This window comes from Marmota marmota, unplaced genomic scaffold (genome assembly GCF_001458135.2).
Source record: "Marmota marmota marmota unplaced genomic scaffold, marMar, whole genome shotgun sequence".
In the NCBI taxonomy this organism is placed as follows: Eukaryota; Metazoa; Chordata; class Mammalia; order Rodentia; family Sciuridae; genus Marmota; species Marmota marmota.
The window spans coordinates 2,175,687-2,247,591 of record NW_026000225.1 but is presented as its reverse complement, the minus strand read 5'-3'; the positions used below and the strand labels follow the sequence as shown (position 1 = coordinate 2,247,591).

Here is a 71,905-nt window from a genome sequence, read left to right as displayed (position 1 = left end):
GCAACTTTGTGAGACCCTGTATCAAAATAGAAAAAAAAATTTAGTTTTATTGATTTTATTTTTTTAAATACACGATAGCAGAATGCATTACAATTAAAATTTTTTTAAAAAATTAAAGGAGCTTGGAATATAGCTCAATGATAGAACACTTGCCTAAAAATGCATGAGGTCCTGAGTTTGTACGTGGGAGAGAAAAGAAGTTAACCAAAATTGTGTACTCAAAGTTTTATCAGTTTAGAATCTCATAAAAATGAACAACTCATGAACGATTAATAGGATGAAGTCATCTATGTTACAAAATAGCAAGGAGGGTTTATTTGTGGGCTAGAGATAGTTATCTAAATGGAATTTAAGTTAAACTTTAGCAATAATAACTTTAAGGTCATTTTATGATTTTTTTTTGAACTATTGATTAAACTCAGAGCCTCATGTATGGTACACATGTGCACATCCCCAGTCTCCTTTAAGCTATTTAACAGAAAATAAAAACACCCAAGAGCTGGGGATGTGGCTCAAGTGGTAGCGCGTTCGCCTGGCATGCGTGAGGCACTGGGTTCAATCTTCAGCACCACATAAAAATAAAATAAAGATGTTGTGTTCACCTAAAACTAAAAAATAAATTAAAAAAAAAAACCCACTCAAATCCCTCGTGGGCATGAGAGAAGGAAACAATTAAGTGGCTTAATTCCTATAATTAACCATCACTCTTAACAACCCATCAGACTAATCTATTAGCTAATCCATATATTTGTAAAAGAAATAATATTTACATAAGCTAGAAATAAGCAAATCAGATTTCCTACCAAACTTTCATTCAAAGAAGAAGTAGACTGGGACTGTGATTTAGAGGAGTGCTAGCCTAGCATGCAGGAGGCCTTGGGTTCCATCCTCAGCATCCCCTTCAAAAGAAGAGGAGATGGAGGAGGAAGGGGAGAGGACAAAGAAGAATGAAGGCTTATGAAAGGTGGGATTGAGAGCAAATGTGGGAGACTTTGAATTCTAAGGAATTTCACATTCTCAGCTGGGAGCTGCACGCACGCCTGTAATCCCAGCAACAAGGGAGGTTAAGGTAGGAAGATCTCAAGTTTGAGAACAGCCTCAGCAAGGCCCTAAGTAACTTAGTGAGAACCTGTCTCAAAAAAAAAAAAATTTTTTTTTTAAAGGTCTGAGGATGTAACTCAGTGGTAGAACATTCCTGGAGTGTTACTCCCACCTGATACTCCCACCGCCCCACCCCCGCCCTGCAAAAAAAAATAAAATAAAATTCACATTCTCTCCTGGAAAGCAAAGCGCAATGAATGCTTTGCAGCAAGGCAGCAATGTGAAGGCATTGTTTTGGAACCCAGGGCCCCACAGGTGCAAAGAATGTGCTCTTCCACTGACTCACTTCTCCATCCCCAAGAAAGTTGCGAGCAACTCAGAGTTCATTTTTCTCCTCCCTGCAGTGCTGGAGATAGAATCAGAGCCTTGTTCTTGCTAGGCAATCGCTGTACCACTAAACTACAACCTCCAGCTCTCTCTTAGTTTGGGTTTTTTTTGTTTGTTTGTTTGTTATTGTCAGTAGTGGTTGGTGGGTGGTTTGGGGTTTTTTGTTGTTGTTGTTGTTGTCTTCGTTGTTTTGTTTTGCTTTGCTTTGTTTTGGAAGGTGCCAGGGAATCTAACTTAGGGCCCAACACATGCCCAGCAAGTGCCGTGGCACTAAACTATACCCATAACCTGGGAACAACTCTCTGAGAAACCAGAACTAGTAACCTGTGAGTATCTACTATGTGCCAGACACTGTACAGGCCTAGTGCATACTCTCTTTCTCATCTTCAGAGTCATTCTGCAAAGTGGTTATTGCTCCTGTTTTACAAATAAGGAAGAGACCCAGAAAGCATGTCTTTCACCAAAAGCCACACTATCAGTAAATCATGGGACTAAGATCCAAAGCAGATGTGTTCAGCTCTGAAGTTGGCCATCTTTCATCTACCCATGAAGAAAGCACCTGCCTCAAGCCTGGAAGTGTAGTACCTCTTCAAAGGAGAATGGGGGTCAAGCCAGTGCTGTCTGGTATGAATAGGGATGTGGGGGACCAGGGGGTTGTACTGTCTTTCCAGGGGCAGTGGCACGATGCAGGGATCTTCTAGGTTTAGATGTTCCTCTCCCTCACCCCCACTGTATTAACTGTCCCTTCACCTTTACTCTAAATCTTGAAAGGCTTGGTAAAGGAATGAAGAAGTAGGGCATAGGGTACACATAATCTGTGTAAGATGGGGATTCCAAAGGTGAGGTACTTGGCTCTCACCCTCAATGTGTCATTAAACATTTTTCCACTCTCACTTCCTTCTAACCTATTCAACTATCATTGCACTGGAAAATCTACCTGTCTAACCATGACATTGCTGGTAAAAGCAGGAATGGGGGAGGTACACTCAAGGGAGTTGGAACAGGGAAGAGACCTGTAAGTACTAAACATGTTTTTTGGGTTCATAATATAGCTGGATTTAGAATATGTAAAGAATATCACTTTAGAAATTATCTAAGGAATGGAATTAAGATTAGTGACCATTTCTGGGTAAAATTGCCAAATCACATCTCCAGTGTTTTTCAAAATTTAATTTGTGTATGAACCACCTAAGTATCTTACTATAGTAAAGATTCATATCTATTAAGTCTGGGGATGGGCCTGAGACTCTGCATTTTTTGTTTTTGTTTTCTTTGGGTTTTGTTGGTTGGTTGGTTTGGTGATGCTGGGGATGGAACCCAGGGCCTCACAGGTGCAAAGCATGTGCTCTGCCACTGACTCACTTCTCCATCCCTAAGACTGCATTTATTTCATTGTGTTGTTTTCTTCATTTTGGGGTGGGGGATGGCACTGGGGATTGAACCCAGGGGAATTTTACCACTGAGCTACATTCCCAGCCCTCCTTTATTTTGAGACAGGATCTCACTAAGTTGCCCATACTAGGCTTGAACTTGCAATCCTCCTGCCTCAGCCTCCAGAGCAGTTAATACTGCATTTCCAGCAAGCTCCTTTTAGGAGCCAGTGCTGCTGGTCCAAGTCCTCCCTTTGCATAGTAAGGAGCCAGATTTCTGAAAAGGACAAATCTCTGTAAAATGATTTCAGAAGGTCTTGATGTAGAGCAAATGCAAAAAACTAAATAAAAGACATTCATATAGACGATGTCCTTCAACATTAGTTGTTTCATCCAACAAATATTTATTGAGAACTGGCCAAATGCATGGCATATGTGATAGGGGGAAAAGAGACCTATTCTTGCAAAATTGTGCCAATTTTCAGAAGGTGGAGTTAAAGAATCATAATGTTCTGATACTAAGCAACCAAGTAAACTTGGCATGGGGAAGAGATGAGCCAGGGCTGACTCCTCAGCAGGAATCTCTGGAATTCTTCACATTTATGACCTCAGGCATAGAGTAGCCACTGCCTCTTCTCTGGGTTCCAGGTGAGTCTCAGCTGAGGTGAACGTAACAGGACAGATACTTTGCCGTAAAGGCACTCCTTTCTTCCCCCAAGGGATCCAGGTTTCCCTGGGCCCCAGACAACACAGCAGTGCCCCTGGGGGCTGGCTCCCTCTGGCCTAGGAGGGTGACCAGCCAACATCCTTCCTTCTGGAGATACCCTTTCTGCACCACCCAGGGTTCAACTTTCGTTCTCCTAACCACAAAAGGCCATCCATTATCCAACCCTGGGAAGTCATGAGGTTCTCTAAACCCTTCTCTCTGGCAGGGGCTAACCACTGACACAGAGCAAGGGAGAAGAAGGATCTGCAGGTCTTGAGCGCAGCATGGGGCAAGCAGGGTATCTGGCCTAGAGCAGTTTGGGCTTGAGTCCTGATCTGCCATTTAGGGGAAGAAGTGAATTTTGAGCAAGTGTTGTCATTAGCAAATGGGACTGATAATACCACCCAAATGGTATCTTGTGAGAACAAAAATGAGATCATTTATGTAGACTGTCTAGAAGAGTGACTGGAACACAATGGCATCCATGTTTATTCCTCTCCCTCCCTCCACCCGACCCCTCAGAATGGCTCAAAGAACTTCCCTGAGCTGGCCACTGCCTGCTTCTCTAGCCAGATCTGGCTGATCATTTAAACCCACTACTTAGTCACACTAGCTACCCAAACACCCATGTGATGCTGTGCTGCATGGTCTTTGCTCTGACATGTGCCTCCCTGTCCAATAATACTGACCCTTCCTTCCCCCAGCCCAGCTGGCAAATTTGTACTTCTCTACTTCATCCCAGTGCCTCTTCCATAAAACATGTTCATTCCTCTTCCCAGCCTTACCATACCAGGTACTTACTCTGTCCTGCACACCTAGATTCTAGTACAGGGATTGGCAACCAATAGTTATGGACAAGTCCAACGCATCACCTGATTGTGCAAAAGCCATATCAGAATGCAGCCAAATTAATTTATTTACATGTTGGCTAAGGCTGCTTTCATGTTAATGGTATATTAGTTTTCTGTTGCTCTGACAAAACACCTGAGATTAAACAATGGAAAAGTTTATTTTAGCTCATGGTTTCAGTCATTCTCACTTGGCCACATTGCTTTGGGGCCTGTGATAACACAGTGGGAATGTGCAGCAGAGGAGGCTGTTCACTCATAGGGTCCTGGAAACAAATAAAAAGGGTGGCGAGGACCAGGGTCCCAATAACCCCTTAGGAGCATGCTCCCAATGACCTCACTTTCTTCTCCTGGGCTCCCCTGGTAAAGGTTGCACTACCTCCTAATAGTGCCACATGCTGGTTAACAAACCTGTAGAATATGGGCCTTGGGGGATATTTCAGATCCAAGCCATAACAGATGGCAGAAGTATGCAGTTATGACAAAGACTATACAACCTGTAAAACCTGAACTGTTTACCATGTGGCTCTTAACCAGAAAATTTGCCAACCACTCACTCTAGTATATACTTATTTCCCCTCAAAAGACAGTTGGGTACTTGGGGGCAAGGAGTAAGGTGACTAATCTCTGTTGCACACTGCCTGGCAAGTAGCAAGAATCCAATGAATAAGGAGTTACAAGACTACATAAGTAATTAGGAGCACAGAAATTTTTCCCCTAGCTGGAGTGAGGGCTTGTGTAACTTGAATTTAGAGACATAGGATCTGTTTGAGATAAGGCTTTCTGGATCCCAGCAAGTACGCCAGAATGAAATAGTGAAATAAAGCAGTTATCTGGGTCATGAAAAGCCCAACTGCATACAAGAGATTCACCCTTCTGCAAAATGCTCCTGAGGGTGGCACCTAGGACACCCGCCAAACTACAGGACCGTGGACAAGGGAAAAAAAGGGAACCTGGCAAAGTTGTGTGAACCTACTTCTATTTGGAGAAGAGTTATGTGGTCAGGTGTTGTAAAGAACATATTTTGACAAATGACCAAATAAGTTTGTTATGGAATGATAATGACATCAAATTGGATGAGAGTTTTTATACCTATTTTTGTGGAGGGTAATAACGTTTCTTTAGATGGTCAAGATCTCTGACCCTGTAGCTGCAATGAACTTTGTCTGGTTTGATTTCCTTAAAGCAGTAATGTTTGTTTCACATTGTTCTAAAGAGAGCCTAGAATCTAGTCCTAGTTCCAACACTGACTGGTAGTAGGGGTCTAGAGAAGTGGAAAGGTACAATAGTAAGCTGGACCAGGTGAAAGTTTAGGTATCTTCTAGTTCTACAATTCTGCAAACCTGGTTTCTTTTACTTTTGGCTTTGATAATATAATATTTCCTCCTGTTCATGGGAATGAAGTACAAGGTTCTCAGAGCAGAGAGAAACTGCTCTGTGTTTTCCTGAGGTGGCATTCTTTGTCAATTATTTGTCTTCCTGGTATCCATCTTGCTATAGTTTGAATCTTAAATATCCCCCAAAGACCCATGTGCTAAAAATTTGGTCCCTGAGGTAGAACTATTGGAAAGCGGTAGAACCTATAGTAGGTGGGACCAATTGGGAGTTCTTTTAGGTCATTTAGAGCATGCTCTCAAAGGAATTGGTGTTTCCTGGTCCCTTATGCTTTCTTCTTTGTTTCCCAGTTTGTGATATAAACAGTTTTGTACACCATGCTCTCCTGAAATGATGTACTGCTTAGCCACAGGCCTAAAGGAATGGATCCAACCAACTGGAAGCTCTAAAACTAAACCTTTTCTCTTTACAGGTTGATTCTCTCAGGTATTTTGCTATAATATTGAAAAGTTGAGTAATATACCTCTCCTGTGCCTTCTGAGAATGAACCCTGATCCTCAAATCATAATGGTAGACACATGACCCAGACTGGGATGATCCTCAGGATATTTCAGTGGTCATAGGCTATAAAATTGGAGACTGGAGCTATAATGTATATGTCTCCATGGCGGAACACCAGACTGAGCGAGCAACTGTCATGCAGAGAGAAGCAGAGAGATGAGGGAGAAAAGACTCAGGGTCTGCTACTCATTAGATCAGTTTACTGGTTTCTCATCCACTCTGCTCTAGGTAGCTCATGTGGCTTCCATCCCAGGCTTTTCCCAGCACATCAGGCAGCTGCCCACTTACAGCCTAGAGTACTGCCCTTTCAATATCCTCTCAGTTCTCTCTGGGAGAATCTTCACTGCAAGCTCAGATCTGTACCAGGTGGTGTTGCATTAAGGTGACACAGGTAGTCTCTGGGTTCAGGCTGGATTAAAGCCTGGTTCCATTTAGTAGCTGTATAACATTGGGCAAGTGACTTCCCCTCTCCGTGCCTATTTTCTCATCTGCAAAATGGGGATAGTCATAGCACCTATCTTATAGGACTGAATGTATTTGAAGTGCCTATGCATAGAAAGTTCTATGTCAGAAGTGGCTATTAATACTCTCTAAGGTAGCCCATTCCTTCTTTGAATAAAACTATAAAAAAAAACACGTTTTCACTTAGAGTCAGGTCAAGGGAGCCAGTAGTGGGAAAATGTGTGAAATTTTGGCAACAGGAGTGGCAGCATCACTCTGTTGGTTCCTGCAAGAAGCAAGACCCCAGAGGAAGCCCTCCTACTCTGGATCATCTTGTGGGGATACAGGGGAGCCACACAGGATCATAGAACTGTATGTTTGCCAGTGACAGCCACTCCCGGGAACACAGCCTCACCCATGGACCTGACACCTCTGGGAAATACAAGTGCAGTTCCTGGGTCCTCGAAATGTCCTCTCTTGTGGGGCGTGCCAGTGTGTGCTGATAGAGAGAGTCACAGTCCTTTGACGTCTCCTGTTGCAATTGAGGAAGTTTGGACCATTGATTGAAACGTTCTCCTTTCAGCATGGGAATGCAGCAACTTGAGCACATTAATAAACAGTTGTCGTTCTTTTTTGGCCAACTTCTAGCCGGATAGAACAACTTCAGATGTATTTTTGTTTATGGCTTTACCTTGAATCATTTATAGGAATTCAGTACTCAGTCCACCATTTCCTGTTTGGGGAGGCAGGAGTGCTTCAGGGAAATGGTGCAGTGTACCCTTTTAGCACTTTGTTCCCTGGACTGTCAATCCCCAGTACTGTTAAACCCCCCTAGTACAGCTGGATGACCTCAGAGTGACCCAAACAAAATCTAATTAGTCTGGGTTGCCAGTGGAGTATTCAGAGGTAGCTGAACTTTCTTCCCCAACTTTTCCGCTCCCTACCCTCATTTCTGGTCTGTTCTCTTAATAGGGAATGCTAGTTACTGTTGTTTTAATTATATCTATCTATCTATCTATCTATCTATCTATCTATCTATCTATCTATCTATCTATTTGTTTATTTTACATGGCTAGGGTTTGAACCCAGGGCATTGTGCATGCTAGGCAAAGGCCACATGCCCAACTAGGGAATAATAATTTGATGTATGCTTAAATACCCATGTTACACAAATTATCATTTGATTCCTCAAAACCCCTCTGAAAATAGATTACATTCTCATTTTACAGATGAAGCTCTGAGAAGTTAGGTGGCTTGTTCAGTGGCCCTCAGCAAATGACCTCAGGAATGGTCTGACTTCTGGATCGTGTCTCTATTAATAGAGGAAGTCAGAACCTTTGGGAAGATGTGTCCCAGAAGTGGGCCTGCTCCTCTTGCCGGCCTCCTCCTGCCTCTCTCAGCTGCAAAGCAGCTTCCTGCACCTGGCCCTGTAGCAGAAGGAAGGGCGGATCTCCCAATGGAGCACAACTTCCTCCTTCTCTGACATCCTGACAGCTATATGCCAGCCAGCAGGACAGGCCACCACCACTGCAGGGCTCCAGGTACCTGCAGGGACAATTTTAAAGATTCTGATCACGGATGGCTTTTTGGCGTCTCTGGGGATAAAAAGAGTGATCTATCCCAGGCCCAAAAGGGTAGAGCCTTCCTAAAGGCTCTAACTTCCTCTGTTAATAGAGACATGATCCAGAAGTCAGACCATGCCTGAGGTCATTTGCTGAGGGCCACTGAGGTAAAGTGCCACTGCAGCTGCAGCTTCCCGTCGTCAGTGCCCTCTCCACAACAGGAGGCTGTGGCCACTGAGGCCAATGGACCCTGTGGCTAGATGGGGGTTCCTGATTGGGGTGGGTGTGGGAGCAGAGAGATAGGGGCAGGAGGAGGACTCAAGGAAGGAGCCTTCTATTCCATCAGTGAGTGAAGTAAGCAAGAGGAAATACTATTCAAAGTCTCAGGAACATTCTGCAGAGACAAGAACCCACTTGCCTGCTCTGCCTCAAGCATGTGAACCTGTGGACAGCACAGAGGTGGCGTGAGCTCCAGGAAGCCACTTGGCCTGCAAATCTACCACAACAGAATCCCTTTAGGCCAACACACCATCAGTATTTCTAATGTGGTGTGGGCTCTGTGGGAGCAAGACAGACAAAACCATAACAAACTCAATTATTGGAGTTGTCTCCTAGGAGAGGCCGATATTGGTCTTTCTATGTGCTCACTGATGGGAGACCAGCAGAAGTGGAGCTCCTTTGCAATATGGTGTCCCAGAAGGAGCCCAGATCTGATTTAGGTTGATCTTTTGGGTTTCCTTTATATCCTGGCAAGTCTTAAGTACTTGGCCATTAACAAGTTAGCTGACCTCTCCAAGGCTCTGTTTCCTGTTCTGTAGATTGAGTATGACACTGTTAAAGCTTGGATGCTGAATGCCCCCAGAGATGCATGTGTTAAAGGTCTGATCCCCTGGATTGTGCTATTGGGATTCCTGTGGACCTATAGGAGGTGAGACCGAGTGGAAAGTTCTTAGGTCATTGAGGTCATACCCTTGGGGAAGGGGATTGTGGGACCTCAACACATCTTCTTTGCTCTTTGCTTCTTTGATCATGAGGTCAGTGGTTTGCTCTGTCACGTATTCCTGCTATAATATGCTACTTTATCAGCAGCCCAAAGCCATGGAGCCACTCAGTCTTGGACTGGAATCTCCAAAACTGAGAGCTACAATAAACCTTTTTTTTTTAATTGTTGACGGACCTTTATTTTATTTATTAATTTATTTATATGTGGTGCTGAGAATCAAACCCAGTGCCTCATACTTGTTAAGCAAGCGCTCTACCACTAAGCCACAACCCCAGTCCTAAACCTTTTTTCTTTATAAGTTAGTTACCTTAGGTGCTTTGATATAGTTACAGAAAGTTGACTGATACAGACATGTTCTCTGTACCTCTCCCAGCATATGAGATGTGAAGAACAGATGTGATAGTGTATATGAAAGAGCCTTCTGAAAAACAAAGCACTATAGAGTTTGTCATTAGCAACAACTACATGGAGTCTGTAAAGCATTCAATGTGGGAAGGTTTTTGCTTCTCCTTGTTAGAAGTCTCCTTCTTGTCTCTTTCTTCTCTCCAAATAGTAATTAAAACCAAGCCTTTATGGATGGGTCACAATCATATACTGAGCATTTAATAAAGGAAGACCTTACAATATCTTTTACAGCTCAGAAGCCTCTCTCAAGGGCCTGAGAGCTATTCTCAAGAGTGTAATCATCAAAAGAAAAGGAAACCTGTCTCCAAGACTTCCTGGGAGGGTAGAAAGCTCACTTTGATAATTACCAGCCCACAAACACAGCTGGCCCAGTCTCATTCCCACTAGCCAGTCCTTTGTACTTTTCACTTCTCTGACTTTGAGCCTTTGTGCTCCCCCTTAGTTATTTGCTTTTAGTTGACTTTAAACATCTCTAATTCTGGAAGTCACACAGCTTGAGCTATATATTATTACTCTTCCACTAGCTTTAATGTAGGTAAAACCGCTGATGTGTGGGGTTATGATGATTACTGTTGCCTTGTTACCTTTCATGGACTTGAAGGCTATTTTTGTTAAATGTACTGACTCTTCATTTGGACCTGTGCAGGTGTCTGATGGGTGGCCTTTTGACATCAGGAGACTGAAAACTCCACTCTCAGCTCAGGCTGATGCTGCCATTTTCTGAATACACATCCCAAGAAGATCCATAAACATTAATGACCCGTGTACAGATAGATCACTGATTACTTCACCTCCAATCACCTTTCCCCATTCCTTAAATTGTCCACCTTCCTTACCCCATAGGTATCCTCAAACCCTATCCTTAGGGAGGTGGATTTGAGACTAGGGTCTTCCACCTCTAGGCTTGGCCACATTGCAAATATAGTCTCTCTTTTGCAAAACTCAACATTTCAGTAATCAGCATACCATAGTCCAGCAAAATTGGCTTGATTCAGTAATATCACCATCCTCTGGGTGTCATAGGGTGGTATAGTGACTTATAGGCCCACGTTATCAAGAATTAGGAAAGATTTTCATCTTCCTTGATAAACCCAGATACCTTTCACTTCCCCTCAGTTGCATCCTTTTCCATCTTCATGGTACCCAGCAGCCTTCCAAGTTCTCCTCTTCCTGTTTCTTGAATCTCCACTGATCTTCAAAGTACCTCCCACCTAATCCCTGTCATGAAGTCCTCTGTCCTCTGCCAACATTGACCCTTTACCACAGTGGCCATAAACATGCTAGAAACCTTGCCTTCCTAGTCTAACTCTAAGGCCCTATTGACACACTCCACTCAGGGCACTCACCTGCTCCCTTAGGTTCATATACTAATTCAGAGCAATCACCTTTCAAATCTTCAGCCATAGCTTCTATGTTGTTAACTTTTCAAGGTAGTATGAATTTTGTCGGGTTTTTGTTCTTGCGACTAAAAGGCTCAGAGGTCATTCCAGGTAAACTGGGCTGCGCAAAATAACCACACAAGAGACACAAATACCTTTTTCTTTGGGGTAGCTGTTACGGCTCCTCTGACCTTAAGGGTCCGCAGAAAGAGAGAGAGCGTGCGCGCGCGCACACACATACACACACACACACATACACACACAAGTGCGCTGACCTCTTTTATTGAGGAGAAGCTATTCAAATGAGGCAAGGGGTCAGGTTTCAGGGGGCTGAGTCTATCTTCATGATGTCCACTCTCAGCAGGTTGACTGACATCTGAGTAGGCCACACCCAAGGGCACAGTAAGAGAAGGAGACACACACAAGGCACTTCCATGGAAGATTCTATCCTAAACAGGGCAAGGGGTTATATTACAAAGGAACAGGTGAGCATAGCTTCACCCATGGGGCTGTAGCAAGACACACCCATGCACGAGACACCGTCCCTCCAACCCAGGAAGGGTGGGAAAAGCTCTTCCACATTTCTGTGACTGAGCACCTCAGCACCCAGCGGAGGAGTGTGACTCAGTCACGTGCAAGGCTGGTCTCCCACACATTTTTTAAGGATTGGCATGAAAGTGTTTTATAACTGATTTATCTTTTCACATTGCAAATGAGTTTCTATATCAGCCCCTGTTGCAGTTTGGATCTGGAATGTCTCCTAAAGCCTCATGTGTTGAAGGTTTGGCCCCCAGCTAGTAGACTATGGGCAGGTGGTGGAAACTTCAGGAGGTAGGCCCTACTAGGAAGAGGTGGGTCATGGGGGACATGCCCCAGAAGGGTATGTTGTCCCTAGACACTTTCTCTCTCTTGCTGTACTTCTGGGCTGCCATGAACTCAGCAACTCTGTTCTAATATGCCCCTCTGCCCTGATGTTCTTCCTCACCTCAGGCCCAAAGCAATGAAGTCAACCAACCATGGACTGAAACCTCTGAAACTGAACCAAAATAAATCTTTCCTCCTTCATGTTACTTTTCTCAGGTATTTTGTCACAATGATGAAAAGCTGATTAATACAGTCCCGATACTTAAGTGTGAGTGGGTTTTGTGATGGTCATGCCAGGTAAATGCTGACAAAACATCTTTTCTACATTATAGTTTAGGTAAGATTATTCAGATCCACAAGAGTTCATTCAGTGCTCTGAGCTCTAGTGGCTCCTTAATAATAATAATAATAATTATTATTATTGTTGTTATTATTCTCCTCCTCCTCCTCCTTGTTCGTGCTAGGGATTAAACCCAGTGCATCACACATGTTAGGCAAGCACTCTACAACTGAGCTATATCCCCAGCCTACTTTCCCTAATTCCTAATAAAAGCTGTGAACTGGCCACTCCTACATACGTAGTGAGATAGATTAAAGAACATTTGACATGTCATCAATCCAGTCTGGACTAAGATCAGACAGGAAGTCCTGTGGCCCACAGATAAAAGAAGACTGGAAGGAAAAATGAGCTCAGGTCTTTTTGGATTAGTGCAAATCCTTCATAGGGGAAAAAGTACAATTTAGCTAGAATGAGGTAAAAAAAAAAAAAGCATCTCTACAAATCATGCATCACTTCCCTGGGGTGGAGGAGAGGGAGGCTATGGAAAGGACACAAGCTGTATTCACAGGGCAAAAATGCTTGACTCAGGAAGAAGGGCAGAGCAGGGAGTTCTGTGATGCTGCACAGGGAAGGTGGATCCAGTGTAAACAGTAATGTTCCTGTCACCCTGAACATGTGCAGTCCCCAGGCTGGTGACCAGAACTGATGCAAGAGCCACCCCTGCATAAGTCACCACGGTCACTAGGACTCTGCCTTCCTCTGGAATGAGTTGGGGATGATCTCATGGCTGAGGTGAGAAGGGCTTCGGTAGTTCTCTCCATAGTGCCTGTCCCAGACACAGCAGCCACGTGACACTTTGGGGTCACCATGGAGTCATGTGTTTGGGTTATCTGTGTCCACTTTGGTTTTGGTCGTTGCTATTGTCAATATTTAAAAGGAAGAAAGAGAAAAAAGAGAGAGGGAGGGAGGGAAAGAAAAAAGAAAAGAAGAAGCAAACCAGGAAGGAAACAAAGTACTCCACATCTCCACATTAGACTACAAGTTCTGGCGGCACTAAGCATAGGGCCTAGGTAAGCAGAGGAAACCAGCATCTGACAGTGACTCAAGGTGATCACTTCTCAGTTTCCTCAAATTTAAAATCAAGGATTAGGGCTGGGGGGGTAGCTTGGTAAAGCTCAGTGGTAGAGTGCTTGTCTACCATGCAAGAGGGCCTAGGCTACATACATACCCAGCACCAAAACAAAAACAAAAATAACTTGGTTAGAATACTTGATTTTCCTAAACTTATTGACCACAAACACCTTTAAAGTTATGAGGTAATGATAGAAAACCTATAAATATTCATTAGATACAATATGCTTGGAAATAAGTAGATGGTAGTAAATGGTCCCATTGACCAATTAATCTCAGCAAAATAATTAAATTCTACATATAATCTGTATACATAAATATGACCCTATAGGTACAAATTTATAATATCAGAAATGGTCATAGTTTGCATTTTCAAGTAAATTTTTTTAATTAATAGACATTTTTTAATAGAGCAGTTTTAGGCTTACAAAAAAAAACCTTGAGGGACTGGGGCTATAGCTCCATGGCAGCATGCTTTGTCCAGCATGTATTCAATATTTACCACCACATACAAATTAAAAAAATTAAATTAAATGCATTCTGTTCATCTACAGCTACAAAAAATTTTTTTAAAACCTGAGAAGGAAGTAGAGTTCTCATGTACCCTGCTCTTTCCCTCCACCCTCATACCTTGCATTGAGTGAGGTAATATTGCTTTTTGCATTTTTAAAAAATATTTTTTTAGTTGTTGATAGACACGATAACTTTATTTATTTATTTTTTTATGTGGCACTGAGGATGGAATCCAGTGCCTCATACATACTAGGCAAGTGCTCTAGGGATTGGGGCTGTAATATTTTTTTTTGTTTTTTTTTTTTAATATTATGAGTCCTGAATTTTTGTTCATGTGTGACACTAATAATGCTTAAAAGACAGTAGGAAGTAATTTGAGAGGCAGAAGCTCTTTAAATTCTCTTTCAGCATCTTTGAGAAATGAGTAAGGGGCTTTCCCTTGCAAAAGGCTTTCCACCTGAAGATAGATATAGGAAAGGGACAAAGGTGAAAAAAATTTCTTTCTTTCTTCCTTCCTTCCTCCCTCCCACTCTCCCACCCGCCCTCTCTCTCAGCACTGGGGATAGAACTCAGAGTCTCATGAATTCTAGGCAAACACTCACTACTGAGCTACACCTCCAGCCTCCCAAAAATGTTTATAAGACAATTTATTAAATAGGTGAAAGCATACATTTGTCTCAAAGCATTTCCTTTCCCATGGTATCCTATTGAGTCAAATAACAATCCTATGAGTGTATTGCTCTGATCTGAAACACAAGGAAGTGAAAGTTAAGCACAAGGCAAGCAGACTTTCCCATAGTCATGCAATTAATGACTGAGAAAAAAAGAGCAAACTTCCTGATATGCAGCTCCAATCTCTCTGGACCTCACAGCTTCACATGGGGGTTGTGTCCAGGTAGAAGAGTGCTTCTTTACTGAGTCTTAGAAGATAGAAACCAGCTCAAATGAGACTTAGGACTAGGGAAAGGAAGTTCTGTTCTAGAGATTCAGGAAAACAACCTAAGAAACTTAATTCCATCCACCAAGGAATTGATGGAAGAAGAGATATATTCAAGAAGAGTTTGATTAATTTTGTGGATAATTCCATAATAAGTGATTAAGGAAAATTCCTATCGTGGCAAGCTCTCATAGCCAACTGTGCCATTTTAGTGCTTTGTGGGGGAAGACCACTGGGCTGGACCCACCAGGACTTGCCTAGACCCAGAATGGAGTCCAAAAGTCTCTTTATCAATAAAGCAATGGAAAAGTATCACTGAAGGAATTGAAAAAATTCACCAATAATTACAGCAGTCCAACACTTAATTTTATCTTTAAATTTTTATCTATACATCCATATAGGTCTTCCATTGTTTATATTACAGTTTGTATACAAATTTGTTTTTTACTTCTTGTGGGCAAAATAATTTTACATTGATTTTATCTGTCTATATAATTATGTTATTAATCATCATAATGGCTACACAGTATTGCACTATACTGACGTGTCGTTTTGTACTATTCCTCTGTTTTTGGACATTGAAATTATTTTTGGTTTTCAGATCATCAAAACAATGTTTTGGACATATCATTACCTTGTATTCCCATACAAGATAATTTTAAAAATTTTTATTTAATGGAGCTAAATAGTCAAAGGAATTATAGCTCTAAAAGGATAACCCAATTTTAAATAGTTTAGAATAATTTTTTCAAATTGTTGGGATAATTTCAAACTTACCAGAGAGTTACAAGAATAGTGCAAAGACCTTCCCTACAGCCTGGTGAACAATGTTTTGGGAGTGTGCTTGGGATTGAACCCAGGGTCTCTCACTTGCTAGGCCAGCCCTCGACTACTACCGAGCCACATCCCCAGCCCCATGGTGAGCACTTCTTAACAGGAATAACAATTCCTAAGTGCTCCTCTTATGCCTTCAGCTTGTCCTATTTGAAATTTCTCAGTATGTGTGTGGAATTCACACAACCGTTCTAGCAGCGTGTGTCTGGTCTAGATGAAGGCTACAACAACACTGATTTCAAATCCACTGTCACATTTATCCCATTCCTGAAAAACTAGATCACTTCCAAAATCAAAAACTCTTAGTTTAATCAGAATTTCCATCTTTAGGTTCAGAACTACATTGTCATAAGCTCCCTGTCCACTTCTCTTTTCTCTGGGTTTCCGCAGACGTCACATCATTTCTTAATCAGCTTTTTTGGGGTCTCAATATGGTCTTTGTTCTGGTGCCCCATCCTGCCACCCACTGCTGTGATAAGGGGTCCAAGAAGCCCCTGTTCTCGGCCCCCACAGGTGACGCACACATTCTGTGGGGGTGGTGCCCCACTGCACAAAGTAGTGCCTGCCTGGGAAAGGCTCTGGGGAATTCTTCCTTCGGTTTCTCTGTGCCACTTTGTCTTGGTGTTATCTGGGCCTAGATTTTATTTCTTTTTCTTGAAAGCAAAGGGCTTTGATGCAAGTTTCCCAGGATGTGATGTCACCAAGATTTATTTTCATTTTTCTCCCCCCCTACTCCCTGCAGCGATTTCTTGATTAAAATCAAAGTCCCCATTGTCACCATATCAGCCTCCCCACACCCACCTCCTCGAATTCTCAGGCTTCCCTGGAGCCTGCCAGAAGGAAAACAATCTCATTTATAGTGTGAACACAAAAGCCCCAGTTTTTAGATCTGCAGGTATTAGCTGGTCTGAATCATTGGGGTATATTTCAGCAAAGCACAGGGGTCACTCTGCCCCACGAACTCTCAGCTACACATCAATCAAGAATAATAGACGCCAACGCTTGAACCCCTCTCATGTACTTAATACGCATGTTGTCCCCTTCTAAGCCTCACATGACCTACTGATGAAAAGTTCCAGTGCAGCACAGTTAAAAAGCCTGACTGAGATCATATCCCTAATGACTGGTGCAGTCATGTTCAAAACTAAGACTTTCTCCTGTACTAGGCTACATCTCTTTGTTAGTCATCTGAAAAGGCATCAACCCATCAAACAGGTTGTCTTTCTCCAGGAGAATTTCCATTTGCTTGCAAATTCTAGAACACTGAAAGTCTTCTTTCAGCTGCCCAAGGGATGGACGGCTCCTGATGAAACTTCAGACTTGGTTGCAAAGGAGGTTTTAGGTAGAGCACCTGCTCAAAGCCCTGCCTTTATTCCACAGCCCTGCTCAGGGACTGCTGGAGCTGAAAACACTTTGGAGACCACCTAGTCCTGATCCTTCACTTTACAAAGAAGTGAAATAATTCTCCAGAAAATTCTAGAGCTGGGGAGTGGTAGGGCAGAAACTCAAACCCAGGGACCTAAGGAAGCCAGATTCCAGGCTGGGGCACTTTCCACTGCAGGTAAGTGGGAGGGGATTGCCCTGCTCTTTCACTTTTATTGCTGAGTTTCCCGCCCTGGTGCTTCCTATGCCTTGAGACAGCTGGTCCATCTGTCCTTGAAACAGCAGATATTGTTTATATTCCAGAAGACACCCCCACTCTCAGCCCCCTGCTGATGTGTTTGTTTAGAATTGTAAATACTTCTTGTTGGGACACAGGAGCTGAGAGCCTGATCTTGAGGGTTTCTTTTAGGCCTTTGAGACCAAGATTCTAAAGGAAGAAGATTCTTAAGGTCCTGTCCAACTCCCAAATTCCTGTGATTTGATGACATCAAGACTGTGAATAATCAGGCAGGCACCGAGCCAGGACTGACTGCTGCTTCCACAGTGAACTTCCTCCCCTGCCTTATAAACACAGTCCCGCCCAGTTTGGCTCCCGCACAGCCCTGTCCACTGGGCATCCTCCACCACGGAGAAATCCACCCACCCAGTCCACTGACCCCACCCACTACCCTGAACCTTAAAGGAGGCTGGAGCTGTTCATCGAGATTGGAGCTGAGATCCTGCAAGAGCCCAGAGCCAAAAAAGAAGGCCCGTGAAGGAGAAAAGTCGCAAGAAGTGGCGGTAAGTTGAACTGCTGTGCCCAGCTCCTCCTCCTCTGTCTCTCTGAAGTCTTTCAGGCAAACTGAGCCAGTGAAGGCATGCTTCATTGAAGGGGCTGACTTCTATTTCAGGCATAAAGAGAATCACTCCAAAGGGAAATCTTCTTTCTGCATCTGCAATTGCTTGAGAAAGGCTGGAGTGATTTGGAGGGAGGTGGGGGGTCACAGGAAGGGAGAGAATAGGCAAGATACATTTCTTGCAGAAATGTCTGCTTGCACAGTAAAGGAGAAAATGGAAAGAATTACATAGATATTCTTAGAATAGACAATGAGCCGACCACATGAGTAATGGGCAGTAAAAGTAAAATCAGCTGCACTCAGGACACGTGGCTGAGAGAGCCGGGAGGGCTGGGGAATGTCCAGAAGTTTGTCTGTCTGGCTGCCTCCCTCCCTCAAGGAGCCCATGAAGAAACTGAGGTTGGGTTGCAGCAGACTCCTGAGCATGATTATTAGGTGAGAAGTGCTGGGAAAGAGAAGCAGGTGACTTCTAGGGATCTCTGACGTTTTCACTTGGGAGTTAGGATAGAAAAAAATGCCTTTGATCTCCTCTCTCCCATCACCCCGCTATAATCTCCACCAATTTTGTCCCCCGGCTTTTTTCCAAGTAAGCATTAATCAAATGTGCAGTCCTCTTAAAGGACCTTTCAATTACAGAGGGGGAAAATAACATCAATATTTTTTATTCCTAACACTCTCTTCAGGAAGCATAGTAAGTCTCTTTAGGTTCTTGCTGTTATTATCTTTATTTTCTTAACCTCAAAGCTGAGGGAGGGAGGGTGGGAAGGAGGGAAGTGGGAAGATATGCCGAGCTTCCAAGTAACTAAAGGCAAACTCAAGCACAAAGAAGTGCCGTAGCAATGACTTATTTGGTGTCCAACATGGAATAATATAGAGATCTCCTGCAGCTGATTGATGACAGGAGCCAGTGGGGTGGTGGGATATGTGTGTGCAATCCTGTGAAGAAATCCTGCAAATACGACTCTAAGTGGAATTTCCTGAAAGGTGACTTCTTAGCAATTCTGTGGCGGGGCAGGAAGGCTCCAACTGGGATCTAAACCCTGGCTTATCCAGAATCAATATATGCTGACAGGCAGGAGTGCGGGGTACGTTCCTCCTGCCAGGATGAAGGAGTCAGACTGCGGGCACCAGCGGGGGCGCCGTAAATATTGAAACATAAATAGCTCCATCCTACCCATCAATTTATTCTGCCTAAAATGTTCTCAGAGACGCCAGCCTTGAGACTCTGAGTCTTGTCAGGATCGATGAGAGCTGTGCCTTTCCCCAAAGGGCTCAGTCTCTGCCCAGACTTCCCAGAACCATCTCAGTTTATTTTGTAATGCCACCTATCATATTCTCCCAGTGTCTGCACTGTTCTCTGCTGTTTCATCAAGGGCCCAGGAGAGTTCATCAGCCAGGGAGGAGCTTAGGAATAGCAATGACCCTGCGGTTCATCTGAAAGCTTATTAAGACAGGGCTTTGGCCTTTGTTTTCCCAGGGCCTAAAGAGTTGACAAGCAGAGCTGGAAAACCAGTGAATTTCCCACTCTTAGACTAGGCAACCCAGGCACACTTTTATACTTTAATTTGAAGTGACCATAGCCATCTATCAATTTTGGGGGTGAGTGAGTAGGAGGATCACAGCACAACTGGGAAAGTTTCCTGTTCAGAGGAGGCCTGTTATTCATCTGCCAACAGGAATTTTTTCAGTCATGGGGTTTTATAGCAGCTTACAGAGGTCTTGGCTGGATTCATCAATTTGGAAGGACTAATTCTAGTTTTAGGACTTCTAAAGCTTCTAGAGTGTGTGTAGGTTATTTTCATTTTGACAGCTGAGGTAACAACCTGGGTCATAGGCAAGGGTATCAGACTTAACTCCATTCAAAATACAAAATCAGCATGCTTTTCTGGAATACTGAGTATCTGGTAGTGAGGAAGATTTTTGAGTCTTTTGTGAAATTATTCAGTTGTCATTTGATTATTTGGCACTGCACATCTTCAGTCTTAGAATAAAATTTTTCTGGGGGTGATTTTCAGCTCTGTTTTGATAAGATGATTAAGATAGGCAATGAGGTACTGGAATATTCTGTTCATTCCATCTTTGGGACATTTGTTTTGTATATTCAGGAGAAAAGTTCTGTCCACAGTTTCAGACTATAAGCCTCAGCCTAATCAAGCAGCTCACAAAATTCATGTAGCAGGTCTCAAACAAAACCTGGTGTTTTAGTCAGCTTTTTGCTTCTGTGACTAAAAGACCTGACAAAAAACAATTTTAAGCAGGAAAAGTTTATCTGAGAGCTAATGGTTTCATGGCTCTCAATCCATAGACAGCCAGCTCCATCCCTCTGGGCTCAGGTGAGGCTGAACACCACGGCAGAAGAGTGTAGTGGAGGGAAGAGGCTCACTTGATGATCATAAAGCAGAGTGAGAGACTAAGCTCAGCTCACCAAATATATACCCCAAATATATACCTAATGACCCACCTCTTCCAGCCACATCCTACCCTTCAGTTACTACTCAGTTAATCCCTGATAGGGATTAATTCACTGATGGGGTTAAGGCTCTCATAATCCAATCATTTCACCTCTGAATGTTCTTATATTGTTTGACATATGAGCTTTTGGGGTATATCTCACATCCAAACCATAACACTCCACCCATGGCCCCCCAAAACTCATGACCAACTCACCATGCAAAATACATTTATTCCATTTCCAAGAGTCCTCCTAGTCTCAACAGTTCAAGATTGCCCAGAATTTCAAGTCCAAAGTCTCCTCTGAGACTCAGGGCAAGCTCACATTGTAAGCTCTTGTAAAAATCAAAAGCGATTTCCAAGTATTCAATATATAGAGGTACAGAGTAAACATTTCAATTCAGAAAAATAGGGACCAAAGCAAGACTGAAATCCAGCTAGGCAAACAAGTCCTAAAGCTCTATGTCCAGCATCTGGAGCACATGGCATGATGTTCTCTTCAAAGGGCCTGTGTAGCTCTGCCTCTCCGGCCTTGTTGGTGGCAGCGCAAGTGGCCTTTCTGTTAACTTGTCTCAGCTTTCCTGCAGCTTTCCTCGGCAGACCATGGTACTGGCATTTCTTAATCTTGGGGTTTTCCACTGCAGCTTCAGCTTCCCCCTCACATATATATTTATTGCCCTCTTAGGGGCTGCCCACAGGGATCCTTCCCGAGGGCACTTTGCCTGGCCTCCCAGACCTTCCTTTGAAATCTTGGTGGAAGCCTTCATGACTTTATTACTCCAGCATCCTGCAATCCTGCAAAATCAGCACCATGTGGTTGATGCCAAGATCTATCACCATCTTGAGCAGTAACCAAGTCTCCAGGGACCCTGGCTGCAGGAGCCTCTGAGTGCCTGGGTAGCTAGGGCCCCTTGTGCAAGAAGTATGCCCACTGGTCTCTTCTCAGAGAAAGTTTTATTTTCACTCCCTTGATCCTGAAATGGGTATGGTCTTGTCAACTCCTTGAGATGCATTCAAGCCATCTTTCTTTTTGTCTCTGGGCAAAGTCTTTAGCATTTCTTTTGTGGCAATTTAATCTTCCTTAGCCCTCATTTTACTCCCACCCTTCAAGTCCAAGTTTTTCAGATCTTTCTGCTCTGCTTTCTGTGCCTAATTATAACAATAAAATTGTCTAAAAGCCACCAGCAATATCCAGGCCACTGCCTGAATGCCATATTGCTAGAAATTTCTTCTACCAGATTAAGATCCCTGTGGGCACACTTAAGAGAGGGCAATGAGTATATATGTGAGGGGGAAGCTGAAGCTACAGTGGAAAACCCCAAGATTAAGAAATGCCAGTACCATGGAACATCTGCCATTGCTTTTAAAATTAGCCTCACAGAAGGTCTCAGGACGTGGGCAAAATGCAGACAATTTCGCAGCCAGACCATAACACAAATGGCCTCTAGTCCAATTTCTAATAAAATCCTCCTTCTCTGAACTCTCTTGAACCCTGACTTCATTGTCCACTGTCCTGTTGACATTCTGGACTTCTGAGCTCCCATCAGAATTACCAATTAATCTCCATTTACAACAATCTAAAGTTTGTACTACTAAGTATCTCAAAATTCCTCCCACCAATTCTAAAATGTTTCAAAGCTTATGAACCACATGGGCAGGTTAGTCACAGCAATGAACCCCCTTCTTGGTAACAATTTCTGTTTTAGTTAGCCTTTTCACTGCTGTAACTAAAAGACCTGATAAAGACAATTTTAAGCAGGAAAAGTTTATCTGAGGGTTAATGGTTTCAGAGGTCTCAGTCCATAGACAGCCAGCTCCATCCCTCTGGGCTCAGGTGAGGCTGAACACCATGGCAGAAGAGTGTGGTAGAGGGAAGAGGCTCACAAAATGATCAGAAAGCAGAGAAACTAAGCTCAGATCACCAAATATATACCCCAAAGGCACACCTTCAATGACCTACCTCTTCCAGCCACACTCTACCCACCTTCAGTTACTACTCAGTTAATTCCTGATAGGGATTAATCACTGATTGGGTTAAGGCTCTCGTAACCCAATCATTTCACCTCTGAATATTCTTGCATTGTTTCACACATGAGCTTTGGGGGACACCTCTCAGCCAAACCTGGTAAGAGTGAGGAGGACTTAGATTTATAGAAAATCAGCTCTAGGGGGATTTTAAGATAATCCACCCTGATCCAACCCCAATCAAGCCACATGGTCTTCTGATACCAGTTCCTACCTGAGAAACAGACTTCAGTAGAAGGATACAGAAGGAAAAATAAACTCAATTTTTGATTACCCAAAATAGCTCCAGGGTCCGAAGGGAAAATGAAACCAGTGCTGGGCACACAGCATGAATTTCACAAACATATCTGAAGGGACAGCTCAGGAGAACTCTGGTTCTGATCATGATTGCCCAGGGAATGCTAGCCTGCTGCACACCTCCTGCATGGTTGGAGCTCTATAGACATTTGATAGTGAATATATATTGTGAGTAAATCATCACCTGTGAATGCCAGGAAAGTGGAATCTTATCTGAGCTAGGGCTTGAGGTCTCAGTGTATGGTGAGGGGTCCCATAGGCACTGGGTAGATGGGACCCTGGGAGGTTCTTAGGCCCCTTTGTTCCAGCTCTTTAATAAGCAGTTTGATGTCAGCTGGGTTTCATGAAGGCTGAGGACAGAGGGCTGAGTGAGGAAGCTGAGTCCAATAACCCAGTGCACATAATCTAAAAGAAAGTCTACCCAGTCAACTCCATCTCCTCTGGCTATTCACATTGTATTATGCTCACAGCAAAGAGAAAATTGTTTTATTCTGCCCAGTTGTAGCAAGAGCCAGTCTATACCACAAGGGCTGTAAAGAGAAAGAAGGGAGTGTGTGTGTGTGTGTGTGTGCGTGCGTGTGTGTGTGTGTGTGTGTGTGTTTCTGGGAAGCTCCAGTGTCCTTATTTTTCCTCATAAAATACACCTGGCTTTCAGACATCCATACCCTCTACATCAGGCAGGAATTATCAATAGAGACACCTGATATCCCATATATCTCAGTTGCTAATTCTGACTTCCTTCAAAATTCCACAGAGTCCCTGGCATGTGTGATGTAAATGGGCTTGGGAAAGACAAATAAAAAAAAAAAAACAGATTAAAAATAGGATGTAAGACACCACCCTGTCTGTATTCAGGAAATAATGGTTCCCATTCAAACCTTTCTGTGACCATAAAAACAAAGCATGAATTTTTTTTTCAATTATAGAGAATTCAATCACAGATTATCAAGAGGTGTCCAGATGAGCTAGGAAACAGGATTTGTTATTAACACTTGAATACATTGAGGACCCCTAGAGCTTGGTATCTCTTCTACGTCTCTAGTTTCAAGCAGTTGTTCCAGGAAGACCCTGTTGATATTGGTGCTCCTATTGCTGAAGGGAGTAAAGCTCATGATATTAAATACAGCTAACACCTGTGCATAAGGCATTGTGCAGGGCCTTCACCTGCTACGTCTCTGGTTATCAGAATAATTAAGCAAAATGAAAAATGAGGAGCCTATTGGAAAGACCCAGGAAACAGGCTCAGAGGACCTGTAAGTGGTAGTTGGGGTTCCAGGTTGAAAGTCTAGAGTCCTTCTCCATACCTGATAACATGCTGCTCTAATATCAACTTTGAACTTGTTAAGAATGTCACAAGATGGCAGTATAACTTAGCAGGAGAGCATTTACCTAGCATGATCAAGATCCTGTGTTCAAATCCCTAGCACCACCAAAAATAAAAAAGGAAGAAAAAAAATTTACAAGTGAGGGTGGGAGGAGTGTGGCTCAGTGGTAAAGCACATGGTTAGCATCCAAAAAACCCTGAGTTTGAATCCTAGCACCAAAAAGAAAGACTGTCACAAGCGAGTATCATGGAGACAAGTGAAAAGTGTCAGGTGTGGGCTAGAGAAACTCAGTATCCTGGGTTTGAAAGTCGATGCCACCTCTTACAAGGCTTGTCATCTTAAGGTAAATCCCTTATGCTTTCTTTGAAGTTCAGTTATCTTATTGGTAGAAATAAGTTAAAATTGCCTTAAGTGGTTTAGTAGATATAAAGGAGTTTTGTAAACTCAAATACCTGCTAAGCATTAATCCACACATATTTCTCAAACACTATAATGTTAGTTTCACAAAATGCCAGTAAAATTTGGATAAATTGATATAATGATACAATGAAAGCTTCTGGTCATTATTTTCTGATTCAAGTCTGATAAAATACGGAGATAGATGGAAGAACCACATTACTGCATCTCTAATTACTGTGTAGTGCCGTTTGCTTTAAGAAACAGAAGGAACATGAGAAAGCACCTTCATCGCTTACTTAACAACACCTTCTTTTTGCTTATCATTGAATTTCAGGGTTTGTTTAGATTCAGATTTGGGGGTTAATATTTTATTGCACTAATTGAGTTAGCCTTTGCCAGTTGAACCATGTCTTTATTACTTTTTTTTTTTTTTTTAATATGTGTGGTGCTGGGGATTGAACCCAGGCCCTTGTGCATGCAGGGCAAGCACTCTATAAGCTGAGCTATATCCCCGGCCCACAAGAAAGTATTGCTTTTGCTTTTATCATGGGAAGAGGCAAGGAGAGACATCTCTTTTCCTAGACCCACAACTTATACTTTCTTAGCTCCTGCAAATAACCATACTACTTGGCTGAGGGTAAAGGTAGAGGAGATGACACTCAAAGTAATGGTATAGATTTTTCTGAGGTTAATTTCATGTAGCTTAGGCATAGAACATACCTATAGTTTGAAGATGCTTTGGAGAGAATTCTTCCCTGATGGGTTGGGGTGGGAGATGCCAGGAGAGAATTCTGCTCTACTCATCCCATTACAATTTATCAAATTATATTAAAAAGCAGACTCCTCTTCTCCCTTCTTGTAAAAGACTTCTTGTTCAAAAAGAGAGAAAAATGAATATTTGGCCTACGGAAAATTACCTATTTGAAAAGTTAAGAATCGATTATATGATGGTAGTTTCTAAAAATAGTTTATGTTCTGAGAGCATGGCCTCTAAAGTGAACAGGACTTGTAGAGGTAGAATTAGAACTGCGAGGCTAAAGGCCCCTGTCCTTTAGATAAGCTGTTGTGGGAAACTTCTACCATTTCTGAGGCCTAATTCTTCCTCCCAGCCTCTCACCACACCTCTCGTCTTTTGCTATTCCAACGAGTTCTGACCATTTCTTTTCTAATTTGTTGGCACCTGTTCTGGGCTGTAGCGGTTGGAGTGGGTAAAGAGTGTGTGTTGTTTTAAAACTAGGAATCATTTTAGGGCATTGGTATTCTTGAAGACTGACTCCCTCTCTCTCACTCAGATTTCCAGAGAAAACTTTTGCAAGGCAATAATAACATAAGGCCCTCCTTTACCAATGAAAAAATAGACCAAATATTGTACATGTTGCAAAACTTGATAGCAGTATCCACTCATTTTTATGTTCCCTAGCTATTTCCATCCTCCTTTAGCTTGCTCACATTTCTGCCTTCTCTTGATGGCAAGAGTACAAACTAGAAATCCTCCAGTTCAATATCATCTCAGGAAATTGCAATGTTTCTACCTAGACTTTGACTGACTGGTTGACTGCTGTTGTATAGTTCCTTTATTGCAAATCATTTTCCTATGTAATTGCAGATAGCAGGTTGAGTGTTTAAATAAAAGTACTTATACCCATTTATAAGAGTTTCATTATTTACACAGCATGTGAACACTCACTTTCGATACAATGTAGAAACCACAGCTCTGGAGGAAGACTTAGAGCCTCCAGCTTGCTTGGTTTTATATTGCTAGGAGCACATTTTATGTTTCAAATTATAAAAGCTTCTTGGAGGGACAGGACATTGACTTTAGTTAATGTTCAGTAATGTCCAGTAATTTCTAACTTGTGTGAGTGAGTCCATCAGTTCCTGAAATATTTTTATGAAGGAAGATGAAGAAGTAGGAGGAAAATAGAGGGGAGACAGGCAATGCAAAGTCACTGAGGACAACACTTGGCTTACTTCTTCTCAGGTCCCTCTGTTATCTAACTGCCATTTGGCGGTGAGTAAGCTATGCCATTAACATAGACCAAACATGTGTGTGCCTTTCCATAATGTCAGAATTTATTGAATAAAAATAAATTTGAGGATACACCACTTTCATCAATGGCAGTTCTTCAAATACTTGTGGATCACCTGATAGTCATAGGCTGAGCAAATATAAGTTCTTTTATTCCAATCTTAATTTCTAATATCTACAACACTCATGTCACATATCACACTTGACACAAAAATGTGTGTGTGTGTGTTATAGAAAGGTTAAGAAAGGGTTAAGGCAGCCACAGGAGTTCACCAGTTAATAATTGATTGATTCTGGATTGGCCAAAGTAATTGAAATATATGGAGAGGACATCATACCCTGATCAAGTTACTCCATAAACCTGAATTACTCTATTTTGTAACAGTAGTTTCTTAATTTCTAGTATCTACAACACTCCTGTCACATAACACACTTGACACAAAAATGTGTGTGTGTGTGTGTGTGTGTGTTATAGAAAGGTTAAGAAAAGATTCAGGCAGCCACAGGAGTTCACCATGTGCTTCTGATTAATTTGATAAGTCCACAGAAGTGATTTTTATTAGTATAAAAGAGAGCAAAGACAGAGAGCAGATAGAAAGCGGAGTCACTACAGGTGGTCAGATAAGATCAAGAACCAGTTGAAGGGAACAGAGCTGTCAAAGACCAGGAACTTATTCTAGGCCAAGGTCCAGACAGTCAGTAGTTTCAGAGTGTCATCTTGGAGTGAGCCATGGGTACATGATCATCAAGGGCAGGAGAAACTGTACTCTGCTGAAGCCTGAGGCCAGAAATTCTAAAGTTTGTCACTGTGGTGATTTTCCTGGGCAAGCCTGGTGATAAGGAGTGACAAGGACGGGGTCAGGGTGCCACTGTGTCCAGTCTCAGGTGTTCTTTCTTTTATGAGTCTTGAATGAGGGGTAGCTTCATTTGGTGGTCTGGTATGTTCCATAAGCTCATGGGCCTGGTTTTCCCAATGAGTTTGATAACACCAATGCATCCATGTACTTCTGATCAATTGGATAAGTCCACAGAAGTGATTTTTATTAGTATGATTAATTGATTTCTCAATTTGTGCTTTATAGTTGTGCCTGGCAGATAGTGGCTGTTTACTTGTACAAAGAAGGTGTACAGTCATTCCACCTCAGCACTTAAACTCAAAATGGAGTAACTTACTACTGTTACAAAATAGAGTAACTCAGGTTTATGGAGTAACTCTGATCAGGGCAAATGTCCTCTCCATATATTTCAATGACTTTGGCCAATCCAGAATTAATCAATTATTAACTAGTGCCCATTAATCATTATTCTGCCATGTTACTACTGCACAAATGAATATGTTTCTGGCATTTCTCAAAATGGTACCCATCTTTGGACCTGGGAAACAGTACCTCTCCGAGGAGAATTAGCTTCTAGCCAGCTTTCCTGTCCCTGGTTACCAGACCATCATTCCCTTTCCCCTAGAGTGGTCATCATTTGCAAGTTACTCCAAGGGTCAAGTGAACAGTCACTGTTGCTGCAGCCAAGAGGATGGCATACAGCTTCCAGGCAGGAAGGTCAGAGTTGCTCTGGAGACACACATGCATGTGGGAAGCAGACAAGGCCAGTTGAATGCAGATGTGCCTGCTCACACATCAGTGAAATCTAGGCTGTGGTCTATTTGCTGCACCATGTGGCCCGCGTTTTCTAATTTACAGAGTGTTAACTTGCTTAACTCCTCCCACTAGAGAGGATGCCTCTTTTACACATTTTTACAAATGTGTAAAAATCAACTTTGTGTGTAGGTTAGGCCTGTTGGGTCTGGGGCTTTGCAGCCTTGGAGACCACAGGCCTTACAGCCATTCTACCACTTTTCTCATGCAGTACTCAAGGATTCCAGATTGACTAAAGTCAGGCGTCCTCCTGGTTGACCAGTCTGCCTTCCTCCTTCCCTCTCTTTTTCTCCTTTCCTCCTTTCCTGCAGTCCTTCTTCCTGTTACCTGCTTGCTTGCTTTTTTTCCTTTTAAGTTCATTAATAGTACTGGGAAACTCTTAAATACAGCAAAAGGAAAAGAACCAGAAAAAAATAACAATTTTCTTTGAATTTGTAAAACGAGTTTCTGAAAGACTTCTTAGACTTAGGCACCCTGGCCTCCCTAGCACTACTTGTGACTCTCCCTTTGGTGGGAGCAGAGTCATAGTCTGGCCTGGCCTAACCTATTCCCATGGGTGCTGAGTAAGTCCACATTTCTGGTGTTCACTTTGTTCTTTGTTCAGGCACTGCCCCTCAGATCTCTACACCCACATCTGCACCAAAGGAGAAATAAGGACACATTTTTCTTCCCTCTCTCCTTTCTTCCTAGTCTTCAGACTGCACTTTTTTTCTGATGGCAGGATGACTAATTCCTTTGTCATCTTCTTATTCCATACAGCCCATCCAGCTGCTCTGATTGCCTCTGTGTAGTGTGAGGGAGCTGCTGTGTTGCTAATATGAGACATCTACACTGGGCCTGAGGCCAAGAAAGGCCAAAAGCAGCCAAAGATAAGAAACAAGACTAATTTTCCCAAGAGCACAAGACACAAACATTCTCCTGTCCCCTTATGTTGATTCTCTAGTTGTTAAAGGGTTTAACATGATGCAGCTGTTGGAGTCTTCACAGCCAGTCAGGAGATGCTTTTCCCCCCTACTTGGTATTCCCACCCACCCCCACTTGTCCAAGAAGAGAGCAGATCCCTTAAGGAAGGGCAGGGAGTGCAAATATGTTGTTACTCCACTTTTGGTTTTGTAAGTGTTCAACATCTAGAATTGGGTTCCATTTAGAAGGATCTTAAATTCTTGAAATAAAACAGTACCTTGGTTGGCAGGGAAAATAAATAGATAGATAGATAGATAGATAGATAGATAGATAGTCAGCCAATCCCCAAGGCTTAGTTGAATGAGTGAATTGAAATGGCTGGTTAGTTTGATCTGCAAGATATAGAAAAGAGGTTTCTTCTGTTGGTGGTTCATTTACTCAGTCATCTAATTCTGGACTTCATTTAGGATTCTTTAAAAAGTTTTGAGTGTGTAGAGCTCTCCCTATCCTCTAGGCTAGTGTAGCATCATAAAAGATAGGACAACCCATAGAGGACCATCAGGAAGAAAGAAGGGGAATCAGTTTAGGAAGATCTGTTTTCCAAAGCCTATAAGTAATGGGATAAAAATTAAGAAAAAAATTTTAAGTGAAATTTTGGGAAAAGATTGAGAAAGTGGAAATTCAAGGAAAAGAAAAGCTGAGAAAGATAATCTTGAAAAATTCAAGATTTCACCCTGCACTCCGTTTAGGATGGCCTCAACTGCATGGTTCCTTTCTTCTGGAACTGTCTGAAACCAATGAATTAGTAGCTCAGCTGAGCCCTCTGAATAAGAAAAGGGCCTCCAGAGTGCTCAGTCTACCTTGCCTAGAAGGAGGCTTTGGGTGTGCCAAAGGAGAACAAAGGCCCAGAGAGAGCCCTTCTGTTCCCTTACATTGGGGAATGGGCAGAGGAGGGGAAGCCAGAGACAAGATTCCTTGGGAACCTACATTTTCTCCTTGGAACCACTGTTGCTCGGCTCCTCCTGCCAGGCTTTCTCACCCTCTCCAGCAGCTCTGTGCTCCCTCCTCTGCCTGTTCCCAGCAGCCCAGGGAGAATCAGTCAGGCATGAAGAGACTCCCACCTTACCCTCCCTTTCTATTTTCATCCTGACCCTGTAGGGAACTTGTGGCCATGTGAGGAGGCTGGATGGCACTTTCAGAGAGGAGTTCTTTTCAAAGAAAGAAAGAGCCAGAGCCACAGCCAGGCAAAATGTAAATCCCAGAAGGCTCTGAATTAATAGACCTTGGGGTACTGAGGAAGGGGGGAAGGGTGGGAAGAAAAGTTGTTGTGACTGAAGGGAAATGAGTCAGGGGAACAAAGGTCGGTTTTAATTCTTGTGGATAAAGGAGAGGGCTTGCCAGACCACAAAATAACACCCCGACCAACTAACCTACTTTCAGTCACTAAGGGAAAGAAAGATCAGTGGGGAAAAAACTGGGAATTGGGGGTTCAGGAAGATCTGAGTCTAATGACCATAAACCAGATGCCTCTTCTATTTTTGCAAATCTGCATTTTGCCAGATCTGTCATAGTCTATAAAAAAGGAGACAGACATTCCAATGGAGCAGTGCGGCATAGAGGGGGCCTTCTTTTTGGTGAGCTAGACCATGGAACATGGAAGCAGCTCTGTCCATTTTAAGTGTAAGAGCAGAGGCAATCTGAGATGGGTAGACTGGCTCTGAGATGTGTCAGCAATAAAATCCCTACATATTCCTCTGGAAAAATCAGAGAGGAGGGCTGGGGATATAGCTGAATTGTTAGTGCTTTCCCAGCATTGTTTAAGACCCTGAGAGACCCTGAGTTTAATCCCTAGCACCAAAACAAAACAAAACAAAACAAAACAAAACAAAACAAAACCCAGAGAGGACATTACTGTGGCTTCATTTAGTCAACCCCAGTCAGGAATTCCCCTCCAGGAAACCAAGTAGGGCACTATAGTCTCCTGGAGTCCACTGGCTACCAAGAAGTGCCAGAGATAGTTTTGCCCTTCAACCCTTGGAAATCTCTGGGCAAGATCATCTTCCAGCCACTGAAGTGTCTATCAAAGATGAATGGATAAATGAAATATAGTATATCCAACAATGGAACATCATTTGGCCTTAAAAAGAGAGAAAATTCTGACAGATGCTACAATATGGATAAACCTTTGTGATGTGTACAAAGTAGTCAGATTCAGAGAGAGAGAGAGAGAGAGAGAGTGTGTGTGTTTGTAATCATCTTCCAGACACTTGTCCATGGGAGCTGTAGCTCGAGGAAGAATCCAGCTATAATACTCAGGTTCTTGAACTTTACTGTACTTTGCCCTCCTGTATCACATGCTTAAGATCTTTTTATTCTTCTTTCAGAATTTATGAGACACTCTGAAGAAATGATGAATACAATGAAAAAAGGGCTTCTGTGTGTACTGCTGCTTTGTGAAGCAGTTTTCACTTTGCCCCGCCAGGTGAGTGTCCAATCCATCTGGGCATGCCCCTCCTGGAGGCTGCTATACTTGCAGATGCTCCTCAGTACAATCAGGAGTCTGCATCCTCCCAAGGATCCCAGGGGTGAGAAAAATGCCCAAGAATAGGAAGGCTAAGGGACAAAATGTCAGTAAAGCCACAGACATGCATGTGCCCTTTCTTTCTGGATCAGATACTTGGGATTTAAGTCTCTGAAGTGGAACCTAGGCATTTATTCCAACTTGAGCCAAAAGTTCTTAATTTTGCTCCTGGCCTCCGCCTGCCTTCTTTGGAGTTACATTAAGGAATGTGTTTGAATTAATCCACAAAGTATTTATAGAAGACAACACAAGTTCTTTGAGCCATAGAATCAGGTAAATTGCCCTTATGCTGCTCATTACCTGATCAGGATGGAAACTAAACACATACTCTTTGAAAATGATTGGCAACAAAGAATAATAGTAATACTCTGCAGCAGGATCTCAAAGTACAGAGTGCCCCAGACAGCTACTTGGAGGACACAGGGAGCTATGACTCCACTGTTCAGTATTGTAACCACTAACTACATGGAGCTATTTATATTTAAAATTAAAATTAAATGAGATTGAAAATTCAGTTTATGAATCATGCTAGCCATATTTCAAGCTCTCCGTGGCTACAAGGGATCAGTGGCTACCATTTTGGACCACATAAATAGGAAACATTTCCATTGTACATAAAGTTCTTTTGGCTAGTATAAAAGGAGAGGAAGAATTAGACAAGGCAGCCAGAAATGGATATTCCACCTGGGCCAGTTACCCGAGGGAGACCTTCTGAGTAGATGGCTTCTAATTGGCAGACTCATGTGTGGTCATCTCCCAACTTGTGCTGATCTTTACCTACTCATGGTCTCTTTGCAGGAAATCTATACCCGATTCAGAAGAGGAGCCAGATCCTACAGAGGTGAGAAGGAGCTGAGATGGAAGAGGGTCAGTGGAGGTAGGAGGCAGGGTCAGGGCTTAGGGTAGTAGGATATTAGGGTACCTTAGACTTGCTGGGAGATTCACTTCTACCCATGACCTGCTTACTATGTTAAGGTGAATTTTTCAGGGGGATTCTAAAAGATGCTGCTAATTCACCCTTCACCCAATCTGCTGATGCCAGCCAGACAGATTCTGAGAGGAACAGAGTCAGGATATCAGGGGATCACAAAGCTAGTGAGAGCCTACCAGTTCAAATTCCTTGTTATACAGATGAGAGAACAGAGCCCTGGAGAGACTGAGTTTCTTGCCTAAGGACACCCAAATGCTAACAGCAGAACAAGGACAAGCCATTGCTGTCCAGGTCCTCTGGGGTCTTTCCTGGGCTGTGAACCTTCCAGAGTCCACTCAGCACCTTTGTTAGCATCTCTGTGTTTCCGTTTCTTCCTGTTAATCAGATCAGAATAATAACCTGGGCTATTTCACAGAGGTAGTGAGGAAAGAATTTTTTTTCATAAGTCCATGTCTAGAGTTGACTAGAAAGCAGAGAAACACTTCCATCAGGATTTCAAAAAAGAATAAAAAATGCTAACAGCCTCGTGTCTTTGATTTGAAGAACTCTAGGCCCCACTTCAGGTTGAGAACTACCAACCTAGAGCCCTCATCTTTCCTCCTTCATGACCTGGTTTTTTTCAATACTCCATTTTAAAGTGGAAGTCTCCTCAGACCAAATCACACTTAACTCTTAATAATTTTGTTGTTGGATAGCAAAGCATTTCCTACAAGGATATTCTAGCCTTGACAGAATTTTGAAAGAAGCAAGAACATTATCTTCAGTGAGCATAAGTTACTTCTTTAATTAACTAAAAATACAATAGGGATTTTGTTGCTTTTTTGTTTTTGTGGTGCTGGGGATGAAACTCGGTGCCTTGCACATGCTAGGCACATGCTCAGCTAAACTGAGCTGTAGCCTCAGCCCCATGTTTTCTTTTTTTATTTTTTAAAGTTGGCATTCTGGTTTGAAAACAGAAAAAGATGAAAAGAAAACATTAGTGGGAGTACTTCAACTATTTTAATTATATCAAAAATACTAGTGGATCCAGGTGTGATGGAGTACACACATAATCCCAGCTACTCAGGAGGCTGATGCAGGAGGATCGCAAGTTTGAACGAGCCTAGGAAACTTAGTGAGACCCTGTCTTAAAATAAAATAAAAAGGGTTGGGAGTGTAGCTCATTGTTAGAGCTGCTTGTCTAGCCTAGCATGCTTGAGGCCCTTGGTTCAATCCCCAGAACCACACAGAAAGGAAGGTAGGGAGGGAGGGAAAAATTCATGGAAACAGCACTTTCCTGCGCCGCCTAAAATGCCAATTTTCTTTGTATTGGTCCAAAAGTGCATCATTTTCTGTGTGGTAGTACTCATATAGATCAAAAACGGTAGGCAATTATACAATTTTTTTTTGGTGAATTAAAATGAAAAATTGAATATTACTTAATAAGTGTATTTTGATAGATAAATTATTTCAAAAAAAAGGACTCATCAGAGGAAAAACAATAACAGGAATGTTATCTTTAGTGACAAAATATTAGGTATTTGTATTTGTTTTTCACTTGTATTCCTAAGGAATTTACAATAGATTATAGTCATCCCTCTGAGGGGCATTGATTTGTTCAAGTACCTCTCACAAGATACCAAAATCTACACATGCTCAAATACCTTATATAAAAATGACATATTTGTATAGAACCTATGAATGTCTTTAATATATACTTAAATAATCTCAGGATTCCCTATTATATGTAATAAAGCATTAATTATATATTCCATAACATTAATGTAAATACTTGTTATACAGTATTATTTAGGAAATAACAAGAAAGATCTGTACACGTTCAATACAGATACAAGCTTTGTAGGCCTAACTGTATTTTCAACCCTCAGTGAGTGAATCAGTGGATGTAGAACCAGCAGTTATAGTGGGCTGATATTTCTCAGTAGGTCCACAGGTGATAAATCTTTTGTTGTTGTTGTTTTGTTTTACTTGAATCTTATTCTAAGAAGCCAGCCTGTCTTTTCTTATAGTGACGTGCAGGGATGAAAAAACACAGATGATTTACCAGCAACACGAGTCATGGCTGCGCCCCATGCTCAGAAGCAACCGAGTGGAATACTGCTGGTGCAATAGCGGCAGCCCACAGTGCCACTCGGTGCCCATCAAAAGTAAGTATGGACTTCATGTTGAGGCTTCAATTCAGAGGTTCAATTTCATGGGCCCAAACCCTGCCTTTAATGGTTCCCAGCATGTTCAAATCTTCAAAAGGAGATTTTAGGCATGTTCTGTGTTAGGAAAAGTAAAGATACACAGCAAAAAGGAGCTACACTATGTAGCAAATGCCTTCACTTACTGATCCTTACTTTCCTCATATGTAAATTGGGAGAATACCAATATATACTTACTTTATGGTTGTGGGGTTTAGATTTTGCGAACCATGTAGAACAGCAGCTGGCATATAGGAACACTCTTGAATTTTTAATTCATGTTATTCTTGAAGCTGAAGGTAATTAGGGGTTTCCTTGTTTATGCTTGACAGGTTGCAGTGAGCCGAGGTGCTTCAATGGGGGTACATGTTGGCAGGCTATATATTTCTCAGATTTTGTCTGCCAGTGCCCTGAAGGATTTGCTGGGAAACGCTGTGAAATAGGTGAGTGTGTGTGTGTGTGTGTGTGTGTGTGTGTGTAAAAGAGAGAGGCACAAAAATCCCAGTTCCCAAATCAACCAGGAAAGGCAGGAAAGGAAAGGAAAAGTGTGGTGGAAGGATGAAGGTAGAATCCACTATCAGCTGAGGGTGGCTGAGGAAACCAAAGTGTTGGGTCCAATGGGCAGAGCCTTGAGTGTGAATCTGAGTCCAGCTCAGCCATCATCTGCTGGGTTACCTAGCTCCCAGCTTACTCTGGCAATTCCAGCAGTAGCCTGCCCCAGTGATGAAGGTGACTGCAGAAACCCATGTGAGAGTCCTTTGAACAAAGGGAGATTCACATGTGAAGGGTCACATATCCTGCTCTCAATCAGATTCCAGTGCCACATGCTACAAGGATCAGGGCATCACCTACAGGGGCACGTGGAGCACTGTGGAAAGCGGAGCTGAATGTGTCAACTGGAACAGCAGTGTGTTGGCCCTGAAGTCCTACAATGGGCGGAGACCAGATGCCATCAAGCTGGGCCTTGGGAATCACAACTACTGCAGGTGAGGCGGCCATCTTCCTCAGTAGGTTCTTCTCTGGTGAAAAGCACTACGGTTGGGGAAAAGAACCTACTAGGCCCTGGTACTATCTATACAGAAATAGAAATAAATTGATTTTAGGGAATTGGCTCACAGCTCTGGGGGCTAGTGAGTCTGAAATCTATAGGCAACTCATCAGGCTGGAACCTTAAGAGTTGATGTTGTAGTCTTCTCATATTTTGTTCTTGAGGCCTTCAACGGATTGGATGAGGCCCACCCACAACATCTAGGATAAGGTACTTAAGATCAAGTGATTGCAAGTGCTAATGACATACCTTTGCAGCAATGCCCGGATTAATATTTGATTAAATACCTGGGGACTTTAACCTAGCCATGTTGACACACTAAGACTAACAATTATTGCCCATCCCTTGTCAACTCAGCAACCATATGCATTTCCTTAAACTATACTTAATTTCCAAATAAAAACAATATTATTAAGTCATGTTTCTGCCTAACATAATACAACTATCCAGTATTCAACTATGCAAAAAATGCACTCACCCTTTCCCCAGAAGAGTATGCCAAGTCCTTGGGTATGAGAGGAAAGTTTTCACTTTTAACCTTCCCTGGTCCTCCCTGGATGATTTTTCAGGAACCCCGACCGAGACTCAAAGCCTTGGTGCTATGTCTTTAAGGCAGGGAAGTACACCTCAGAGTTCTGCAGCATACCAGTCTGCTCCAAGGGTAAGTGACAGTCACCATACCTTCTGAGTGTCACTAGGGGAGAAACATCTGAAAGAATAGGGCTGATAGTCCCACAACTGAGGAGAGAAAAGAGTGGGTTGGGAGTTAGTCATGGCCACAGAGGGAAGAATCCTGCCCAGACATTGCCTCCAGCTGTTTGACTATAAGTGGACTCCTTCTCCCCTCTGACCATCAGTCTCCCCATCTACAGAGGAAAGAATGGGGATGAATCAGTAGTTTCTAGTCCTTTTTGAGTGAATAGAAATTCTCCCTTTTTGAATTCATGGTCTCTCTTTCTCAAAACTTTTAATATAAAATAACTCCCCAGAGAGGAAAAAAAACTGTTACAAAAAGGCACTATGAATTCAGTGGTGTTTTCAAAAATAATTATATTAGTAACCACAATAGTATGAAAGATACTTTTAAAGTTCTAAATATATACATGGAAAAACAATGAGCATTTTGTTCACAGGTCTACAGGTAATGCTGGTTTACCTGTGAAAGTGAAAACTCCTTTTACAATAATTCTGAAGTTATCCTCTCTATCCCAAGGATTTTGTCTAAATTAATATTCACAAATATAAATGATCTTACAGATGCCTTCTAATTACAGTATTTATGTGAAGAAGTATACTTCATAAGTTTCAAATGGGGAGAAAAGAGGGTAGGGTGGGGCAAATTGATGAAAATAGGTAGCACTCTTGGGCTCATATGTTCTCTTCTTAGCCCAGCAAAGCCTTCAGAGAACTGGTGGACAAAGTAGGACCTAACATCACAACCCCCTGTTGAAGCACATTGGTTCAATGCAACCATCAAGTAGAAACAAGGAAATCCCTAATTACTTCAAAGCAGCTCTAAGAATAATCACCACTAAGGGAATACAGCACTCTTTTTCATTAAACCTGAACAGACCCTCAGAATCAGCTTCCACTCAGCAATCTAGGAGATCGCATCCAGTTGACGAAAGTGGTACATGAGATGAAATCTGTGTTAGTCAGTTCCATATAACTATAATACCTGAGAAACTCAACTTATAAAGAAAAAGGTCCTTTTGGTTCACAGTTTGAGAGATTTCAGTCCAGATCTATTGGCCCTGTTGCTTTGGGCCTGTGGTGACACATGGTGGGAGCATGTGGAGGAACAAGACTGCTCACTGCATGGCCAGGAAGTGAAAGAGAAAGAGACTGGGTTCTCCCAATTCCCTTTGAGGTCATGCCCTCAAGGACCTGAAGACCTCCCACCAGGCCCCACCTGTTAAGGATTTCACCACTTCCAACAGTGTCATGCTACAGATCAAGCTTTTAACATATGGGCCCTTAGGAGACATTCTCAGTCTAAACTACAGTGAAACCCACTTGCCATTTCTATGTAAAAGGCCTTAAAGAAAAAATGAAAAGTTGGAGATACCACACTCTTCTCCATGCTAGACTAGCCCTCACCTCCACTTTAAACCCCAATTTGCCTGCCTCACCATTTAATTGGTTTTGTTTCAGCTTTGGATTTTTTTTGTTGTTGTTCCAGGAAAAAATGAGGACTGCTACTTTGGAAAAGGGTTAGCATACCGTGGCACCCAAAGCCTCACCACATCTGGTGCCTCCTGCCTTCCATGGAATTCCATGATCCTGATAGGCAAGAGTTATACAGCGTGGAAGACCAACTCCCAGGCTCTCGGCCTGGGAAAACATAATTATTGCCGGTAAGTAGATCAGAACCCAAGGGATTCAGGTTTTGGCAGAGAAGAGTCAAGAGTGTGGGATGGGAGAAGAATTAATGCCGAAAGTTATATGAAAGATCCAAAGTGTGGGAAGGAACTCTGGATATGATCTAGTCCAACCTATTCACTTGATAGAACAACGCTTATTTCTGAAACTCAAGGTATAACAGTTTTCCAACCCAAAACCCAAGTTAGCGGTCTTGTCCCCTCACCTAATTTAAGCCTCATTCATTCCGTTCTCAATGCTCTTTTATTATAATACTTTTGTAAGAGTTTCTTCTCAAAACATCTCCCAGTTCCTTCCAACATCCCTGTGAGATTAGAATATTATATTACTGAGAGTAAAAAAAATTAAAGGGAAAATTTTCCACTATCATTGGGCCTGCCACTTCGGCAAGTTGAACTTGAGATCTTCCTTTCCAGCTCAGTGTTTTTACCACTGATTTACTTCTTTCCACTCTTATGTGGCCTTTGATATAATTGAAAATGTGACTTAAAATCTTAAACTCCCTTATCATTCAGGAATCCAGATGGAGATGCCAAGCCCTGGTGCCATGTGCTGAAGGACCGCAAGTTGACGTGGGAATACTGTGACATGCCCCAGTGCTGTAAGGGCTGGCCCTCTACTACCTGCCTTTGCCTACTCTTACTTCCCCACTATTTCCTTTGCTTCCCTGTGTGTCCTCACAGCTGCTGGTTCAGACTTCTAGAAGGACTAGGCCTTGGTGGGTAGGAGGCTTCTGTAACTGAAGCAATGGTCTTGGCAGGTGTGCACTTCCCATGCATGGGGGTGATGGGGAGGAACCAAAAGAAAGCAAAGACCACTCTGGTTTCTCTTAGAATTCTAATTTTTCTCTCTGGATGCCTCTATTATTAGTGGTGTTGATAGTAGTGGTGAGTATAAGGAAGAAGAGGGGAGCTCATGTTTGTGACTCCTCAGAAAGTAAGGTGCTTCCATTGTGCTCTCCCAACAGTGGTGTTGGGAGAGTCTTCCTCTTAGATGGAGTCTTCCTCTTCCCATTTACTGAGGAGGAAACACTCTCTCAGAAGTCCTATGGCCTGCCCTAATTCCCTGGGCTCCCAGTAGTAAAAATAGGGCTCGCTCCCATGTCCTCTGACTCTAAGGCTTATACTATGAACTCTTCCACGTTACCCACAGAACCCATTTAACATGGGGAAACTGCATTAATGATAAGGGATGAGAGGCAGAGAAAATTCAAATTGGCACATGTTGCTAAGAAAATAAAACTTTATTTTGGAAATTGTCTGAGAATAAATTATAACTCGCCTCCTGTGAATACACAGTTGTACCAGAATGTTCTTCAAGTAATATAGAGTCTAACTAGGAAGGTAAGACATAAACTCTCAGTTAACTCATGACCAAGGGCATTTATGGTGGGTCCTCTGTTAGCCACAGAGCCTTGTCAGCTGGGTGTTGACAAAAGCTCTGAGAGGTCAGCTTTCACTTACCTTGAAGAATGGCTATGGTTGAGTAAAGGAAAGAAATGGGTAGACAGTCCTCAGAAGGAAACTTACAATACATTACTTCTTAAGCCAGGAAATGGATACAATTAGAAGGAATGAAGCATAGCAGAAACATCCCCAGTTTTGGAGTCAAACAGATATGGGTTCTAATCTAGATACCATTGTGAACTTGGGCCAAAATTTTTTAGCCTCCCTGAAACAGGAAGGGATAAAGATAGTGTACACATAATATTTAGCATGTTAGTAATGCACTCAACAGAGGAAAGTTGTGGTTCTTATCACTGTGGGAAAAGTTACATCACCCTCGACCCATCTTTCAAAGAGCAGTCAGCCTATAGCAGTCAGAGATCCAAGAGAAGAAACCTAGATGGGTGCTCCCAGACCTTGCCCCAGCACCTCAGGTCTGATCTCCCTTCTCTCTCCTTTCTTCTCCCAGCCACCTGTGGCCTAAGACAGTACAAGAAGCCTCAGTTTCGCATTAAAGGAGGACTCTTCGCAGACATCACCTCTCATCCTTGGCAGGCTGCCATATTTGCCAAGAACAGGAGGTCACCAGGAGAGAGGTTTTTGTGTGGGGGAGTGCTTATCAGTTCCTGCTGGGTCCTATCTGCTGCTCACTGCTTCCTGGAGAGGTAGGGGCTTAGAAAACCAATAGATTTTTCTACTAAGGTCTTAAAACCAGAATCAATGGAGTAAATTTTACAGTAAAAATAGCATTCTAAAGCTGTTTTTCCATTAGGTTTCCTCCCCACCACCTTAAGGTGGTCTTGGGCAGAACATACCGGGTGGTCCCTGGTGAAGAGGAACAGAAATTTGAAGTAGAAAAATACATCGTCCATAAGGAATTTGATGATGACACTTATGACAATGATATTGGTAAGATGTTATTATTCTCTGCTACAGTTGACAGTCTGGAACACACAGCATACCCCCATACATGTACACCCACACGAATATGTTTACACACACATACACACACACTTCCTCCTTCCTAAGCCTGGCTCCCTCCCGCTAGTTCCTCCCCTAAAACTGGAAGCAGCTCTCCTTCACACAGGTCTTATTGTCTCCCTTTCAGCATTGTTGCAGCTGAAATCAGACTCATTACAGTGTGCCCAGGACAGCAACTCTGTCCGCACCGTCTGCCTCCCTGACACCGACCTGCAGCTGGCTGACTGGACGGAATGTGAACTGTCTGGCTATGGCAAGCACGAGGCATGTAAGTGGAAGGAAGTCTCAGCCCCATCCTGTCTGTCTGCAGGACAGCAGGGGATGTGGTAGTTGAGCAGATGGAGGAAAAAGTGGTCAGTAAAGCAGCAGGGTCTAGCCCCAGTTCTGGTACTGCTGCTGACTATATGTGAGAGAGGCCCCTGCCTCCCTGACTGGTGAGACCCATCATCTGATTTCCCTACTTCACAGGGTCACTGTACAGGTGAGGGAAAGTCTGAATAGTGCAAATACTTTGAAGAACTTAAGATTCTAAGAAGGTGCTATGTAGGAAGTCAACGAAGGAGGTAGGTTCTCAGATGCTGGAGTTGTGTAGGCCTGATTTAAAAATCTCAGATCTACATCTTGCTTAGCTTTAGGACCTTTGATGTCTTAGTCAGTTTTCCATTAACGTAGCAAATACTTGGAATAAGTCAACTTAAAAAGAGGAATGGTTTCTCTTGACTGACAATTTCAGAGGTTTTAGTCTATAGTCATGTGGCACATTGCCTGTAGTAAGTAGCACTTTGTGGTGGGACTCACAGCAAAGGCAGCTGCTTGCCTCACGGTGGCCAGGAAACAAAAGGAAAGGAGAGGCTGGGATCCCAATATCCCCTTCTAGGTCTTGCGCCCAATGGCCTAACTTCCTCCACTAGGCCCTACCTCTTAAACATTTTACCTCCCAATAGCACCACTGGCTGAGGACCAAGCCATGGGCCTTCTGGTGACAATTAAGATCTAATCTATAGCACTGGACATAATTTTTTGTTTTGTTTTGAGATGGGGTCTTACCAAATTGTCCAACCTGGCCTTGAACTCACAATAATCTTCCCTCAACCTCCCAGGTAGCTGGGATTACAGGCTTGTGCTACCATGTCTGGCTACTCCAAATCTGTTTCCTCATGTTAAAGTGGACCTAGATCTAATTCTCTAGTTGGATTAAAAATATTAAATATTATTCAAGTTAATCTTGATGGTTCTCAACTGGAGTGATTCTGCCACCCAGGAAACATTTTGCAATGTTTGGAGTCATTTCAAGGTCTCAAGCTGAAGGTTGATATTGACAGTGAGTAGAAAGAGAGATGCTACTAAACATGAGTAGAAAGACAGATGCTACTAAACATCCGTAGTGCACAGGACAGTCCTCTCAGCAGATCTCATCCAAAATGTTAGTAGGGTCACTATCAAGAAATCCTAGATCAAACCCTATAAAACTGCTGCTTTTGTAAGTCAAAATGATAAAATGTTAGTGATATTATAGAATTCAACCTAACATGTATTAATACTTGAGAGATGTTAATTATTGGAAAATTTGGCTTTCTCCTTCCAAAAGGCTTACAAATAAGTTTTCCTAGAATTACAAGACATTTCCTCCCTCTCTTTCAGCTTCTCCTTTCTATTCTGAACGGCTGAAGGAGGCTCATGTCAGATTGTACCCATCCAGCCGCTGTACATCACAATATATGTTTAATAAAACTGTCACAAACAACATGCTGTGTGCTGGAGATACTCGCAGTGGAGGGAACCAAGCAAACCTGCATGATGCTTGCCAGGTAAATATGAATATTGCTCCATTCTTGAGGCCCACCCAAGGACAAAAATGCTCCTTGGCCAACAAGTTCTTAACTAAGGGGAAAAGTTATAGCCAGAATGGAGTGGTTTCATCTCTGTGAGGCCCTAGGGATTCTAGATAGAGGCCTCCAGGAATAAAGCAATTGGAGAAAGATCAAAGTTACCTAAACTTAAGAAATCGAAAACTGTAGGAAATTTCCCCATGTTTTCACAGGAAACTCCACCTGGTACAGGATTTCCTGTAAGCCAAGGCAATTAATTGACTATTGAAGTGATGGGTAAAGCAACATAAGTAAGAAATCCTTAATTTCTATAGGTGCTAGAGAACCAGAATCTATTTTGTAGAAGGGCCAGGAGGAAAGGAAATAGGATGAATTGTGAGAAAGGAGTTTTAAAAACTCATATTCAGCCCTAATATCCTAGAATACAGGCTAATTTAGGTTCTGTGTTAGAATCCCTATCAGAATATTTATATTTCATGATTAACAAGATACTGGGGCATGGGGGACAGACAAACTGCTGGTATTAAGACTAAAATATAGCCAAGGAATTGTTATTGCTCAGACATTTCAGTTGTCTACAGTATACCAGGCTCTCCATTAGGGGATGGAAGTTAGGACACAAAGAAGTCAAATGAGGCTCTTGTGTTGAAGACTTTGCAGACATTGTTCTTATAATCATAAAAGCAGTTCCCCGGGCCTGGTTTCTTGAGCATTTGGTCTCCTTCTGAATGGTTTCTTCAGAAAGCTCATATGTACCACCTAGTCACAGTCAAAACAAGGGTGTATACTAAGTGAAACTATGATCTATCTATATGCTTAAAAAACATTATTTTGATCCAATATGACAATAATTAGTACTGAGTTTTACTAAATGCCATATTGTTCTCAGCTGCTTTTTGTGTACCCTCCCAATCAATTTCCATAACAACCTCATGAGATACACAGCATCTTCTCTATTTTATAGTTAAGAAAACTAAAGGGGCCGGCGTTGCGGCTCAGTAGTAGAGTGCTTGCCTAGCATGCGTGAGGCACTGGGTTCAATCCCCAGCACCACATAAAAATAAAAACAAATAAAATAAAGGTATTGTGTCCATCTACATTAAAAAATTAAAAAGAAAAAAAAAAAAAAAACAACTAAAGGACAATTATCCTGAATCCACAAAGCTAGTAAGTGGTTGAGTTCAAACCAGGTGTTTTTGGAGGCCTGAAATGGCTAAGCAATTATCTTTGTCTGTCTGTGTCTGTATGTTTGTGTGTGTGGTGTGGTGCTGAGGATAGAGGCCAGGCCTTGACAAGTGCTCCACCACTGAGCTACCATAATCCTGAGCAATTGTATCAATTCACTTTATCAGAATAGATACAACCTAATCATCTAGAGGATCAAGAAAATTGAGATAATTTGCCCTCTCTGAACTAAGTACTTTAAAGAATATATCATAATACTATAGTAATTCTAATTTTCTCCCAGAAATTGTGCCATGTTTGCAAACCTGCGTTCGGTCTTTTGCAGGGTGACTCAGGAGGCCCTTTGGTGTGTGTAAAGGACAAACGCATGACTTTGGTTGGCATCATCAGTTGGGGTCTTGGTTGTGGGCAGAAGGACGTTCCAGGTATATACACCAAGGTCACGAATTACCTAGACTGGATTCAAGAAAATATGCGACCATGACCAAGAAAACTCAGCTCCTTAAAATCAAAGGAGATCCTGACTTTTTCCTCTTCAGAAGACATACTGTCAAGTCCATGTGCTTCTCTATGCGGATTTCTCCATGAGCCACCACATGGTAGCAGGGGAGAAGAATCAGTAGGAGAGGACAAAGTGTTTTAGTTGGGTACTTTACATTTTGGACGTTTTACAGGAGTTAAAGGCTGATTTTAGAATGTATTCTGTCAGATAAGAAGACAGCTAAATAAATGCCAACCCCTCCTGGAATTCTACTGTCTAGAGCAGAAGAGATGTAGAACGAAAGTTCAGACTCCTAATCACTGGTTGTGAGAAAATCTGGAAATGGGAACACAAAGATAAAAGTATGTCTCAATAACAAGCAATAACTAGATCCTGAAAGAGAAAAGTATTGCATTAGAAAAAGAATGTGTATTTATAGTCACAAGAGCCCAACAGGGCCTCCAAATAAGGGATGGGCTGGCTGGACAGATCATTTTTCCCAAAACGATCCCTTAAATCAAGTATTCTTCTTCTGCCTTTCCACTCCACTTGGAAAATATTCCTTTTGTGTATAGTGTAAATCTTTTTTCTTTATAAACTTTTTAGTTAACTGAGAGATTATATCATTTTCATAATAGATGAGCTAGGATTTAGACTATTTATATCAATCCACTGTAATTTTCATGTTCTGTTGCCATGACCCTGTATTATACTGTCTTTAAATAATAAATTCAGATATATTTTTCACATTTTTCTCCAGAGTAGAATGGTTTTGTTACATATGCAGTATCCCACAGCTTACTCAGTTATTCATAATTCACATTTTTTTGAATCATTTGAAATATTTCCTTTCATTCATTCAACATAAACAGTGCCCACAAATAAATATGCTAGGTGCTGTGGACAGTAAAAGGGGGAAGAAAGGACAGTTTGGTATGACAGGAACAGAAGATATTTAGAAATAAGGTAGAATGGAGATGGGCCATAGAAGGGCAGAAACTTTTATTGGAATTCAGCTGCAGGAGGGATTAGGGAATCTGAAGGAAAAAAAATTAGGGAGGGTTTTCTCAGATTGGGTGAGATCTGGATTGGTACACAGGTGCAGTAAAAGCAATCTTGAGATGAAAAAATTCAGTACCTGAAAATACGAAGATCTGGAGGTTAAAGAGAGAAGTATAAAAAGAAATTAGTAGTTTGTCTACGGTGAACTTTATGAAGGGGACTGTAGATTGGAATTCAGATTATGGGGGCTGTGAATGCCAAACTGAGTTTAGATTTAATTTAATAAGGAGCTATTTTGAGTATTTTGCTCAGGCAAGTGGGAGTATGTCAGGAAGATGAACTATGTGGTAATGGGAGAGTAACAAGACAGGTAGTGAGACTCTTTTGACAGTAACTACAGTTACATAAAAAACAAATGAACTAATCATGACTTTGCTAACATAGCAACATCTCAATTGTTGGTTCAGACTAGAAGCTAGTATTTAGGTCACTTTTTCCCAAACCATTTTGCTTTTCTGCTCATCAGAATTACCTCTAGATTAGTTCACAAAGTATGTTACTTGAATACTGCTGCTTTCTGCTTCTCTTAGACTACTTTCTTATCACTCTTGAGATGAGACCCATGTTCCTAGCTGCTGCCTCAGTTTTTATCATTGACACTCTAGTTTCAAGAATATATCCAATGAAGCTTACTTTTGGGCATATGCTGACAGTTTCTTAAGGGAAGAGAAAGGTCTTTATCTCTTGAGGGGTTGTCCAAATTACCCAGTTTGAGGTTCTTGGAAGAAAAGTAGTTTACACTCACAAAAGAAATTATCTGCAGTCCAAGAATTTGATTGGTTGGATGGGGGAGGGAGGTCAGGAGGAGGGACAGAGATGGGGGTCTCCCCTGAAACGCTAATGTCCCTGGGCCAGTTAAATCAATGCAAACCATGGACACTTAGGTTGCAGATTTGGTGACTTCACACAACTTGTTTATAAGTTCTAAGATTTTAGACAGATGTTCATCTGTTTGTGAACTGCAATGAGCAAGAATCCCTGGCTTCTGCATCTCTGGCTGAAACACAGCAGTTCCAACCCCTCCCCCTTGCATGACAAGCTTTTCTTTAGAGAGTGGGGTTAATGAAATGAAATGAAGCAGTACGGCCTCCTGGGATGGAAATACAAAGTCAAAAGGCTCCAGCATTCCTCTGAGTGGAGTCTTGGAAACCGCAGACCAAATGAAGACAATTGCTTAGAAGAGGCCACTGAGTTACAGGGTAGAGACCCAACCCAGCAATACAGATTCATTTGAGTTATACTAAAACATCAGAGCAACACATCATTACCCAGGATGGGTTAGGAAATTCAGGATAAAATGGCTGGATCTTGTCAGGTGATGGAAATGAGTACAATAGGAAATTCAATATTATTTCCTCAATATCCCTGGCTGATTAATAAAACAAATAGATGCTAACAGACCCAAAGAACAAGAAAGATTCCCAAGTAATTGTGAAGTTAGTTTTAGTGGGTATAAAGACCTAGAGGAATTCAGATGGTTAAAACTATTGTCCTCCTAGAGTTCCATTTGTGCACATCAAAATGTTATCATCAACTTTTGGCTCAACATTTAACTTCAAAATCCAAGCTCATTCAATCCCCAGTACTTAGGATCTTGGAGAAAGTTTGAGTTTCAAATTAAATGCCCTTTAAAAAAAAAAAAAAAACTAACAATTTGTATTGATGGCATTAAGTCACCACCTGCAGGCCATAGAGGAAAGTGCAAGTAGATAACAAAATTTCACATCACATCACAATGCTACCAAAACATCCTGAGGGAAGGGTTGCAGGTGTCCCTGATCCATGGGAGACACATTCTGAAATCCCCAGTGGGTGCTTGAAAATATAGAACATTATATATCCAGTTTGCCTGTACATAAGTGCCTGTGATAAAGTTTAATTTATAAAATTAGGCGCAGAGATAAACAATAACAATTATTATCAATGTACTATTGTACAAAAGATATGTAAATGTGTTCTCTTTCCCTTTTTTACCCTTTACTTGCAATAAATGGCTTGGTATCACCTGTTACAGGGGCTTCCTTGCTGAAGTCTCCACAAAGGCTCAATGCTTTTTGGTGCAATACACAATCAGCAATTGGAACATGTTTTTTGTTCATGTCTTCTGCCCATGAATTCAATACCTCTTGCATCTTAATTAAGCACTTATAAAATGCACTGTGGCAGTAACTTTGTGTTGCTACAGCAAAATGAGTAAAAATTTCTTTTACAACTTCAGATATAAATCTTAACAACTCAGTGTAGGATTTTTTTTTTTCCTTTATTAAACAGAGAACTTTCACCTTTTCACTTTAGGCTTTTCTAAACCCTTAATCCAAACTCCAAGTGTTCCTACTCTTGTGCTTTGAGGCCACTAGGTAAAATAAGGGTTACTTGAACCTAACCATTGAAATTCTGGAATGGTCAATCTGATAACCAAGATGGCCAGGCCATTAAGTGACTAACAGATAGTATACACAGTGTAGAAATGCTGGACAAGAAGATGATTCATATCCACGGCAGTATGGTGCAGGACATATCAGTACAAGATAGAGTAGAATAACGCAGGAGAGAAAAAGATTTCATCAAGCTATTCAGAATTGTGCATAATTTAAGATATATGAGCTGGTTTTTTCCTGGAATTTTCCTTAATATTTTCAGCCTGTAGTTTATTCAGACATCTAAAACTTGGAAAAGCAAAACTGCAGATAAGGAACCAGGGGGACTACTATACTAAAAAGTGGTGAAGAGAAGAAGCTGAATATTAACAAACCCTAAACACTGTGGCTATTAAATAGAAATTTTCAGAAGAATATGAGTACAGACAGGGAATATCAGCATCCACATTTTCCATACTCCCAAGGTCTTAACCTTCCATAAAACCTTGACTACAATAAGGATGTCTAGTACCTTGCAGTCCTGCTCTGTGCCTAAATTAATCAACCTGAGAAGCAGGTCAAAAGGGAAAAATTAGGGAAAGAGCTGGGCACAGTAGCACACTGCCTGTAATCCCAGCGGCTTAGGAGGCTGAGACAGGAGGATTGTGAGTTCAAAGGCAGTCTCAGCAATGGTAAGGCGCTAAACAACTCAGTGAGACCTATCTCTAATAAAATATAAAAAAAGACTAGGGATGTGGTCCAGTGGTTGAGTGCCCCCGAGTTAAATCCCCGGTACCAAAAAGAAAAAAGAAAAAGAAAGAAAGGGATAGGGAAAGCACTAGAATAAACACCAGTAGCTTTAATGGTTTTGTCTCTTATACCCTGGGGGAAAATAGTTTGATTGATAGGGACCTTAGTTGTCATAACTTAAAAGTGACATTAACACTAACATCCCCTATTTCCCAGCAGTGACCAGAGAATCAAATATGGTTTTATAACATCTGGCTAAAGAGAACAAAAATTAGCAAGATCCTCCTGAAAAGATAAATTGCTTATTGCTTCTACTGACAAATGCATGGCATAGCATTATTATTAGTCCTAATAACAAAACACTTCAGCCACAGAGGACTGGTAAAATTCAACTTTATTAAGATTTAAACAGAGAAGCTACTTCTGCACATGTTAACCACACATGGAACTGAACAGCTCAACTAAGGCACCCTGAACTATTCATGCCACCTGACACATTGTGGGAAGCTGGCAGTGATGCTTGATTGTACTCCAGTGGTCTGCTACACCCATGTGTGATGGTTATTTCACATGCTTAGGCCCACAGGTCCCATAGTCTAGATTTTAATTCTTCTTAGTTATGTCCCTTGCAATAAGATGAGCTGCCCTAGAAGACATAAAACAGCTGCAAAATCTTCAGGGACCAAGATTAGTTGATTCCTGTGACTTAGGAACCTTTCAGAGCCCTCAGAAGAGGTGATTCTGAACATTCCTGGGATTCACAGGCAGAAAAGTTTCCTCTACCATGGTGGGTGTGTACAGGCTGCAGTGTGGAGTGATGGAGTATGAAGCACATCTGGTTGTATGTAGCAGTTTATCCCAGAGAAAAACCACAAAGCAACATTACTCTGCAGCACAATAAGTCCTGGAAGCAGCAAGATAAAACTAGCAAAAAGAAAAAAAAAAGTTGCACAAGTATTTGGAAACAGGACTTTAGAGAACTACAGTTGGAGAGCGCAGGTTTCCTTTTTCTCCATGCACAATGCAGAGCACACTTTTGTTCTCTACCCTATACTTTGAAGATAGCAAAAACAAAAACAAAAACAAAACCTGTCTTTTACTTAGATATTTGAATAAGTAATGGACACATGAAAATAGAATAAAAATTACCCACTTGGAAAACCTTAAGTACTTCTTAAGTTGTTTCTTAAACTGGGTTGGTTACATATGACCAAATGGTCCAGCTTCCTACAACATTAATTTTATTCAAAGATTTAAGGGAAATTTTTGCCTATCTATTGTTAATAAATATATTATAGAGTACAAAACAAAAGACTGAAGAAATGACAACTTTACCAAGCAGCTTCAAGGATCTATCATGTCCTCAATGCTAGGCATTATTTTTACCAAGTTCTACCTATGGAAAAGTTTCATAGAGGAAGGCTCAGGATCCAGTACCAGTCTAGCACAGATAAATGTAGACATGGGATCATTCAGTTATAGCTGTGATCCACCTTAATGGGAAATGAGCTGCCATTGCTACTCCAGTACTCTGACTCATAAAATCTGGCTGCACTGAAACTCCTGCTATTTAGAAAATCCTGTGGAAGGATCAGGTAACCAGAAAGGCAGTGAATTCTGTAAAAGAGCAGAATTATTTTGGGAAGAAAGTGGGTCACCTTCTCACAGACCAAATGCTAAAGGCAAGCAAAAGAATATGAAAGCTAGCTCAATATCATCGGTCTTCAAGGAAAATTCTGATTCTACTGGGTTTTCTGTGTCAATAGTGGACTTGAATTTAAGAAGTTTCCAGTTCATTTTTAGAAGTATAAACAATATTATATATCAGAGGGATCAGAAAGAAATCAACTCTTTTCTTTACAACCCTCCTTAATGTAAAGGTTGATCACTTTCCTTGCCAATCTTTCACTTTAATATATCTCCTCAAAACTCTTCTTTAGTACCATTTCCTCTTTCTTCTCAAAGATCAGACCTTTTTTCTTTGTTTAAAATTTTTGCAGTATTGGGGATCAAACCCAGGGCCTCGTGCATGCTAGGCAAGCATTCTACCACTAAGATACATCCCCAGGCTTGGATCAGATCATTTTTCATGTTGTGTGTGGTGCTGGGGCTTGAACCCAGGGCCTTGCACACTGTTAAGCAAGATCGGAGATCTATAACTGGCTTTCTTCAACTAAGATTCATTTTTCTTCTAATTTCCCTTCTTTCTAATCTTTCTACTTTAAAGAAAAAATCTATAAAGTCTTTCAGTGGCTTTAGATAATTAAAGCCAAGCAAGCAACAAATGCTGGTCTTTTTCTGTGGTAATCATGTTAAGAATAGTTAAATAAGATGTCAAGTACTGCTACCCTCCATTACACATCTCTTCTTGAGAACTGAGTTGGTGCCGACTGTGTTTCAGTTCCATGCCGTTCTCCCTGGTGACTCTTTTCTCCCTTGATTAGTTCCATGGCGCTGAAGGCTAAGGAAAAAGGGAGCAGATGGGCCCTGGAGGGACTTACCTAAGAGACAGGCTGATATTTTTTACTTTTAGACAAGTAAGAAATGAAAAAGTGTTCATGAGTGTTCCAACTACAAAACTTTCCCTTCAGGTTCGAACTTGGAACTTTCCAGCTTTTGTCATGTATTTTATGCCTTTAAAGGGTTTGTACTTTTCTCCATACATATCCAGACGATTCACTTTGAGTCCTGGAAAGGAGGAAGGGAAGGAGGAGAGAAAATAAGATATGAGTATTCAAAAGATGCAGGTAGCACAATTGTTTGCATGAATTTTAGTTCAAAGAGATTAGCAGGATGGAAACTGCAGTGACAACGAATCACTTCTGTGAAGCTGATGGACTCTTCAGACACAGTACATACACTGACAGTAAAAAAAAAAAAAAATGCTTATTCAAAAAAATTATTCTATAAGAAGACCTCCTCATGTCGGAAAGATAGAAAGTTGCAGACTGCAATGACGGCTAGAGCAAAAAAGATCACTGTACTTTTTGTTCAAGTTATTGGACTGAGCAAATGAACAAATGATAACTAATGAATAATGAAAAATAATGAACTCATCAGTGACTGCTTTGTAAGTATTCCCACTGTAATAAAAATATATTATATACAGCTTGTAATTTATTAAGTGTTTTAAGGTGAAACAGCTTATAGCTTAACTGAATTCTAACCATTTAAATTAAATAAGGTCTTTTAGTAAAGAAAAACAGGAATATACATATAACACTAAAGTCATTTTCTTTCCATCTCATAGGGTTGTTCTAAGGACATATATAAAAAGAGCTTACAAGAGCACCTAGCACATAATAAATACCCAATAGATGATAACTACTTATTACTATCTTCCTATGGTCGGTACAGACTGGACTGGCCTGGATAGGTCTAATGGTTCCAAAGTGACACTAAAAGCAAATATGAGTCTTTCGAAATTGGGAAAAAGGAGAGGAAATTATTCTTTTCCATTACCAGCTAAGAATGCAGAAGTATTCATATAATGAAAATCTTAGGAACCTCAAATTATTATTTCTTAACATTTGTGACTTAAACACTTTTATTAAGGTCATTTAGGCCAACTTCAAAGTAAGGATTGTAAACTCCCTCCAGAAATGTACTGGAAAAGATGTACCTAAAGATTATAAACCAGGTAACAAAACCAGATCTTATATAAATAGGGAGCCTTGGGAAGGCTTTTTGCTGTGTGTACTTTTTAGAAGAAAGCAACTTATGTTTGTTTCAAAGCTGCCTGAGCTTTGGGTCACTTACCAGAAATGGCCAGCTGCTGGATTTTAAACTGCAGGTTGATTGTGGGGTTTTCATCTGGTTTGGAAGCTCCAGCCTGAAGACTCATGGTCCCCTTCAAACTTGGTAGCTTTTGAGGATTTATTTTTCCTACATCCCAAGACAACATCTTCAAAGAAAATTTAAAAAGAGAAGTGATCTTTACAATAAAGTAATTAAGTATAGTAGAACCCCACATTTGAGATGGTTAGACTCTAACCTCAGGGCATCGGTTCACAATATCACAAGTTGCCTCTGGAGTGTTTTTTCAATAGAGAATCCTATTTGTCACCATAAGTAAACTCAAAAAAGAAAACAAGATCCCTTTGGTTAATCTCATCTTCCAAACAAGGCATAACGTCTGCATGGAGAGCTCTTGAAGTTTACTTCTACTTAACATCAACAATTCAAAACGCCCTGTTTTCCCCTACCTTTGTCACTGGGTCAAATGTGTGTGTCCCTTGGGATGGAGTGAGGCTCATATTCAGCACTCCTTTGGGCATCTGACTGATGACAATCACTCCTTCTATAGTCTTCCCCATAGTCTGCTTGGGTCCCACTGTTATTTCAAAGCGTCCAAGTGAACTACTGTCCCGGAAACTGATATTATGTTTGACATACACTGGAATTGCAACGAGACTGGAAAAGAGAAATAAAGAGCTCATATTATTCATGTACTGGAAAACGGCATTATTTTTCATTTTACATTATGTTTTTTTTGTTTGTTTTTTTTTTGCCCCTTTGGCAGCCTTTTCCTCCCTCACTTATATTCCTTATTTTTAAAAATATAGAAAAAAAAACAATCATTATTTTTTTCTTTTTGAAAAGCTAAGGTGTTGTCTAGTAAACTGTCTTCTGATGAATTCCTGAATAACATAAATAAAATCAAAGTGCACATTAAGCCTACCATGAGAAAAATATTGAACAATAATGAAGTCCCTATATTTCTGTTTTAATTAGTGACCTGTGACTATTATTTGTACTGGAGAGAGAGGCCTTTCATAATTTCTTGAGGGTTTTTTATTTTACCTCATCTGATCCTCAAAAAAACACTCAGAGGTAGAGTAGGCTATAATGATTTGACAGGACAGGAAGTTGACACAGAGAAGTCACAGAATAATCCTATAGTAATAATGGTTCCTGTCACTGAGTACTTCCTGTGTACCAGTCACTATTCTCAATGCTTACCATTCATTTAATCCTTACCTTATTTCATCCTCCTAATAACAATTAAATATTACTGCCACTATGTGCTACTTCATAAGTGTGAAGTAGTTACTGATTTTAGAGATGAATACTGGTGTCCTTGAACTTAACTGAAATTAAGTAACTTGTAAAGGTCATATACTATAAGCACTGAAGGTGCTGGTTAAATCCAGGCAGTCAGATTCCAAAGCCTTTGACCTTAAGCATTCAGATGTTTCCCTAAACAACTGACTTCAAATCACACCTGAAGGTGTTGGTGGCTCTGGGGTCTCTTGGCTCTTGGGTCTGCACACCTTCTGCCATGCAATACTGCTTGTATCCAAAAGCCTGTAGGCTTCAAACTGAAGTGAACATTCAAGATCAAAAAAATCATTAAATTTTATGCTTTTTCATAGCACAATTTAATCTTTTTTGGTGGTCAAGTGGATTGAATATAGGCTTGCTCAGATTTTAATTTGAGAAAAAAAATGTTCTTGTTTAGACACATAACAAAAATGATAGTGATAAATTTGATGAGCACGTCCTCCACATTAAGCACTATTTAGACTCACTCAATCCTGATAAAAAGGTACTTTTATTATTTTCAAATAAGAAAACACACAGCAGGGAAACAACTAACCTGAGAAGGCACACTTAGTAACTATAGGAGCTGGAACTTGATCCCAGGTAACTTTAGAGCCCAAGTTCTTAATCACTACAGATACTATCTCCACATACACAGACAGACACAGATTCCACTCTCAGTGGGAGGAGCCGCTTACTTCTGTGCACTGACATGATAAGAGAGCAGACGGAAGTTTCCATCAGGTGGGATGAAGGATAGAATACGCTCTGACTCCCAGCGCTTGAAACGAACACAAGGATGGAAGCTGACGTCATCCAACAGCCGGGGGTTCTACAGTTACCAGGCAAGGAAAAGCAAGTAGGAATTAAACACCTACTTTTCTTTCAGGAAAGTAATTCAGTTGCTATTTTTACTAAAAGACAGACAGACAGACACACACACACACACACACACACACAAACTCTAATTACTTATAGAAAATTCAAGGCTGATATAAGCTTTGTGGCTGCCCTAATCATTTCTAGTTCTATTCTGTTCTTACCACTCTGGTTTTATAGAAACTTTTAATTTCCCACCCCAAGAACAGGAACTCTAGTCCAGGATTTACCATAAAGGAAAGTGTAAGGTCTGGCATTCCAGTGAGTTTTACACAGGCATCAACCACACCCTGGATCTCAGCAGTAACTGTGGAACCTGAGACAGAACAGACAAATAGAGTGTAAAGATTTACTGAACACCTCTCTGTCCTTCCCAGCTAACTTACTTCCTCCCTCTTGCTCCTCTCTCTTCTTCTTTGCCTTCCCTGCCTCCTTTCTTCCCTTCTTCTTTCCTTCTGTCCAGCTGTCCAATTCATTTATCCAACCCATTCACCCATCCTTCCAAACATGTATCAACTACATATCAAGGCTGAGACACTATGATGGGGATGAAAAGATTAATGAGATAGTTATTAGCCTAAAGGAGTTTTCAATCTAGTATCACAATCACACAGAGCATCATTATCTTAACCAATGGTTCAGAAAATTTCCTATTAGAAACTGCTCTCCCAAAGGTCACCAATGAGCTTTGCTGCTAAATAAGACACCCATGGTCTCTATCCTACAGGATCTCTGCAGCATTTGCCATTGTTGATCACTTCTTCCTTTTCAAAATGCTTTTCTGTCCTAACTTCTCCTAGTTTTCTCCTTTTATTCCCAGCTCTTCTTCTTCAGTGTCTTCTGCAGATTTCTTTACATGCCCTTAAATATCTAAGCTTTTCCACAGTTCTGAACTTCTTTTACTATATACTCTCTCCTTAGTAGTGTTACCTACTTCCCAAGATTTCCATTTTCATTTACAACCAACTATTTCCTACTGTTTTTAAGTTCAGCCTCACTTCTAATGGACATTCCACTGGAATGTCACTGTGGTGCTTCAAAGAGAATTTATCATCTTGCTCCCTGGACCACTCCTCTTGTTTTCCACATTGCTATGATGATACCACCTATCCTACTGCATAAGTTAGAAACACAGATGCATCTTTGACTATTTCTACCTCCTTAGTCCCCATATCCAGTCAATTACCAATTCTTCTCTTTTCTAAGACTTAACAGCTCTCAAATTTATTCATTCCCCTCCATCCTGACTACCATTATAGACAGTGATATTTTGTGTGTGAACTTCAGCAACAACTTCCTGCTTTCAATGCTTACAGTCTTACCCCACTTCAACTCATTATTCCACAACAAGCCTGATGAAATTATTCCCCAACTTAAAACTCTCCAAATGCTCTCAACTATCTTCCTTAAAATGGCATACAAGGTTCTTCATGATCTGGCCATCATTTTTTTTTTTTTTAAGTTTTCACTGATATTCTATAGTAAAATACAAAAACCATACAGTTCAGTAAATATCGTTACATCTCTGCAAGTACCATGCACATCAAAATGTAGAGCCTTTTCAGCAACCTGGTATGCTCCCTCTTATCCATTCCAGTTAAAGACATCCCCCAAATTCTGACTTCTATTACCTTCGATTGTGCTTATTTTCAAATTTCACATAAATGTAACCACATTATTTATACAATCTTATGCACCTGACTTTTCTGTTCAATGTTGTTAGGATTTACTTATATTGCTGGGTGTATCAGTGGTTCATTGTTTTTCTCTACCACNCTTAGGGCAGATACTGTATCTTCCTGGCTTACCCTTGTAGCTCTTGCATGGCACACATGTAACATTCAAGAGACTCAGTAGATGTATGTTGAATAAATTGACTGTTCTTATCACCTCCTATTCACCTGTTGGTGAAAGAGGGACCCTTACCCTAAAAAGTATGAGATGTTTAAACACATGACACCCAACACTGGACAATGAGTTTATTAGCAACTCCTGGAGGAGGAGGGCACTTCCTGCCACCCAGGGTAACTGGTGGTTTGCATCTGGAGTAGAGAAAACCATCAGGGTTGTGGGAGGCAGGCTGTATAGTGACTGGAGGCTAGATTGGTCCTTGGTGCCCCCTAGAGCATATGATAGGCTTGTTGAAATAATTTCACAGGCTGACAGGAAGGTGAAACCCATTAGGTTGAGAACTGTGTGGAGTGAGCTTGTCCAGCTGATAGGGTTCTGCAGTGAGCCTTCCTGCCAGTGGGGTCATATCTGGTGAAAGTAGGGGAACTCAAGCCTTTGGACCCTGTGATGCTCAAAGATGTCAAAGCAGCACTTGAACTTTTGGGCCTCGTACTACATGAATCTAACATCTGGACAAGAGATATGTACATTAGTAGTCAATGGTAGAGGGCAGGAGAGGAGACTGTTTCATTACATAGTAAGTGAATGAAATAGTATAATATTGTTAAGTCCTCTATAGTCTACAATCAGCTGGTGAGGGTTCAAAAATAATCATTCAATAAAAATCCTAACCTGTTTTGTTCTTATTCTAAATGAGAACAAATGGGGATTATGTTCAGCCATGCATATCAGAAAAGCCAAATTACATTATTAGAAGTCAGGAGGCAGAAAATCTATAGCTGGAATGGCATTTTCCATCAAGAAGAGAGGTCTCTCTCTCTCTCTCTTTCTCTCTCTCTCTCTCTCTTCTTAGTTATAGTTGGACATAATACCTTTATTTTATTTATTTTTATGTGATGCTGAGGATCGAATCCAGCACCTTGCACGTACTCTACTGCCGAGCCCCAGCCCCAGCCCAAGAAGAGAGGTTTCTTTTAGCTAGTTATTCCACCGTTCCTAGGATAGACCTTTCACCCTCATGCTCACAACATTGTTGCTATGGCTCTAGTCATCAAGCTATATTCCAGGCAGAAAGGAAAAAAGACAAAAATCAAATGGGTATGAGCCAACGGAGTCAGCTCCCTTTAGTGAATTTCTCCTGAAGTCCCACTCATGATCTGTTGTGCAAAATTGATCTAAAAGGTGCTGGGTATGTTTTTAACTGGGGAAATTACTATATCCATCCCCACTCCTCAAATGGGACTCTGTTAAGAAGGAAGATAGGAGAATGAATATTGGATAGCAAGAGGATCTATCAGGTTATCTGCAACCAGTGGGAGTGAACAATCCAACTACAATTAGTGAAAAGATTGGATATTTTAAATAAGATCTAGGAACTGAAAGACTTAGGGAGAGCAGACTGGGAAACAGGAAAGTTCCCCAGAATAGCTTTTATTTCATCTTATTAAAGGAAGAGACAAAAACATGTCCTTAGCAAAAAGAATATCCAGTAAGTAATGGCCAGGAAGAGGGTAATGACAAGCAGTCACCAGTACATAGTCACAAACCGACCACATGAGCTTGAGCAGGTTGTGTAGGATCTTAATGGCTTTATTTATAAAATGAGAGGATTGGACTAAATTACCGCTAAGATCTTTTCCAACTCTAAAATTCTGTTATAGCATTGGTCTTAATTTTTTAAAAAAACTAAGTGAAATCTTTTAGACAAATGAAAACTTACATTGAAAATACATGGAGCAGAGGTTAGAATGCTTGAGTTTTGTATACTGGCCTCAGTCTTTGTGTTGGTCCCTGAGTACGATTCTACACAATCCCATGTGTAACTTTAATAAAATAATATGATGTATTCACTGGTAAAAATCAAACTATAGGGGCTGGGGTTGTGGCCCAGCAGTGGAGCACTCACCTGGCACACGTGGGGCACTGGGTTCAATCCTCAGCACCACATAAAAAAATGAAGGTTATTGTGTCCACCTACAACTAAAAGAAATATTTTAAAAAAATCAAACTATAGCTATCACCATGAGTATTACTGACAGAAGTGTAAAAGTTTTTACTTGGCAATAACAATCTGAAAGACTTATTCAAACCATCAAATTAAATAACTAGAGAGTTTCAACTGTGACACTGCTTTGTAAACTCCCCTTTGAAATTTCTGGAGAACTGTTCATTATATAAAAGAATTTTGTCTAAAATTTGCTGAGGGAAGAAAGAGGCTGAATTGTAAAAAAGCTTTCAAAGTAACATAATATTTACTAGATAGTTATGTAGATAAAATTTGTTTTGAGGGGTAAAAAAAACAAAACAAAAAACTTTTGCTTTATAAATGCTTGTTTCCTGTGTGTCAGACTGAGCTGCTTCCTGTTTATCAAATGCAATTGTTAGTAATTGGAAGCAAAGCCCAGAAAAACTTACCTCTTGTCAGTCAACCTGCTGAACTTCCTTTTCTTTACTTGGCATACTTTTAGCATTTCCAAAGTTTTTAAAACATCCTTCTTATCATTTAATAATTAAGCTTTAAAAATAAAATAGCTATAGAAATATTCAATGAGATCTAAAGCAGTTGTCCTCAAATTTCTTCCTTTAGCATCTCTCCGTAGGAATATTAGATAAAATGTTCTGAATAGCGATTATTTTCCCCACCCATACATCTTATTTACATAACTCAATTTATCTAGCTTTTTTCTCTCCACATTAGTAACACAAGCTTTTACATTTTCCTCCAGCTTCCTTTTTACATGATCCCACCTTTTCTCACCACTATAACCTTTTATTTTATTTTTTCCAGATAAGTCTGAAAACACCATCTGTTCCAATTTTAAGATCCCTGGGGCAGATTATGGTATAGGAGTTTCTCTTCTTTGATCCAGAACACCCTCAACACATGGCAAAGATTTTTTTTCTGCTATTTTAAAATTTATTTTTTTATAAAGTTTCTCTACAGACAAAAAAAAAAGGTAAATCATATTTAGGAATTCATCCAAAGCAATACACAACTTTAGTATAATACATTTTAAATGAGAAGCATCTGAGAAAAAATACAGGTCATCATCGTTTGCATAACTGTGCTCTTTTCTTAAACCAAAAAGTGTTTAACTGACCGAGTGTGAGAGCCCCTGAAATAAAGTTAGACAATAGTAGCGGGGAAAGAGAACTGGTCCTTATGGTACAGACTTTTCAACTTCCTGGCCAAGAGCTCTGGCGCTACCGGGACAGACTCGGTAATAAGCTCTTGGTTACAGAAGATGGTGCTGTTGGGTCTGAGGGGAGAAGTGGCTTGCACGACAGCTCGAAAGAACAAGAGTTTTAAATAAGAAACTGTGGTTCCTAAAGCCAGTTCCCCTAGTGTGGACACTTTTCTCGAGAGTGAGACTTTTAGTGACACAAAGAGCTCGGGGTAAAGGCAGAAACACTTTGACAAGAGTGACTCGGGGAGAAAATTAATACCGAAATCACGGTGGCCTGCTCTGGGCTGCGCCTTAGCCTCCAGGGGCACCTTCTGGGGACCGGGCGCAGGGCGTGAAGAAGAGTTGTCGGGCGGAGAGAAAGGGTGGCGATGAAAACCAAATGTCTTTCATCCCCTGGAGACAAAGAGGTGCCTTCTTTTGACAACAGCTGCCAGTGCCACACACACCATACGGCGGGCCGGCAGGGGGAGGGGAGCCCGGAGGAGCGCGTCTCGGGCAGGGACCGGCTCTGACTATCAATAATGGGGTGGTTGCCATGGCGACGAGCCATACATCTAAAGGGGTGGCTGAAAGGACCCATTGTTCTGGAGTCGGGCTGCCCGGGTTGCGCCTGTTTCCAAGAGACACCTTTAAACACCTTCCTTCGTGAAGGGAAGACTGGGGACGGTAGCTGAGAAAGTCTCCTCCGGAGTTTCACACCAGGACCGCATACCACAGACCGCGACGCCACCTCGGTTCAACACACTCTGCGGAGGGACAAGCAACAACTTGCACTCGGCATTCACCAGGAATCAGTGTCCACGTGCGTTCACCGACGCTCACACTGAAGTACTGTCACACCACGGTCAATAGCCGTCCTTGCTGCCTCCAGGGCCCCAGTAGGCAAAGGAACCCGAGCCTGAGAACAATGCTAGAGGAAAAACCAGTAACTCCACAAATTCTTGCTAAGGTTTGGAGAGAGGGAACTCAGCAAAGTCCTAGAGTCACTTTTTAGGTGGTGCTGGAAGAAAAACAGAAGAAAAAAAAAATCACAGTATAAAGGAGGTTAAAAGTTAACAAGGCAGAGTTGCAATTTTGCTTGTAAGAGCAAGCAGCTGGAAGCAGACTAAAAGCCGGTCCCTGGGGGCTGGTTAAATAATGTGGGGGAACATCCCTCTAATGGATACTAAGCTGCCATTAAAGAGCGCAAGGCAGCTCTGGGTGCAGAGAAGGGAAATTTACCCGTATATCTTAAATAATAAGTAAGGTGTAAAAGAGTGTGTAATATGTGTGTGTGAGTATCTAAGAAAGCAGTTGCTTCTTAGGAGGGCAACTGTGAGACTGGAGTAGGGAGTTAAGGAGAGGAAAACTTCTTTCCTTTTCACGCTATAATCTTTTGTACCTTTGAATTTTACTATACATACCATGTATTCGTTGTTTTAAAACGAACTTAAAAAGAGCTTTAAGGTAAAACTGCATTTTTATGAACCCTAATGAAAATTGGAACTTTCCATAAACTATCTGAACTTCTTTAAAATGCTTTAATATTAATTTTTAAACATACATGCACAAACAGATGTAATAACCATAGTTATATATGGTAGTCACAGTAGCAAGTCAAACATAAAATATAGCTTCTTTCCTACCTCATGGTGCTGAGATAGGAGGAGGCCACTGTTATTTGAGGAACCCCATTGCATAATCAATCTGGGTTAGCTTTCCATTGCTGTGGCAAAATATATAAGGAAGAAAGGTTTACTTTGGCTCACAGCTTCAGAAATTTCACCATGATTGCTTGGCCCTTTGGCCTTTGGGCTTGTAGCAGCACAGTACATCATGGCAGGAGTGCATGGCAGGAGGAACTGCTCACTTTGTGATAGCTGGGAACCAAAAAAAAAAAAGACAGGAAGGAGGGGGTCTAGGTCCAAATATATACTTCAAGGGCATGTCCCCAGTGACCTAACTCCCTTCTACTAGGCCCCACCTCATAAAGGTTCCACTACCTCCCAATGATCCTTTAACACATGGTCCTTTGGGGGGCACTCCACATCAAACTGTAGCATCATCTATTAAAAATCAAATTAATTACCAAACCCCTAAATTAAGTAAATATGACCTTACATTAGGGCAGTTTTCCAGGTTACCAAATGGTATATAACTAGTTAAATAATGAACTTTGAATCTTAATGTCATGGATGATCTTTTTGCAAAGATAAAAATAAAGATTATTTACTTAGCAATGACTCACTGAAGAGTGATAATGAGTTAACATCTATTGAATATCATGTGCCTCATTGAACAGTATTGAGTTTGATATCCATTATTTCCTTTAATCTTCAAAATAAAATGTTTTTGTTTTACAAAAAAAAATGTAGAAATGTTCTTCAATTACCTAATGTCACACAGCTGAGAAAGCTGCAAAATCTCGATTTAAATTCAATTGACTAACTCTAAAACCTGTTTTTAACTTCTACATATTACTTTTTATTTTATTTATTCACCATAATCCCTTATGGTGAAAATCCAGGCTCCATATGATTCACACTAATCCTGTATTTACACAACTTGAATTAAACATATTTAAAGATTGAAAACTAGATAATGTTTGAGGAAACATTTGTAAAGAGTGTGAAGAATCTGCAGACTTTAACACGCCAGCTTGGTGGTACAGAGTAAAAATGAGGTCTTTGTTTTGTGTATAACTAATGTAGTCCATTTCAGTGTCAATAAATAAAGCTTTATTGGAATACAGTTATGCTCATTCATGTATTATCTGTGGCTGTTTTTATGCTACTATGGCACAAGTATTTGTACAGACCATATAGTCTGAAACATCTCAAACATTTACTGTCTGCATCTGTACAGAAATGTTTGCTGATCCTTGATCTACAAGTAATGATCATGGACTCAGAAAGGCAAAAGAGGAAAGGCTTATAATTTAAAGATGTCATCCTCATTCTAAAAGTGTTATTTTTATATTCACTCAAGTACTCTACTCCTGTTCGAACTCATGCATTTTGTGGCATCCCCAAGAGTTTTAGCATTGAGAAAATGGCATCTATTTTTACAGGCTGAGTATGATATGTGTGTGTGTGTGTGTGTGTGTGTGTGTGTGTGTGTGTGTACCATAAGCTTTCTTCAGTAACAAGTCCTTTTTGTCATTTTTTTCCTTTGAGAAGGAGCTAGCTAGGGCCCGGGGGTGTATGTAGCTCAGTGGTAGAGTGCTTGCCTAGCATGAGTAAGACTCTGAGTTCAATACCTAGTACCACAAGGAAAAAGGAAGCAGAAGGAGAGGAAGAAGAAAAAAGAAGGCCTATTAGTTAGCACATATCCTTTGCTTTGGGTGTTGTTTAATCAAAAACCTTCCAGGGAAGAAAGGAGCCAAGGACAGATGACAGTGTGCCAAAATGAAGCAATTATAATGATTTGAAAAATATAGCTTGCAGTATCATATGTGGTGGTTGGAATCAGCCTAGAAAGATGATTGTTACTATTTTTCTTAGGTTTCAAGGAATTTCATTTCCCCTTTAAGAGCTTTAATGGTTCTGAAAAACATTGAAAAGGTTATGTGAATTTGTAGAAGAGAGCTTATGCTATCTGTATTCATGGTTGCCGTTAATCTCAGTGAAGAAGATTTAGGAAAATTAATGAGGTGATATGAGTCCCAGTTACCCCCCTCCTCTTCATCACTGTGTAGGTCACCTTCTAGCCCAGAGCAGTGGCAGTTGTTTCCTTGTTGCACAACCAGAAGGTACTAAGTTTTTATCTGTGGACATCACCTGTCTCTAAGAGCCAAAAGCTGTAGGTGTGTTTAGGCAAGAAGCCAGATGACTTTGAAATTTTTGTTTCTTTAAGCTCAGAAGAACTCTCTAGAAGCTTCTCCACCCAGCAAATAGCTGGCCTGTATTGGTTTGTTTAAAGTCGTCATGAAACTGGCCACAGTACAGAATTCTTAATCAAGCACTGGACTTACCAGTAGGAGCAGAGTATGTAATTATGGTACTGATATCATTCTACTCAGCATTATTCAAAAGTTTAGGAAAGTGCCAATTCTAAACTGATAAAAATTAAATTCTGATTATAGAATCTAGGTAGTGGGTATATGGATGTTAACTGGATGTTTCTTTCACAATTTTCGGTATATTTGAAATTTTATCTAATCAGATGTTGGAAAAAATTATATTCTGATCTAAAAGCTCCATTTTCTCCAATTTTCTGAGGAACAAAAGAAGACTGATATTTAAAGAACACAAATCTCCCCCTCAAAAAAACATAAATGCCCCTCAATTAAGATTTAAAAATAATATAGGATGGGACTCATCTTTTTCTAAGGCTGAAAACACTTTGGGGAAAATATTTGAATGTTTTAAATAAAATAATCCCCACTATTACTCTTCTTCTGTCAGTGAATAGTAACAACACTGATAGGGTGTGAGAGTAGAAAGTTCTCCCTCTTCATTCAATGTTAAGTTGCCATTACTTGTGTCTCACTCCTAAATTGCCCTCTTTGAACATCTGGTTGTACCAGAAGTTCCTAAAGAGCCCAAACCTAACATTGTGAGTTGATGTCAAAATCTCCTCTTTCTTTCCTTTTTGTGCGGGGGTGGGGGGCTTCCGGGGGTTGGTTGCAGGGACACTCAACCACTGAGCCAGCCCTGTTTTGTATTTTATTTAGAGACAAGGTCTCACTGAGTTGCTTAATGCCTGGCTTTTGCTGAGGTTGGCTTTGAACTCTGGATCCTCCTGCCTCAGCCTCCTGAGCCATTGGGATTACAGGCCTGTGCCACCCCACCCGCCTACTCCTTCATTTCCTATCATCTTCTTAAACTGCATTAACATCATCTCTTCCCACAGCTGTCAACTACCCAGCAACTTCTACTCAGTCCATCTCTTCACCCTTTCAGCACACATGTAAATAAACAGAATATAGAACTGCTAATCCCAAACCCTACTCCACAAAAATTTCTGTAACTAAGTACATAAGGTGCTAAATATTTATTTACTAAATTAGAAAAAGGAAAGAAATTGAAGAAAAAAATGAAGATAACATTAATATTTGGAATTATGAAATTGGAAATTTGATCAAGAAAAAAAGTGTTACAAAAGGAAAAGATTAAGAAAGTTATAGCTGTAGGCATAAGAGATATTTTTTTAAATGAAAGTTTTCTTCATGGAATTATGTGGCAGCAAATTTTAAGATCTAGATGAAATAGATAATTTCCAGGTAGAATATTAAATTACAAATAATGACTCAAGAAAAAAGTGGAAAATATGAATGGTCTATTAACATGAAGAAAATTTATTTTCCTCCTTTCCATTAGGAAAAGGGGAAAAGAAAAAATATTATTAAAACCTTCAGAAAGATAAAAAAGGATTCATGGAATAACAGAATAATATGAAAAAGGAGGGACAGAGAATAAGAAAGAAATCTCAGTAATTTAAAATATGGGTATCTACATAAACAGTCAATAAAAGGGAGACTAACTCTAGAAAATCTTCCAGAAATAAAAGGAAGAAAAATACAAAGTATAGAAAACAGAAGAACAATGTTGGAAGTCTGATATTTTACTAATGGGAATGATATTAAGAATAGAGAAAATAAGCAAAAGGACGGTCTTTTTTTAAAAAAAAATCTAAAATATCTCATTATTGAAGGGAAAGAAATCACTGAATATCTAAATCAAAGAAAATTACCTACTTCCCTGGTCAAAGAATGAAAACCAATACATAGTAAGAAAAAGAAATATCAAAAACCTATATGGATTTTTTCTAAAGGTGGAAAGGAGGAGGAGGAAGAGAAGAATGGGTAGGTTACCTGGTGCATTTGACTAAGGGCAAAATAATGGAGAGAAGCTAGATATTGAAGAGTGAAAGAAGAATGATTTGAGTACATAGAAACCTGAGCCAACAAAAATTAATTACTAATTCCAGGAAAAGCAGAAAGTATAACAAGAAAGAAAATGTCATCATAGTAATTATGGCTCATAACTGAACATGTTTTAACTAATCATTATAAACTTCATTAACAGTACAACTTTGTTTTGATTAGTGATGAATCTCCAGCATCTACAATAGTGCCTGGCACACAGAGTATGCTCTCAATAAATATTTGATGAATCAATATAAAGGATACTAGATGATAATTTAGCATTAACTGTGATATAAATAGACTAGGGCAGGGAAGGAGGACTAGAAAGACTAAAAGAGTATTCAGTCTTTACTCTGTATGACTAAAATCTATGGAAAGTAAAAAAAATAGATGAGATGGGGGAATATATATATATATATATATATATCCCTCTTGTCTGAGGTATCTAGGGCACTCAAACTCATAGGAACAGTAGAATGTATATAGAATTTTAATTTTGCTGGTGGTGATAGTTGTACAAAAATGTGAGTATAATTAACACTAATGAACTGTACACTTAAAAATGATTAGGATGGGCTGGGTGCAGTGGCACATGCCTGTAATCCCAGCTGCAAAGGAGGCTGAGGCAGGAGGATGCTGAGTTCAAAACCAGCCTCAGCAAAAGTGAGGTTCTAAGCAACTCAGTGAGACCCTGTCTCTAAATAAAATACAAAATAGGGCTGGGGATGTGGCTCAGTGATTGAATGCCCCTGAATTCAATCCCTGGTACCTATCCCCCACAAAAAAGAGTTAGGATGTCCCTGTGAAGTGACACATGCCTGTAGTCCTAGCAGCTCAGGAGGCTGAGGCAGGAGGATTGTGAATTCAAAGCCAACCTCAGCAACTCAGGGAGGCCCTACATAACTTTGTGAGACCCTGCCTCTTAATAAAATATTTTAAAAGGGTTGGGGACGTGGTTCAGAAATTAAGCACCTCTGGGTTCAATACCAGATCCAAAATAATCATTATATGTATTTTCTAAAATGAAATATTTTAAAAATAAACTCAAAATGGACCAAAGATCTTTATGTAAAATGAAACTATAAAACTTTTACAAGAAAGCATAGGTGTAAATCTGTATGTCCACAGGTTAGGTAATAATTTCTTAGGCATGACATCAATTACAAGCAACAAAGAAAAAAATAGATTGGACTTCATCCAAATCAAATAAACTCTATCAAGAAAGTGAAAAGACAACCTTAAAATGGGAGAAAATATTTGCAAATCATACATCATGTAAGGGAAGGAAGAAAACAATGAAGGACTATGAAAAATAAATTTAGTATCTAATTTTTTAGCTATATAATTCAACTTTAGATAACATGTATTATTTTCCTGCTTTAGAAGATGTGGCCATCAATTTTTTTCTCCCAATTCCCCACACTTCTCATCCTTTATGGGTTTTCATTCATTACATTGTTATTTTTGTATTAAGTTATATCATTCACATGTTTCTTTTTTTTTCATTCACATGTTTCTATGTAACAATAACCCAATAGTTGTTCACTATTAATCTAGATTTTATGGAGTCTGCTTACCACCACTTTTTAAAAAATTGTAGCTTCTACATTTCAAAATTATTTGTGGTAATTTATCTTGAAACTATCTGGATTTCATTGCCAAACAGCTTTTTTTCCCCCTAAGAAGACCTTGTTGATAAAAGAAAATTTCTGAGATGTCTAAAATGTAATTACAATGGCCAGAAGATATAAAGAGCAGATAGGGCAGTGGAGGAGGTAAGGGAGGTTAATCAGTTGACAGATACAGGCTGTGTTAGTAAGCTTTCTATTGCTGTGATAAAATACCTGAGATAAACAACTTATAAAGAAGAAAGCTTTATTTTGACTCATAGTTTCAGAGGTTTCAATCCATGGGTTTTGGGCCCTGTTGTTTGGTCCAGTGTTGGCACAGAACATCATCCTACCAATGAATGGCAGAGGAAGACTGCTCATCTCATGGTAGCCAGGAAGCAAAGAGAAACTTGAAGGGACCCTTTGAAGGTATGCCTCCAATGACCAAACTTCCTACCACTAGGCTCCATCTTCTAAAGGTTCTACTACCTCCCAATAGTGTTGTAAGCCAACAACCAAGAACCAAGCCTTTAATACATTGGACTTTGGGGGAGATAGGAGGGACTTATGCTAATGATATAACTCATGGTGGGCTCCCAGGTGGCTTCAGGATGGGGGCTGGTCACCAGAAAGACCAACCATGTGATCATAGGATTAGTTTCACATTAATAGAGAGATTGGTAATTGGACATTGAGTTCAAACATGTGGTCTAGTGATCAATGATCAATTAAAACTATAGACACCAAAGCTTAGAGGGATTTTCTGGTTGTTGAACACATTGATGTGCTAGAAGGTTGCTGTTTTCAGACACCACAAGGAGGAAGGTAGCTCTGAACTCCCTCCAAGACATTGCCTGTGGGCATCTTTTATAGTGAAACTGTAATAGAAAGTATAGCACTTTCAGTGAGTTCTATCAGTCATTTTATTGAATTATTGAACATGGCAGTACCATGAGAATATCCAAATGTATAGCCAAGCAGTCAGAATTGCAGGTGTCCTGGGGTTCCCACATGTGGCTAGTACCCGAAGTAAGGGCCAAACCACTGGGGACAGTTCCCTTTAACATATGGAGTCTAATGGGGAAGAGTGGCCAGAGAGGAAAACCAAAGTGGGTACCTGAAGAATAGAAACTGTTTCTAGTGTTGCTAATAGGTCAAGTAAGACAAGGATTGAGGATTTTTCATTAGATTGAGCAATATGGAGGTTATAGGAGATCAAAGTCAGAGAAGTTTCAATGCAGTAATGGAGTTTAAGGAAGAAGGAGAGATGAGAAACAAGAACAACTCATTCAATAGTTTTGCTATAAGGAGAAAAAGAAGGCAATGGTTGGAGGAGGGCCTTTTTTTTTAATGGAAGAAGCAGCAGAAGGCTTAAATGATGATGGAAATGATCTAGTAGAAAGGGAAAAATTTACCCAGAAAAGGGAACTGGATTAGGGACATCTGGGTGAGTGGCAGGTGAGCTGGAACAGAAACTAATTGATATCTAGTATCAAGGCCAACCCTATTAAGAACAAGACATGGTTCGCCCATAGTAACAGGAGAAAAGGTGAGGTACAAAGGGCACAGATGCAAGAACTATGTAGGTGTGGCATTAGATGCTTGCAGAAACTCTTTAATTACTGTTGTCACAGGTTGGATTTTTCAGAGGCGGACAGTGAGATAATCATGTTTATGAATAGAAGGTAGAAGAAGTAGGATTAGGCAAAGGGAGAAGGTGAACTAGAAGACTAGAAGACAAACCCAGCATAATCTTGGAGAACCAATTGGAGACAACCTTGTGGAGTTGTCCTGCATTGGACTGCTCTCTAGACACCAACTTCCCCTAGTCCACTCTGCAACCTAGGTGGCTGGAATCCTCCTGATTATCCCAGCAAAAAGCTGCCATGCAGGTGGGGCTATTCTTGATGCAGGTTATAAGCTCCCAGGTATGTTCTGAGAACCTCGTTTCTTTCAGTCCACTATCTATTGTAACTTGCCTCACTATCTATTGTATGAGTCCAGGGCAGCTTGTAATGTACATATGGGTCCAGTATCTGATACCCAGAGAGGGATGTATGATAATGCAGGGTGGGATTCTGACAGGCTATATAGGCACAGAGTGAAAGAAAAATGAGGGGGGAGGGAAGAAGTGAACTGAATAATTCAAATACAGAGAACAGCTTCAATAATCCAAAACTAGATCATTCTAAGTTCTTCATTGAAATGACCTTCTTGGTGTGAATTTGGCTTACTGTTTGTAACCAGTAACTGCTCATCAGATCATATGGGAGGGGGCTTTCTAATGTGGGAAGTCACTCCTCTATGCTGTGCATCTTGTGTGGCCCTTCAAATCTACTCTCCACACTTCAGTTTTTTGCCCCAGGAGTTGACTTGCATAATTTAGCTTATACTCTCCTGTCCTGGTTGGGTTCAGTCAATGCAGAACACCATCAGGAAGTCAGAAGCAGGGAAGAGGCCAGAGCATTTGTTCTCATGGCTATGAGATTGCCTTGGGCTGGCTGTGTCTCTTGACAGTAGGTCACTGGTTGTCTCAAGGTGGCTTAATCTACATGACTGTCTTTTAAGCTACAGCTGAACCTTCCCTCCTCTCACCCTTTTGGACTACATGCTCCAGGTTCCTGTTTAGTCTACTGGGTGGTTCATCTTTCTCTACCTACACTTTGGAAATCAATTCCTTCATAAATAAATCCTTCTCTACCCCCTTAAGACATGGTCTGCTGATGGAGCAGCTGGAAGAGGAAGACAAAGAGAACTAGGCACAAAAACTATAGTCAGAAGAGAATTTATTTTTTAATTAAAAATACTTTTATTGCTTAAAAAATGTTAATGATCATCTGAGCCTTCAGAAAACCATTCTTTTTTTCTGATGGAATGTCTTGGCTTGACTTGACGGCAATGGCTGCTGACTGACTTGGGTAGCTGAAGGCTGGAAAGGCTTTGGAAATTTTCTAACATAAGACATGAAGTTTGCAATATCCATTGACTCTTTCTTTCATGAAAGATTCAGAGAGGAAAATTATTAGTGAGGGTGCTTTCAAATGCAGTGGTCAAAATCCATGAAACTAAAGTTAGAAAGGGATACCAGTGGCTTATATAACTAAAAAAACACACAGTTAACCCTTCTCAGGCATAACTGATCTAAGGTCAGAACTATGGCCTCAAAGACTCCTCCTCCTGTTTTATCTATCACCTTTGCCTTACTTGGTGATAGTTTCACTCCTGGGCAAGCTCTTCCTTTGAAAAGACAAAGATGGCTAAAGGCATTACTGTGCAGGCTCATTCCTGAACCAATCATTATGAACAGAGCATGTATAACAGAATGATCCAGACCTGTTTCTTCTGCCCATATCTGAAGTGGGGGTTGGTGGAAAGCCCACTGCACTTGAAACACATGGAGACGAGAGCTCTATAATCAACAATGGAGGGTAGGAAAATGTTCTGGACAACAGAAGTTAAGACCACCACAGTTTAGTGTAAGTGAAATCATGGTGCAGATATGAATGGCAGCTTTTGAGAATTCTGTTGTGAGGAATTACTGAGTTTGATTTGGAGGTAGGTGATATACCATCACGGTATTCTACATACTTGATGGTCAGCCTGACAGGTGATCAAATTAGGAGGGGCAGAGAGTAGAGGGTTGGGGGTTACTTTGAATTTCATACTTCCTGACATAGGAAATTGCTTGGCATCTGCAAGCCTATTTGGATAGCTCACAAGCAATGCTATGGATACTATGGGATTCTGAAAGCTAGAGAGAGCCAAGTGCTTGCACCTTTAGCTAAGTTAAGACAGAAGCCCAGCCTAACAATTGTGAGACCCAGCAGGCAGTGCCCATGTGGACACAAAGCCACCACCATCCTCCACCAGGCTGGCCCCCTGGGGCCTAATCAGTTTCATCATGCAAGGACACCAGTGAGCCTTCTTGGAGCCCTGTACCTTGATTTTTGGCTCTCCTTCAAGGAATTATCTTGGATCTACCTCAGTGGTTTTATTTTTGCTGTCCTGGTGCAGGTTAAAAAAAATTCTCCAATTAAGAAATCCAAAACTTAATCCTCCAAACCCCCACCAGTTTGGTCTTGCTGGTCCCATTACGGAGAGTGGAACGTCCAGTTCTTGGCTGCTTCTCTTGGGGCAAGGCCAGAATTTCAATCTTTTACAGCCACCTGGTGAAGAAGAGTGGGTGTCTTATGCTACTAAGGTAGTTTGTTCTGCCAGTTCCCCAATTGTCTTGCTAAATATACAGTCTTACAGAGCTGTGAAGGGCATGTTTCTCCCTTTCCCATTGCTCTATTAACTTCTCGGTTTTCCCCTACAGAGTAGCTATGAAGTGAAAATGTATCAGGAGCTATAAGCCAAGAGTTAATGGGCCATCTATCCTCTCCAAGAACCAGAATAGAGTTCAGAGGTCAGGAAAAGTCAAGGCCTGGGCTTACTTGTCCTGTGCATGGGAGCTGTCTGCAGGAAAATGGCCTGGAAAAGTGGAAGATCATCTCTCCTGTTGATCAGTCCTGCTAAGCCAGAGATGATAAGCAAGAAGACAAAGGATGGCCAAGGGACTAGAGACTTGAGAAAAAATGGCCAAAGCTAGGGTCAGTCACAGAAAAGGCAAACATGTGATGGAGTGGAGGCATGAACTAAGATTAGGCAGTTAGAATTACTATGAACACCAGACTTTTAGAAGAGCAAAATTCTTTTTATATTTAGCCATTGTATTCCCCTTAGGTATAGAGGAGGACTTAAAGGGGCAGGCCCCACCAGACATAAGATTGCCTGTGCATCCCTAAAGTGATTGAACTTGACCAGCTTGGCTACCCTAAAAGGACATACCAATTGCCTTTGAGGCCACAGTGCAAAGTCCAAGGGGACCAGATGTGCAGAGTCTGTCTGCTTCTCTCAGAAAACAATCAACAGGCAATTAAGAGCAGGATTGGGAAGGGGGTAGGCAGGTAACAAGTAGACTTGGACTTCAGAAAATTGGTAAAGGGGTGGTCCTCAAATCAAAGGGGTCCTGGAAACGGACAGGAAACTTGGAGGATAAAGAACAGAAAATAATTATCAATAGGTGGCAGAATTTGTAGTTTCTGGATAAGGCACTGGCCTGGATAAGTTTGCATAGATGCTTGGTCTTAGCCATAGCATTTTTTCCCCCCCTGAATGAGTCCTTTGAGTACTGCAGGGCCAAGAGCAGGATATTAAAGACGCAGATTTTGGGCTGGGGATGTGACTCAAGCGGTAGCACGCTTGCCTGGCATGCGTGCGGCCCGGGTTTGATCCTCAGCACCACATACAAAAACAAAGATGTTGTGTCCGCCAAAAAATAAAAAATAAATATTAAAAAAAATCCCCCTCTCTCTCTCTCTCAAAAAAAAAA

The 71,905-nt window shown here is 41.0% G+C and overlaps 2 protein-coding genes across 3 annotated transcripts; one reads left to right on the top strand and one right to left on the bottom strand.

Annotated features, from left to right (window-relative positions):
• The first annotated feature begins 17,572 nt into the window (after positions 1-17,572).
• Positions 17,573-44,692, top strand: Plat (plasminogen activator, tissue type). Of its 2 annotated transcripts, none has more exons than XM_048792874.1 (14): positions 17,573-17,760; positions 31,279-31,376; positions 32,274-32,352; positions 34,416-34,553; positions 34,925-35,035; positions 35,404-35,578; positions 36,210-36,301; positions 37,823-37,997; positions 38,538-38,623; positions 39,937-40,132; positions 40,240-40,376; positions 40,576-40,716; positions 42,090-42,256; positions 43,788-44,692. In XM_048792874.1, exons 2-14 carry the CDS (start codon positions 31,284-31,286, stop codon positions 43,944-43,946), a joined length of 1,749 nt encoding a protein of 582 aa, XP_048648831.1. In that variant the 5' UTR covers positions 17,573-17,760; positions 31,279-31,283; the 3' UTR covers positions 43,947-44,692. The 2 variants fall into 2 exon arrangements, with proteins under 2 accessions (XP_048648831.1, XP_015361718.1); XM_015506232.2 differs by having other exon boundaries at positions 17,575-17,760; positions 32,274-32,316.
• Positions 44,693-48,488: 3,796 nt separating this feature from the next.
• Positions 48,489-59,623, bottom strand: Ap3m2 (adaptor related protein complex 3 subunit mu 2). The gene is made up of 6 exons (XM_048792872.1): positions 59,333-59,623; positions 54,265-54,411; positions 53,854-53,987; positions 52,318-52,525; positions 51,872-52,016; positions 48,489-50,800 (listed from the first exon to the last, which is right to left on the bottom strand). The coding sequence occupies exons 1-6, from the start codon at positions 59,621-59,623 to the stop codon at positions 50,700-50,702; spliced, it is 1,026 nt and encodes a 341-aa protein (XP_048648829.1). The 3' UTR covers positions 48,489-50,699.
• Between the last annotated feature and the right edge of the window lie 12,282 nt (positions 59,624-71,905).

Excerpts from the sequence above, each read along its gene's own strand:
- Plat (XM_048792874.1), top strand. The coding sequence starts at position 31,284 with ATGAGACACTCTGAAGAAATGATGAATACAATGAAAAAAGGGCTTCTG. Across the intron at positions 37,998-38,537 it reads GGAAAACATAATTATTGCCG|GAATCCAGATGGAGATGCCA; the intron begins GTAAGTAGATCA and ends CTTATCATTCAG. Across the intron at positions 42,257-43,787 it reads ACCTGCATGATGCTTGCCAG|GGTGACTCAGGAGGCCCTTT; the intron begins GTAAATATGAAT and ends GGTCTTTTGCAG.
- Ap3m2 (XM_048792872.1), bottom strand. The coding sequence starts at position 59,623 with ATGGCTCGTCGCCATGGCAACCACCCCATTATTGATAGTCAGAGCCGG. Across the intron at positions 54,412-59,332 it reads AGCAGGCCACCGTGATTTCG|CTGGGAAGGACAGAGAGGTG; the intron begins GTATTAATTTTC and ends GAAGTAAGTTAG. Across the intron at positions 50,801-51,871 it reads CCAGCAGCTGGCCATTTCTG|GACTCAAAGTGAATCGTCTG; the intron begins GTAAGTGACCCA and ends CCTCCTTTCCAG.